The 72089-nt window shown below is 43.7% G+C and overlaps 2 protein-coding genes and 1 non-coding gene across 3 annotated transcripts in view; 1 reads left to right on the top strand and 2 right to left on the bottom strand.

The window, feature by feature from the left end:
* Positions 1-4477, bottom strand: part of PLCXD2 (phosphatidylinositol specific phospholipase C X domain containing 2) — a 19850-nt gene extending 15373 nt beyond the window's left edge. Inside the window, exon 1 of the mRNA XM_030960375.1 lies at positions 4286-4477. Within this exon, the coding sequence (XP_030816235.1) occupies positions 4286-4403 (118 nt within the window). The 5' untranslated portion in view covers positions 4404-4477. The remainder of the gene's footprint in view (positions 1-4285) is intronic.
* Positions 4478-26640: 22163 nt separating this feature from the next.
* CD96 (CD96 molecule) lies at positions 26641-57186 on the bottom strand. The gene is given in 15 exon segments (XM_030947649.1): positions 26641-26749; positions 27801-27924; positions 29652-29741; positions 32739-32769; positions 34296-34369; positions 35253-35297; positions 37099-37152; positions 38323-38474; positions 38476-38491; positions 38877-38967; positions 40885-40940; positions 47360-47582; positions 49043-49152; positions 53767-54192; positions 57129-57186. Coding segments are annotated over 15 exon segments (1659 nt in total).
* LOC115911932 lies at positions 43119-43180 on the top strand. The gene has a single exon (XR_004061322.1). It is a non-coding gene; the product is annotated as a U6 spliceosomal RNA (small nuclear RNA).
* Positions 57187-72089: the final 14903 nt, after the last annotated feature.

Here is a 72089-nt window from a genome sequence, read left to right on the forward strand (position 1 = left end):
TTGGAGATTGATCCAAAACTCCAAGTATACCTGTTACAACCATATATAAAATTGGAATAGTCCAGACAGGATTAAATAAATGTATTATTACCAAGACCCAAAGGAAAACAGAACTGCCTGCTCTTCTCATAACATTCATCCAACACCCTGGAGGCTGGACTAATTAAATACTTAAACACTGATAGCTGGCAGTGAACATCTGCTAAAGTGCCTTGCCTTGCTGTCTCAAACCAAAAGGCATGAGCTTATCATGAACTCACACAGAGAAGACTGAGACAGAAAAAGTGTTTCATCTGTTCTAATACAAGTATTCATGCAAAAGTTTGATGGAACAGGAAAATGGTGCCATACCTTCAGATGCAGAGATTTCAGACTCTAATAGCAAGGTAATCAAGTGTGAAAAATGCCAATCACTTGTTTTTAAAATTTTAAAAGTTTAATAGAAATAAAATTATTATAAAAATAGTTATACAATTAGAGTAATAATAATTTGGACAATTTGAATTAGGACAATATGAGACAATAGAAACAAAGAGTTACGGACTCCGGGTACCTTTTCTGGGCAGCATAAGGCCGAAAAAGGACACCCGTTAACAAAGGATTAACCCTTAAAAACAATAGCCTGTTGCATATTCATACATCTCATACATGGTGCATAAATTCCATTCAAATACAGGATTCTGTCTGGTCATCATCAGCTTCTTCCTCATAATCCTAACGGCCTGGCATTGTCCTGCCCCAGCGACGCAGGAAAAAGTTAGAGAATTTATTGCTCCATTATCAGGAGAAACTTTCTCTGAATGATTTAGGTGTCCTGTGACTGCTGTCTCCGTGTCAGTCCTTTCTTTAGGAAAAAAGTATCCTACATAGTATAGTTTCTATTTTAACATTTTGTTATAACCTAAAACTATATTTAACATACTACTTAAGAGAATTAATACAGCATTACTTTCTAACACAACACATATAATATTCATTTTAATATTTGCAAAAAGCCAATCATAAAATACACATTTTTCACATCAAGATACCTGCCTTTCTAAAAATTTCTGCAGCAGTTCAAATGAAACAGTACAAACTGGACATACCATGGTGCTATCAACTATTAGGATGTAAGTACAAGCAAGGAACAGCTAGGCTCTCCAGCTAATTCTTTAACTAGCTGATTTACTCTGAAAGCTGATCAGTGAGAGCATTCCAGATTTTTGTGTTCCTTTTCTACATGGAGAAATAAGAAAAGTAGCAGATGCAGATCAAAAAAATGACCAAGGAAAATATAAGTATCATAATTGTGATTTCATAAAATTCTTTAATGTAAATCAGCTTGAGATTAAACAAGCACTATACAATACCCTGCCAAGGATCATGTCCACAATCAAAATGTTTAAGGGTTCATTTTTAAACCCACATCCAAAGAAGATTACTGGAATATAATTAAGAGAAAACCTTCTAGACTTCTACACAAGATCAACACTTGAAGGTGGTTTTTTTTGTTGACTATACTGCATGCTTGTGACATTGATGACATTTTAGTTACTTAATATTTGGCAATTTTTCATTGCAAAAGATCCCTCCTCTCATGACATTGCACAGGAAATCTCATCTCTTTTCCTTGCAAATGACTATATTGGTTTAGCATTTTGGCTAGAGTTTTTCCCAACAGAAGTAACAGAAAAGCCCAAATGTGGGAACTGATCACACACAAGGGTCTTAACTCTGCTCAAAAGGAAGAGAGACTTTGAAAGAGTTAAGTAATTATGTAAACAGCCCATATACCTCATGAACACTCACCTTCACCATTATTTACTTACTCCTAGTTGGCTCTAAAGCCTGAGGAAAGAATGATCTTCTGTACCATCAAGTAAGGTGTTTCACACCATTATTTAACAGCTCATGGGATCACAGAATAATGTAGCTTTAAAAGCACCCCCAGAAGTCACAGCTGCCTTTTCTAAAGCCAGTGAAAACAAGCAGCTCTGAAAGCAAAAGGTTTGCAACAAATTAAGCAGGAGAACCCTATGAAGATCTCTTGGGCAATATACAAGGGAGTTACCCACTCACAGTAGTACATAATAAATTAAATCTAAGAAGTTTCTTTTGTGTGTACACTCTCAATTCATTCACTTTAAATAGCCCCCTGATACTATCGTTTTGTTCTTTTCTTAAAAAAACCAATTCTTTAAATGCTGCAATTCCTCAAAGCGCAAAGTATAAAACAAAGTATAAAACAACAACAGTGTCATGATTTTGAGTGCTGATTTTATTTCAAGTTAAAAAAAGTTTTAAGGTTTCCACTCCTGGAGCTCTATTTCTATTCCTATGTACAAAGGATGACAAGGAGCTTGGTGGAGAAGCAAACAAACTCCTCAAATCAAAACCAACTGAGTCCATCATTCCAGGGGAGAAAAATGTATCCTGAGATGGACAAAAGCAGGCTACTCCTGTCATATGCACACACAGGTGTTAACAACAGACAAAACTGCTTCTCATTCGACCTTTCATCTCTCTTTTGAAGGTAACACTGATCTCTATTGCTGTTCAGCATCTGCAAAGATTCCTCAACTGCCACCTTTATTCCACACTGCTAGGAACATCCCCCCAACCCCCCCCCCAGCTTCGGCTCTCAAAAAGGTTGCTCTGTCCAGCACAACACCAAAACCCCACTTCAGCAAAATAGTCATTGGTCTATAATAACAGTAATAAAAAAAAAATGACAAAAGTCTACCCAAAATAACTTTTGCCTGCTTGCAGGTTGCATGAGGTATATACAGGAAAGTAGTGGGGAGATACACCAACCTTAATCACAAATAAACCTGTACTGCAAGCTCTTAAAAAAACATTGGCTGTTCTAACCATGGCATTACTGAAATAACTACTCATTTACTTGGTTTCTCTGCTGCAACACTGGTTGCGGTATGTTTGGAAGGGACAGCAGCATTGCCCCTAATACAACCTAAATCATAACATTCTGCAGAGTTTCACAGTCTTTAAGTGGCTACAAGAAGTTGATTTATGAGTTCACTAAAACAGAGAAGCCTTTCTTTGCAAGAAGTTCCAAAGTCTGCTGGCATTAGAATTTTATATTAACATTGAATTTACTTTCTGTTTCACTTCCCTGTTCATCAGAACATAAAATGTTTTTACTACTGTCAAGATAGGAAAGAGCACCATTTTTGATTGAAACCTAACATTTTAACTGTTCTGATTCAGGTAACACACCAGTCAGCGCATAGGAGGTGCACTGCCCTTTATCTACATGCTTCAAGGGCATTTGAGCATGTAGAGAAGCAGCTATGTTCTGACACAAAGTTACTCTGTTTCTGGGGAGGTATTTCTGAATGTCTGCTATATAGGATCAGAAGATTGGAAAACAATGCTGAGGTCAACAGAGTCCAACCCAAGGCCTAACACCACTGCCAACTGGACCGTGGCAGTGCTACATCCACACTTTCCTTAAAGACCTCCAAGGATAGTGATTCCATCATCTCCCTGAGCAGTCCTATCCAATGTCTAATCATCCTTTCTGTGAAGAAACTCCTTCTAATGCCCATCCTGAACCTCCCCAGACACAACCTGAGATATGTATGCTACAACATACATATCCAAAGTGCTAGTGACAAGCTAAAGCACTAAAATGAAAACCAAGCCTGTACCAGAGTGCAAAATCCAGCATCAGAAGGAGCTACTGTAACCACCCCTAAAATCTTCCCTATTGACATTTGCAAGGAAGAATATTTTTTGCCCTTTAGAGACAGAAAATCAGACTAAGTAAGTTTCAGGTCATCTGTTGTTGTCGTCATTTATAAGCTTATCTATCTGTAAACCGGGATATAAAAGACATGCCATATAATGGTCTGGACTGGGAGAGAGCCTGAAGATGACATAGTTCCAAGCCCTCTGACACGACCAGGAAGACTCCCCCCGAGAGCAGGTTGCTGAGAGCCCCATCTCAGCAGATCTTCCGTTTGACAACCCTCCAGTTGCTGGGTGAACGCAGCGAAGCCATTCTCCCCACCCGACTTCAGCTCTACTTAAAGCACCTGCAAACGCTCAGGGCGGCCGCTAGCGGTCACAGCTACCTTTTCTACAGGCAGTCAAAGCAGCAGGTCACTGGTTAGGGTCTCACAGCGGTATTTACAGGAGATTAAGCCCACCATTCTCTGCTGCGATAGACAGGGCTCCTCTCAGCCCCAGCCTCCGCCTCAACACTTTATTACGGGGGACGCGACTCCCCCACCACCGCCCGGACAGCCCCGGCCGCGTACACCTCGTCGCGCCGCCCTACCCGGAATGGCGAGGTTGGAGAGCGGCAGGGAGCGCAGTGCGGGCGGTAGCGAGCCCATCCAGTCGGCGTTGCCGTCGGCCATAGCCCCCACGGCGCCGCCCCGCCGGCGCTCCCTCATAGCTGGCTGGCCAGCTGGCCGGCCGGCCGGCTGGCGGCACGGCGCGGCGCAGCCCGGCCCGGTCGGCACAACGCCGGCACCCGCCGCCGTTATGTAATCGGGGTGACGTCAAGGGGCACGACGCCTCACCATTGGCCGCCGCCCCGCGCCCCGCCCCCAGCCCTGCCCCCCGGTGGGGTCGGTGGTCTAGGATTGAGGCATTCGTGGAATCTCGGCGGGATGGGGCCGCTGTGGGGCAGTGCAGGGCCCTGTCCCCACCGCCCACCCCCTACCGCCTACCGCCTACCGCCTTGCTCCAGCAGGGACAGCTCGGGGCACACAGCACAGAATGACGTCCTGACGGGTCTGGTATGCCTCCAGTATGCCACCCTGTGCGTGCAATCTACTCTAATGCCCGGTTACTGCACAGGAAGAAAGTTCTTTCTGCTGTTCAGCTGGAACTTCCTGGGACTCCGTTTCTGCCCATGACCTCTGGTCCTGTTGCTGGGCACCACCGAGCAGAGCCTGGCTCCATTCTGTTGACTCCCTCCCTTAGGTACTGATAGACATTGACGAGGTCCCCTGTCAGGCTGCTCCAGACCAAACGGGCCCAGTTCCCTCAGCCGTTCCACGTCAGAGAAACAGCAGTCCCCTAAAATTCATCCATTCCCTCTACCATAGCACCTGAGAAGCTACCCCCGACACAGAGGGCCAGCACCTTGGTTTTGTGATGCTGGCTGGTCAGTTAAATGTGTTATCTGGAGAGATTTACACACTGTCTGGCAAGAGCCAGCATGGCAGCAGAAGGTTTAAGGAGCAAGATAGAACAGGGTCAATCCCCCACCACCTGCTCGTCTACAGTTCCTTTTCCCTGACAGTCTCACACTTGACCTTTCACTGCATTTAGTTATTGGGGAAATAATTTTCTCCAAAATAATTTCTGGATTTGCCATGATACACAAAATTGATCTTCTATGATACACTTTTCCTCCCTTGCATTCTTATGTAATTTTGAAGGATAATGCTTTGTGAGCAAGTTTTCTTAACCGCTCCTTAAAAATATGTACAAACATACTATTTCCCTACTCTTCCCATAGGATATAGAGATGACCAACTATACAACACTGAGACATACTCCATCATGTTAGTGAAAAAAAAAAAGAAAAACCCCACAAATGTAATTCTGAAATATAATTGTTCACTGTCAAATTACTAAAGGCTGAATACAAAACACCAAAGATATGTATTTTGGAAGCCCTCTGTTTTGTCTGTAAGGAAGTATTTTTTAATTAGGTAGGTATTTTTCATTTGGTATATTGCAGTTTGCACATTATTCACAGAATATTTTAATTGATATACAGTGAAACTGCTGATTGAACTGTATATTTAAAGTATACATAAACTTAATATTTTTGTAAATACACATTAACTATATATTTTCATAGAAGACAACCAGAATTCTCTTTTCTTCCATGAGTCAGCATTTTTCTTCTCAAGGAAGCCAACAAAGACATTTTGCTTTTAGATCTTTGATACTGAAGAGGCTTAAACCAAGTGTAATTTTTATTATAAATTTTCACAAGGCACTCCTGACCCTCACACTCAAGGAAGAACATGGAGGGTAGCATCTCATGGTATGCATTTCATTGTCCTGCAGCCCTGCTCCCCCTTCCCATTAAGACCACACTTGCCCTGATGTAGGAGACAGCAGTGTGTATGAGACCATGAACATTTTCTCTTTTAAATAATTTTTTATCTTCAACTAAGAGAGTGGTTACATTACGTTATGTTACCTTGCCTTACGTTGAGTTACGTTACCTTACGTTAGGATGTTACGTTACATAGGACCTCCAAACAGTCCCTACCCCTGCAAGTTTATCTCCTTTAAATATCTGTTCTGTTGGACATTATTCACTCTGTCCCGCTCCCACCTTTGCAGCTTGTGGCTGTCCAGGAAAAGAGCACTTGTGAGGACCTTGCATGCAGCTGGCAACCATGGCTGTGCCAAGTGTAGCTTTCCAGGATGAGAAAGCCTTGCAGTTCAGGGGTAACGACTTCACAGAGGTTGGTATGTTCCCAGAGACATCTCTGTGCTTTTGGGCAGGGAAGCTGTAAACGCTGAAGTCTAGAACCAAAACTGTTAAGGCTAACTACTGACACAGTACTGCTGGGTGTCCTTGCCAGGCCCCATCCTGCATTTCTAACAATTTCCCATCTCTCAAAGGCCATGAATATGGGATGTGTTTGACAGGCAGCAGAGTCTGAAGAGGAACAGGAGAGTGTGCTCTGACATGGGAGAAGGAATCTAATCACATCTGCCATGAGAGCAGATCTTAGCAGTCCTCTGCCATCAGATCAGCTAGAAAAGAGGGGTCTACAGCTGAAGCAGGAAGAATCTCAAACCTTGTCTATTCACAGTCTCCCCAAAACCTCTGAGCATTTGCCTACACTCTTTCATGGTACTAGAGAATGTGATAGCATCGGGTACTTCCGTGCTATCACAGCACAGTGACTTTCTCCTTGTGCACAGGTAGTTTCAGCACCCCCGGGCTATGATGTGCAGGATGAGCACGCCCTGGCTCTTGTGGTTAAGATGGTGTCTAGATCTCCAACCTGCAAAGGACTGCGTGGGACACCACCAGCTTGCAACCAGAGTGGTAAGGGAAGGAGGACATGCATCCATTGAGTATTGTGGGGTGAGACTTCAGCTGTGAGCATCAAATGTGATGCACAGATACTTGCCAGCAGTAACCACTAGCAAAACTTTCTTGTGGTCCAAACAACCCTTCCTTTTCTAAGAAAGAAGAATACTAAATTACCTGTTGCCTCCACAAAACCTCAATCTCTTTCCATCTACACAAAACTTTGTAATTTTCTTCTGTAATCAGTACCAAACCTTGCAATCATGATCATTAATTGAGATAGCCAGAGGGAACAAATGGCATTAATAATACAATTTTATTTTCCAGAGACTAAACTCACAAATTATGTAGGGTCTTGTCACTTGAGACCAATCAAATGTTCCACTTCAACCAAGTGTTTAAGTGGCAAAACAAGCGTGTTAATCTGCAAAAATGAATGCCTAAGCAGACAAGGAAAACACCACATTATTGACCTTTTTGCATTCTGTATCAAGACTAGTAGGTTATTGTATTTTTCCATGTTGCTGGAGCATTCCCATATGAATTACATTCAGCAGCGAGGATAGCCTAAAATTTTACTATCAATCTTTCCCCACAGATTATATAGTCACATTTGTGCCTTATGTGGATTTACTGAGAACTCAGCTATTCCCTTTTGCCTGAGTGCAGAGCACAAGCCAATGTCACAGGCAGCCCAGACAATCTAGCAGCTCAAATCCCTCCTGTTTCAAATGCATAGTAAAAAGATTAGCTGTGCAAATCAGGCTGATGCTATTTAAGCACCAAGAGGCATATGGTTTTCACTGTTAGCTAATTCCAAACACACAAATGTGATTTATTTCAATTTTAATATGTTGGCTGCCATATACAGAATATAAATCCAGAACAATGAACTTTTAAAAGAGCTTTAAAGGAACTGAAAATAAGCTGATAATATCAGGTGCTACAGGGAGCTTAGCCTCTTTCTCCTTACCACATTGAATACCCTGATAACACATCCCATTCTTAAACAGGCCACATTTACGCTGTTAGAAAGCTTTCTGTTAATGTTTTAAAAATCATCCTTTTCAGCCCAAAGTCTACAGTGCCCTGTAAATTCCAAATCCTTACAATGCAACTTATCAGCAGGAAAGAGATCAGTAAGTTATTGGAACAGCTTCTGTGTCTTCCATGTATTTGAAAGGTCACTTTGCTGCTGATGAGAAGAAAACTGCAGGATTCATTTGCAGAGAGAGAAGCTAATTGCTAAACATTTCATGTAAGTATACTCAGACTCTTCCAAGCTGTTCATTACCATTTTTACCCTGACTGCAATGGAATCATTTAACATCTCAAACCATCAGACACACTCAATCACAAAGCTCTGCAGACATCACTGCATTTAAAACGCCACTTCTTTCAAGTGCACCGCAAGCAGTGGTGTTCATTTTCCATTTTACATCAAGTCAGAAAACCACTGTTACTATCACAGTTTTTGCATTTCCTAAGCCCATTGCAAATACTTAGATATCTATCATACAAAATATACTCTGTGTAATATTGATTTCCCCTCCCTTTTCTGCCCACCACTCATAGCCGCAGTGTCAGTTCTATCAATATATTACCTGCTTCTCTATCCCCCTTTGTTTGCTGTGAGCCAAGCCCTGGCATCTGCGGGCCGTATGTTTGACGATAGTGAGCTATTCAATTCTTCGTTTACACCACACGAGGGTGTTTCAGACTATGCAGCATGCCAGAATCAATCTGGAAGTCATCCCATTTGGAAAGGAACCAAGGGGCAAACAGATACATTATTTTTCCACTGGGCTAACTGGTACAGGAGACTTTGAAAGAAAAAAGATGAAGCATCATAAACTAAAAACCAGATGGAAGAGTGTTATAAATGATCAATCGAAAGCCAAATTATAAAAAATGCAAAAAGATTAATTTATCTTTTTCTGTGACCTAAATATGGTCCTCAAAACCACCACAGCCAAAGAGACAGCATCGAGCCCAGGATCAGCACTGGGTGAACACAGATCCAACCTGTATCGCATTGGATTCCCCTCTGTTCATGAGAGCCGCTTCTAGCAGGGATGGTTTATTGCTGCGTTCCGTGGGTTTCTGGGCTTATATGAATCCAATCCGGCCAGCACGAATCCAAGCCCAGCACGGAACCAGCATAGACGAAGGACAAAAGACAAGGAGCGCTCTTCCTCCACGTGGGTGTAGGTATCCGTTTATTAGCTTGAGACAGGACGTGAGGTTGTGCAGCCACCCAGGTGAAGAAAGAGCACCCCAGACGGCCTGTTGCAGGGTTTTGTCCAGGGGAGAGGGGGCGGGGAAAGAGGACCGTGGCCAATGGGATGCCAATGGGGAGGGACCACCCATGGGACAGCCCACCGAACCAGGTATGGGAGGGGACAGCTAGATGCAATACAACAGTTTATACAGTTTATTATGCCCGAGGCGAAGGAGTCCAAGTTTCTTTTGTAACTCTTCACATTCATAGTTGGTTCTTTCACTGTGCAGAGCTGGACAATCGCTGTTTCCTGGTTGATAGGCAGCGTTGATAGAATCCCAGGAAGTCGTGTATTCACATGTATCTTTCTGGTGACTTCGGCTATCTTGATCTATCTTATCAACAGGGCGATCGATGATCGCTCTTAGGCATCTTCCGATGTCTCGGGATAGCGGTGATCATCGCGCTGGGCGCGTCTATTCATAAGCTAAATGCTGATCATTATCCTGTTGCCTTCAGGAATTTCAGAGTTTGAATAGACATCTGCCTCTCAGGGTGCTTGTGGTCAGAGACTTGTTTGGATTTCACAATCTTTATAAAATACATTCTTTTATAGCATGAATTTTTTCTAACATATATTACAATCCCTCCCCTTTAATATCAACACATTAATTCATGCTCCCTCTACATCCCAAATTACTATTATCTGTTTACTTCGTACGTCTACCCTCCACCTTTAAGGGTCTCCTACAAAGAGAAGGCTTTATTAAATTCTCATGCCATGCTCTCCTTGCGGGATTCCCTGATAACCATTATAATTATTCCCATTTGTTTTGACCTCAGCAGCATTGCTTGCACACCTCCCTTCTCCCAGGCTCATGATCTTGGATATGATGTTTCCGGAAGCCAACTCCGGGTCCACGGGCACTACAGCTATCTGCATACCCTGTACCACAGAGTGTATCAGTCTAATAAAACAAACTATTAGACATGGGAGGAATATGACTCCTGCTACTGAACACAGCACAAAAAACATTATTTTGTTCCACCAGGCCCCATCAAATAATCTGTCCCACCAAGATGACTGCAAGATCAAATTCCATTTCTGGACTGGGACATGGGCCACTTTCTTAATTTTGGTTGCCAATCCTCTAATGGTTTCTCCATAATCATCAATTTCAATATAACATTCTGATTAATTGAATTTTCCACACACTCCCCCTTCTTCGGCCAGCAAATAGTCTAAAGCTATTTGATTCTGGTACACAAATGCCCATACCTGAGTGTGCTGTGGACTCAACAAGTCCAAGGCCTCTGAGGTGAGATTCGACACAATTTCCACCATTGCCTGCAGCCTGATCAACCGGTTCAGTAGATAGATTGGAGTCCTGTATCCATAGCTTCCGCCCATGTGGCCGGCCCATAAAAATCAATTATCTTTGCTGCCGGCCACTCCTCCTCCCCCCAGGTTTGCCTGCCACTTAGGTATAATTTTCTTCAAGCTTCTTTGCCCCCTCCTCAGGGTCTCATACAGAGGAGCCCCTAGTAGGTTGCTATTTGTTTGAGGGAGAGTGAAGAATACTGGCCGGATCATGCCCGAAGTGCACGATCCTTTCCACCTTGGAGGTAACTCACTGTATGCTTTCTTCCCACAAATCCAATAAATTCTATCTGGGGCTTTCCATTTGATATCAGTTTTCCCTGGGTGTCCTCAATATTCTCTCAGTCCTGCCAAGGACTGGTAAGGATTAGCTCCGGGACTCTTGACCTAGCAAAGTCCTATTTGACCATTTGTGCCAATTTTGAGACCCTTGGGTTGTCCCATTTCAAAAGCTGTTCTGGAGCCAAACCTTCACCCTTCCAAGGCCACTTCTCTGTCGATTTCAGCCCCCCACAAATCCAACAATTTGACAATCCCAGTTCGGTGGGATTGTCAGCGTATTGTCTCTCAAGCTGTTTGTACTGCTTGCCCAAAGTTTTCCATCTTTCCTGTTCCACCCTTTTCTTTCTCAGTTCTGACTCCCTCCTTTTCAGCTCCTGAGTAGTCTCTTTCATTTTTTCCACAGGATCTATTCCATCTTTGTTCCTTGCAAAACAGAGAGCCCTATCATATTGCAGGCAGACTCTATCATCATTTGCCTGTGCTAGGGCCAATATGATCGGCTCTCTGTTCAGGGTGAATTTGCTATCAAATTTTGTATTTCTTCCCACCAGTACATTTTCCCATTCATCACGCACATTCCCAGCTTCAAATTGTCATAACACAATGGATTCACCTGGTGATACGCTACAAAAATTGATTCTGTCTTTCCCCCAACACACATTGTTCAGTTACATTGACTGCAAACAGGGATTGATATTGGTTCTACATTTCTTTTCAGTACTTGGTCTTGGTGCTTGCCTGACTGCCCGTTCTGCTTCCCAGCCTTCAGATCTAAACACAGGATCTCTTTCTCTGATCTGCGCAATTTGACCTGAGTGCCGTTTATCAAACAGTACCTGCCAGACTCCCAGATTTCTAGATGGGCTGATGAGACGCCTGACCCAGGAGTAAGACCCAGGTGTGGAAAATCCTAAGTGGTGTGGGAAATGGGAGGATATGGGCCAAATCCTGAAGGAATTCTTTGACCCTATAGACTTTCCCCATGAACAAATTCAGAACGCAGCTGAGGTGGGGAAATACCTGAAAGAGATCTAGCAAGATGACCCTAAGGAGGAAAAGATCATTGCAGTGAGCTGGGCCTTGGCATATGGTTATCGCACACTGCTAGATACTGTCGGGCAGCAGACGGAGGCAGGGGGCAGGGAGATAGATCAGCAGCTATCCCAGTCACTCAGGCTGCAGCCAACACCTTGGGCTCGAAGCCAGCAGCCAAATTAGGTAGTGAGCCTAAGCCAGCAGCTAAACCAATGGCTATTGCTACTAGCACTAGAAGAGGGAAATGCACAGGCAAGACTAATCGAGCAGTGGATGATGATGATGATGATGATGCAGGAGAAGGACCCTCAACGCCTCCTGACATAAAATCAGGAGTCAAAGCAGCAGGTGCAAGATCAGAAGCCAATACTAAGTCCTTTTCCCTGAAGGACTTTCATGATCTAAGGAAGAATTACACTCGATGACCTGATGAATCCATAATTAGTTGGTTAGTCTGTCTTTGGGATGCTGCAGGCAAGGCTACAATTCTGGATGGCACTGAAGCAAGGCATTTGGGATCCCTGTCACATGATCCTGTCATCGACCAAGGAATGTTGAGGGGGGCTAATCCCACAGCCTCTAGGCACAGGTCTTGGAAAGTGTTGCACAAAGATACCTGTCTGCAGATGATCTTTATATGCAACAAGCCCAGTGGAAGACCATAGAACAAGGGATCCAATGCCTGAGAGAAATGGCAGTGGCAGAGATTATCTTCTCAGATGATGTAACAACTAGGAACCCAGACTTGATACCATGCACATCTGTGATGTGGTGAAAACTTGTGCGACTTGGGCCACACAAATATGCTTCTGCCTTAGGCATAATGAAGCAGGATGAGAGGGATGAGACTGTGCTTGATATGGCAAAGAAGCTCCGAGCATATGCAGATGCTGTGCGTGGCCCAACACATGCCAGAATTGCAGCAGTGGAAACACATCTGCAGAAACTAGAGGATAAGATAGAGGAGTATCACGAGAAACTCAAAGAGGAGATTAAAGAAGACCTTCTCCAAATCTCAGCAGCACAGATCAGAGGTTCTGATCTGTGGCTTGGTATGTTGAGATCCTCTTGTCCCTTTGCTCGATGTGGACCATCTGAGTGCACTTACTACACTCATCCACGGAGCTCTGATTTCTGTCATGGATCAGGGTCTCAATGTGCAGACTCTGTGTCCCACACATGGCTAGGCCCAGGCCAATCAGGATTCCCACCAGGCGTACTTCTCTGCCTTTGCCTCCTCCCCCTGTGGTGCCACCAGCGGAGAGGAAGACCATCTTCACAGCAGCTGGACTATTCTTCAGGGAATACATTCTCAGACCACATACCTCCTCTTAAAGGCACCCCACCTTGAGATCTTGACAGCATCTGAGCTGCACAGTACTTTGATTGACTTCTGACACTCCACATCCAGAGTTTTCCATGCACCCCGTTCTGGAAAATGTGGAACCACTCTTTTGAATCTAATTCGATAATTCCTAAAATTGTGGCTAGGGCTAGAATACAGTCAGTCAGCTCAAGCTCCTCTTCCAGACACTGAGTGCACAATCCCTTTGGCCTCTGCCCCCTTCTACAATGTACAACAAAAACCCCTTGACAGTATTCACACTTGAAGTGTACAAACGGATACCGTACACAATCTCACAGTATACAACCTATCTGTTCACCGTCGGTCATTTATGAGGACGTTGGAGCTTGATCTTCAGGTTGCCTGGAGAAGAGGCAATCCTCCACTCAGCCGCCTCCTGATGCTCGACCTTCTTCACTCTGGACACGTGTGGCCAACCTTTTTCTGCCATCTGTATGGCCATGTCTGTTGTCAGAAGGACAAGAAAGGGGCCTTCCCAGTGAGGAGAGAGGGGTACATCTTTCCATACTTTCACAAGTAGTCTGTCACCTGATTGAATTTTGTGGATAGCAAATCCCAGAGGGGCGCTCTGAGACACTATCCCCTGTTTTCTCAATTCCTGCAAGTTTCTGTTTATTGCTACTAAATATGGTTGAATTTGGCTGTCCTTCAATCTGGGGTGTCCCACCAGCATCCCATGCTTACATGGCATTCCATATAGTATTTCGAAGGGTGAGAGCTCCGCCTCTGATTGAGGCATTGTCCTCATATTAAGCAAGGCGAGAGGGAGGCATTTCAGTCAGGACATCCGAGTTTCTAAAATTAATTTAGACAACTGCGCCTTCAAAGTCTGATTCATCCTTTCAACTTGTCCCGAACTCTGGGGATACCACAGGGTGTGGTATTCCCATTGAATGCCCAGTGCCTCTGCCATCTACTTAATAATCTTTGAAGTAAAATGAGCCCCTTGATCTGAGTCTATGTAATTCACCACTCTATATCGGGGCACAATTTCTTCCAGCAATTTCCTGGACACTATCTGAGCCATTACCCTTGGACTGGGGAAAGCTTTCACCCAATGGGTCAATTTGTCCACTATTACAAGCACAAATTTGAACTTTCCCACCTTGGGTAATTCAGCAAAATTAATTTGAATTCTCTCAAAAGGTCGGTATGCAAATGGGCGACTCCCCAGGATTGCCTGTCTCGCCTTAGTTCTGTTAATTTTCTGGCAGATCAGGCATCCCTGTACCTCTTGTTTGGCCAATTCATAAATACCTCTGCACCTGAAAAATGTCAAAAACTGTTCAGCCAGGGCCTGAGCCCCCCAATGTGTTCGCTGGTGCAGTCTCCTCAAAATTCTCCTGGTAAAATCTTTAGAGACTAGTTGTCTCCCATCCAGTAGTTTCCACTTACCTTCCTCCACTTTTTCCCCAACCTTCTCATAGCTTTCAATCTCCTTTGGGGAGGGTTGAGGAGGGTCGTCGGGGACCTCGATCCCTTTGATCTCCAGGGTACTTACCATCATCATTGCCACAGTGTTACAGTGTGAAGCAATGTCCTGTCTTGGCTTTCCTACTTCCTCCCACTTCCCCCTTCCCCTCTCCCTGCCTCCTGCTGAGAGCTGTCCATCAATCTCAGAAGGTCAGCAAGGCCGTCTGATAGGTGAAGTTCAAAAGATGCCTCTCAGCCCTGGGGACAATTGGATCATCCAGGTGTCATTTGTCTCCTGAGCACCCCCCCTCCTACCTGGTTGGTAGCTCACCTACCCCTTCCCCTCCCCCTTTTCCGGAGCTTAAAAAGACACAGGACCATGCGGTCGGTATCCGGTTGGAGTTGTCGCAACATTCAGAGGCCTGCGTGCCCAGGAATAAACTCTGGACTATGACCCCCTAGCCGGATCTGTCTCCTTTTTTCCTCTTTGCCTCACCTAAAGCTTCTTCATCAGAGGTCGAGCCTGAGATCTGTTGCCTGGACTTGTTCCAAGAGCCTAGCTGCAGCATACAGCTAACCAAAGGTGTCTCTGGGGTGAAACACCACGGCTGCCACCTTTGGTCAGGCAGTGAGGGCCAGACAAGCCCAGGTATGTTCCACCTGGTAATATTGGTATTATATTCCAATACCACAGTCTTGGCCTCCTGGTCTGCCAAGTTGTTTCCCCGGGTCCGGAACTGCATCCCTGCCTGATGTCCCTTCACATGGACAACCGAAATTTCCTCCGGCTCCCTTATTGCTTCCAGAATTTGCCGGATCAATTCCCCATGCATCAGTCCCTGTCCCCATGTGTTGATCAGCCCCCTTTCTTCCCAAATTTTCCCAAAGGTGTGAACCACCCTAAAGGCATACCTAGAGTCTGTAAAAATTGTTCCCTTCTTTCCCTTCAGTCCTTTCAAGGCTTTCAGAACTGTGTACAATTCGCAAGCCTGTGCTGACCAACCTGTTCAAGGGGCCTGCTTCTATCACTTTCCCTGTTTGCCCATCCATGACTGCATACACTGATTTCCTTTTCCCTTCGATCACTCTGCTTGAGCCATCTACAAACCATTTTTCCCCTTCGTCTAATTCCTCTTCTTCCAAATCTGCTCTTATCTTTGTCTGCAATTCGACCGCTTCCACACAATTGTGGACGAGTTTGTCCGAAGCTTCCCCAAACAAGAACTGAGCCAGGTTTTGCACGGTTGTTGTCTGCAATTCCAAGTCCTGTGAGTGAATCAAAATGGCTTCATACTTCAGCAATCTAGCATCCATTTGTCTGCCTTTTGTTGTAGTATATCCCGCATATTGTGCAGTGCAAATACTACCAAAGGTGCTCCGAAAGTTACTTTCTTGGCTTCCTCCACCAACAATGCTACAGCTACGATTACTTGCAAGCACGTGGGCCAGCCCCTGCTTACAGGGTGCAAAAGCCTAGACAAGTAACCAACCAGTTTCCTGACCCCTGACCAGTCCTGTGTCAGCACACCATGTGTTATGTGATTGCTCACATCCACAAACAACTGGAATGACTGTCTCACATTGGGGAGGCTCAGCACTGGTTCTGCTGTGAGCGCTTCCCTGACTCCCCTAAATTCTTCCTCATCCTTTTCTGTCAATTTGATTCTGTCCATGGTGAGTTTTTCATGCAAAAACTTCACCTTCTCACTGTATCCTTCAATCCACTGCCAGCAATATCCCAACAACCCCAGCAATTGCCTTACTTCTCTTTTTTGTCCGTGGGATGGTAGGGCAATAATCCCTGCCACCCTTTCAGGATCCAACTTCTTTTTCCCTTTGGTTAACCAATGTCCCAAATATCTGACCTCGGGCTCTGTGAACTGCAACTTTGACTTAGACACCTTCAATCCTTTTTCCCCTAAAAAAATTCAAAAGTTCAATGGTACTCGTCCTCACATCCTCCTCCCTCTGACCTGCAATCAACAAATCCTCAAGGTATTGTAGCAATTTTTTTCCCTCCGTTGGTACAAAATGACTCAGCACTTGTTTGAGTGCTTGCCCAAAAATGTTTGGAGAATCAGTGAAGCCCTGAGGCAATGATGTCCATCTGAGCTGCTGCTTTCTGTTTGTTTCTGGGTCTTCCCACTGAAACGCAAAGTAATCTCTGCTGTCCTTCACTAAAGGACAGGTCCAGAAAGCATCTTTCAAATCGATCACACTGTACCACGTGTCCTTGGGAGAGATGTTATTCAACAGGGTGTAAGGATTCAAGACTGTGGGGAGCAGTGTCTTAGTCCTTTGATTCAGAGCCCTTAGATCCTGCACTAGGCTGTAGCTACCATCCGTCTTTCACACTGCCAAAATCGGGGTGTTATCCCGGGACATGCACGGCTCCAGCGTTTCTTTCTTTATCAATTCGTCAATCACTGATTTCAGTCCTGTCCTCCCTTCCATGGGGATGGGGTACTGTTTGACCCGAATGGGGTCTTCTGGCCTTTCAATTTCAATGTGGATTGGCTTTATGTCCAATCTCCCTGTGTCCCCCTGGACATATCAAACCTTTGGATTAATTTTCTCCTCATCCTGGGTGGTGAATTTATACAATCTCACCTTGAGCTGGGAATCTTGCACTGCTAAACCAATTTCCAATGCCACCATCAAATCCTGTCCCAGCAAATTAAAGTCTGCATCTTTTATCAATAACATATTTCCTACACACTTTTTAGTTTCTGTCTCTATTTTGACATTCTTTATGATCAGAACCTTAAAAGGTTCCCCTTTTGCTCCAATTACCATCATTGCATCATCGCTCAGAGAGCAACCTCTCTGTTGCACCGCGGTCTGCTCAGCTCCAGAATCCACTGAAAACCAAATTTCCTGCCTGTGGGGTCCCACTCTCAATTTTATCAAGGGGTCCCTCGGTGTTCCAGACCCCAAACTGAAAAGCCCCTGACACCCCTAATCTACCTGAAACATAGTCTGATCCTTGACCTTGTTGGGACAATTCCTCCGGATGTGCCCCTTTTCTTGCAGTAATAGCATTCGAAGTCCTTTTTCTGGTTGTTCGAGCCCTTTCCTTGGGAAGGGTTTTGTTTCTTCACCGGCGCCGTTTTTGCTGAGTCTCTGACCTGTTCCTGTTTCTGTGCCTCACTCACTGCAGCCACTAGCACTTTTGCCTGAATATTTTGCTTTTCTTCATCTCTTCTCATGTAGATTTTCTGGGCTTCTCGGAGCAATTCCTGCAGTTTCCTGTCCTGCCATCCATCTTTCTTTTCCAATTTTTTCCTTATGTCTTCCCATGATTTCGCCACAAATTGGATCTTCAGCAAGACTGCCCCAATTGGAGATTCAGGGTCCATCCCAGAATACATTCTCAGGCTCTTTTGGAGCCTTTCCAGCCATTCTGTGGGGGTTTTGTCTTTTCCTTGACATTTCCTGAGTACTTTTCTCATGTTTTGGTCCTTTGGTACTGCCTCCCTGATACCTTGTATTATCATATTTCTCAAGTTTATAATTTTCTGCCTCCCTTCCTCTGTCCGTGCGTTCCAAGACGGCTTTTGGTCCTGCCACTTTTGATCTCCTCACTCCCCCTGGGGACTCCTGTGCTCCCAATCCTTGATCGCAGCTGATCATTTCCCTCTCCTCGTTGTTGAACAGCGACCTCAGGATTGCATTGAGATCCTCGTACATGTAGGTGCTGGTTCCTAGAAATTCATCTAGTCTTTCTGCCACCCCCAAAGGATCGTCCATCAGCTTCCCCATCTCTTTCTTGAAAGCCCTCATGTCCCTGGTGTCAATTGGAGCATGTATGAAGCCAATAACTCACGGAGCCGTGGGTACTACCCGTAAAGGGAAGAGACTGGGCTTTTCCTCCTTGTCATCCCTATCTCCAGTTGTTGCTCTCCTCGTTCTCCGCCTCGTTCGATGGGCCGCAGGAGAGTTTGCTTTCTTTGGGGGAAATACCTGTTTCTCCTCAGTCTTGGGAAATGTCGGTGGCTGTGGCTGCTCACATGCGAGCGAAGGCGCCATTGCCTGCCCACGTGGGAGAGAAGTGCCACAGCCAGCTCCAATGGGAGCAGCAGTGCCAAAGCCTGTCCCTGAGGGATCAATGCCTCTGGAGGCAATGCAGGCACGTGAGGTACCTGGGCTGGCATGGGCTGGGGCAGAGGGACAAGGTATGGTGGTGGAAGGTTTTCCAGCGGTTCCCACTCCTTGCCCCGGTTTGCCGAGTGTCTGAGGGCTCTGATTGGGTATAATCCTGAACAAGCCTATTTCCACATCTCAGCGTACTCAATTTCCTCAATATCCTGCAGGCGGTGATTGACTACATGGTTGTACAGAGCTTCACACGTCCATATCTCGAAAGTGCTGAACACTGGCCAAACAACATATTTCACAATCTCCTTTCCCCCCCACTTTTCCATACAAAAATGTATCATCTTTTCTTTGGACTTTCCCACCCTCCTGGGGCTATTGTCCCAGTGGTCTAACATCCATCCCAACAGGCTTCCCCTCAGGATTTCAGGCAGAACCTTCCTGGAATCTTGGGGAGGTTTTTCCTGGGGCTTTTTCTGGAACTTACTCTTTCTCAATCCCATTTCCCCAAAAACCCCGTTCGCTAATTTTCTCACCTTGTGTCCTTTGGCTGGGATTCTCGACACGAGTCCCAAGTCTTTGTCTGATGTTGATTTCCTAAGTCTGTGAAACACCACCAGTCTACTCAGCCACGCGGAGAACCATTCTGTAGGTCTTTTGACTGGTATCGAGCTCTCTTACCTGATTCTCTGGATCAGAAGGCGGACTGGCTCACAAAATATTTTGGGAACGTTCTTTCCCCTCCTGAACCAACCGTGATTGGTCCCCTGAACTCCCTACAAGTCCCAAGTCCCACGTGTGACAAGAGAAAGCGCTCGCTTGCCCCTTGACCGACCCCTTCCCTTGCGGGAGAGTGGAACTGTGATCGTGGGGTACACACCCACTTCATGATAGAATCACGTCTCACACACGCTCGATCACACCCCACTCAACTACACAGTACTCACGGTTCACTTTCCCATATGGATTCTTCATGCATGTTGATTTTCTGAGTGAAAAAAAAGCACTGTGGCCTCAGAGATCCCTCTTTGGATTGCTCCAAGTTTCCGAGAGCTCTGGGCCCATTTTATCCCTCTTTGGCTGTGGTTCTGGCTTTGGTTTGGTGTTTGATTGGTTTTGTGAACTCCCAATCCCGTCAAGCCACTGATATCAGCGGGGCATCTCCTGACCGGAGAGGGGTCCCCGAACCCCAAATTCAAATCATGTCGGGGTCACCAGAATTGTAATAAATGATCAATCGAAAGCCAAATTATCAAAAAATGCAAAAAGATTATCTTTTTCTGTCACCAAAATACAGGTGGTCCTCAAAACCACCACAGCCAAAGAGACAGCGACGAGCCTGGGATCGGCGCTGGGTGAACACAGATCCAACCTGTATCACATCAGACTCTTCCCTACCCCATTCATGAGATCCGCTTCTAGCAGGGATGGTTTATACAGTTTATTATGCCCGAGGCGAAGGAGTCCAAGTTTCTTTTGTAACTCTTCACGTTCACAGTTGGTTCTTTCACTGTGCAGAGCTGGACAATCGCCGTTTCCTGGTTGATAGGCAGCGTTGATTGAATCCCAGGAAGTCGCGTATTCACATGTATCTTTCTGGTGACTTCGGCTATCTTGATCAATGCTATCAACAGGGTGATGATCGCTCTTAGGCGTCTTCAGATGGCTCAGGATGGCAGCGATCATCGTGCTGGGTGCATCTATTCATAAGCTAAATGCCGATCGTTATCTGCCACCTTCAGGTATTTCAGAGTTTGAATAGACGTCTGCCTCTCAGGCTGCTTGTGGTCAGATGTGACAGTGATCACAAGGGTTTTTGGGTGAAGGAAGAGACGAGAAAGTTGATTCTATTATTAGAAGGCTTGATTTATTATTTTATGATATATATATACTACATTATAAATATACTAAAAATAAAAGAAAGGAGAGGTTTCCAGAAGCTGCTAGCTACCTAAGAATAGAAAAGTAAAGAATGTTAACAAACGCTGCTCTCTCGGACTGTGTCCGAGAGAGCTTCATTCTGGATTGGCCATTATTTCTAAACATTCAAGCTGGGCCAATCCAGACGGACCTGTTGCATTCCACAGCAGCAGATAACCTATTGTTTACATTAGTCTCTGAGGCCACAGCTTCTCAGAAGGAAAAAATCATAAAGAAAGGATTTTAGTGAAAAGAATGTCTGTGACAGTCAGAGACTTGTTTGGATTTCACAATCTTCATAAAATACATTCTTTTATAGCATGAATTATTTCTAACATATATTACAAAGAGGAATTTTAAAGACATAATCAGATGTTCCCTGAAATCAAATACTTTTTACTATGGACTTCCCTGAGCTTTGTCTTGTCCTTTAAGAATAATTTCAAATATAATATTATTTCATATTATTTCTATTAAAATCTCCTTAGACAGGATTAAGTAATCATTATCCCCCTACATAGATTTTCAGGAGCTTTCCATTGGTTATTGCTCAAAAGTTAATTGCAGAGTCAGGAAGAATTGCTTCCTAACATAATAAATAAAACCAAATTTCTCCTTTGTATCCTGCTTCTTCTGGAGTCAAAGCATACACAGATCTTTCTAATGTTTGCCACTTCTGACACATGGTGGCTCTAAATCCAGCAAAGACTATGCAAAGTAACCAATACCCTGTGCTGATTAGGAGGCGTAATTTCTATGCACAGCTTTGTCAAGCAAACACAAACACTGAAACAAAGCTGGAGCAATTCTCAAGGCTTTCAACACAGCTGCAAGCAGGAAAACATTCCTGAAAAGAGAAAACTCCATACGTCTGTATTAAGATGGGGGAAACAGCCCATCCCAGGAAATCCCAAGTGACAAAGCCTATTATCAGCCACTGTTATTGAATGAGTCTGGCACTGGGATGGCCAGGGAGCCCGTGCTCTCCCACAGCCTGCTCCCTGCTCCCAGGCACTGCCATACTTCTGCCTGCATTCCAGTTACTGGAGAACACTGTGCAAATTATAGGGGTGCTTCTTAAATAAACAAGCCAATTAATTTGCAGGACCAAAAGGTGCCTTGTAAGTGAAGCCACTGCACTACTGTTTAAAAAGGACGTGTGATTCAGTGAAGCAAAAGGTAATTCAGGGGGATTAAGGCTTGGGATGGCTGTCAGGTGTGCCAGGAGCAGGGCATCCTCTAAGCTCAGAGCTGTCCTCTCTGTTGTCAGAGAGGTGGAAGCCAGGCTGAAGACACCTGTCTGCTCCATGCACCCTATGGGCTTGGGGCTGGCAGCCTTTCCTGGGCCTGTCAGCAGGACCCAGCACCACCTGGATGCAACAGGCAGGAATACAAACCACAGAGTTCTGGGAAGGGTCACTCACTCCACTGCAATGGCCAGGCCTTGCCACTGCTTTCACAAGGCATATTAGCAACCGCAAACAAATACTGAGAACAAATTCCTTCCTTTTGTGACTTTTCCCCCTCACCCTGCAGCATTCACCATCTCCTCAGGAGCAGATGAAAACCACTTGTGCATAAAACCAGCTAGCTGCTTAGCTTTCCAGTGTGTTGCTTTTATGGTTGTATAATGCAGGTATTAAAGACCATATACAGTAGGACCAGCTAATTTCACAGTATGACATTACATGTTATTACGTGACCTCAGATTCTGACTTTGGTCTGCTTTACAGGTTTTATTATGTCATGGATTTGCATTTAGCAATGTGGTTTTCGCTGGGGTAGAGTTCATTCTCTTCATAGTATCTGGTATGAGGATTTATGAGCTACTGTTTTGGATTTATGATAGAAACAATGTTGATAATGTAGAGATATTTCCATTACTGCTGAGCAGTGCTTACACAATGTCAAAGAGTTTTCTGCCTCTCACCCCACCACTGAGTGAGCTGGGGCTGCTAAAGGAGCTGTGAGGTGACACAGTTGGAACAGCTGGCCCCAAGTGACCACAGTGATGTCCTACACTGTATGGTGCCATGTTTGGAATATAAAGGTGGGGAAGAAGGAAGAGGGAGACATTCAGAGCAATGGCATTTTGCCTCCCCTATTCACTATTCACTATTACACTTGATGGAGTCTAGCTTTCCCGTAATTGACTGAAAACATGCCTGCCCATAGGAAGCAGTGAATATTTCCTTTTTTCTCTTTGATGGTGTGCAGGTTTTGTTTTGCCTATTAAACTGTCTTTATCTCAGCCCATGATTTTTCTCACTTTTATTCTTCCGGTTCTCTCTGCATCCTACTGGTGAAAGTGATCTCCCAGCTGGGGTTAAACCATGACAAACATTTAAGACTCTTAAAAAATATTTACTATATCCACACAGCAAGCTTTGAACGTTTTCCACTTAGAGAAGAGTTTTTAACTAATACTCCCATAGCCACCTTCAAGCATCTGGTAAATAGATCTGGCCAAATAATTCCAGATTTGACAGAACCCAAGTCTAAGCCAATGATTCCAACTTTCATAGTGGGGCAGCTGCTGCTAAAAATAATCACTGAATCATAGATTGGTTTGGGTTTAAAGAAATCCTGAAGTTATCATCAAGTTCCAACCCCTCTGCCATAGGCATGGACATCTTCCACTAGACAAGGTTGCTCAATGCCCCATCCAGCCTGGCCTTGAACACTTCCAGGGATGGGACAGCTGAAGTTCTGAAGTTACTGCAGTTGAGTAGGGTTTTTTTTGTTTTTGTTTTTGTTTGTTTGTTTGTTTTTGTTTTGTTTGTTTGGAGTTTTTTTGTTGCTGTGGGGGGTTTTTTTTGTGTGCTTTTTTTCTTTAAGGCAGGGGTAATTTACAATTCTTGAGTGTGAAAAATGCCAATCACTTGTTTTTAAAATCTGAAAAGTTTAATAGTAATAAAATGGTTATAAAAATAGTAATATAATTAGAGTAATAAAAATTTGAACAATCGACATTAGGACAATACGAGACAATAAAAACAAAGAGTTACGGACAGTCTGGGTACCTCTTTCTGGGCAAAATAAGCCCAAAAAAGGACACACGTTAACAGAGGATTAAACCTTAAAAGCAATAGCCCGTTGCATAGTCATACATCTCATACATGATGCATAAATTCCATTCAAACAAAGCATTCTGTCTGGTCAGTGTCAACTTCTTCATCTTAATCCTAACAGCGTCTTCACGGCTGAGCAAGGCGGGTAGAAGTTCGTTTCTTCTGATAATGGAGCAATAAATTCTCTTTCTCTGAAAGATTGATGTGTCCTGTGGCTGCTGTCTGGTGCGAGTACCTCATTCCTTTCTTTAAAAAAATATTCCACATACATAGTTTCTATTTTAACTACAAAAGTTACATTTAAACTGCAAAACTACGTTTACCATACTATTAAAATGTTAATGCAGCACTACTAATCAATACAACGTAATACATAGTAAATATCTGTGTAGAGCCAGGTAATATGCCCTTTTCACATCGAGTAAATGATACGTTCCATTCTTATCGTGGTGAGGAGCAGATAGAGGCAAACAGAAACATAAACCATCCTACACCAAATTTACCTGCAGAAAACCAGGACGATGGGGCTGGCACGGGGGGATTTCCTCCCTCGGGTCCCAGTCTGTTGGCTGCCCCTTTCCCTGTTCCCTCTCTAAAGCCGGCCGAGGAGGGCAGGCACCCTCGTTGTGCCCGTCCCTCCGCCCCGGGGTGGGGAGGGACACCGCCGCATTGCCGCGCTGCTGCCGGTGGGGTGGGAATGGGGAGGGACGAGAGGGGAGAACGGGGGAAGGGACCGGGCAGGACGAAAGGTGAGGATGGGGCAGGAACGGGGAAGGGACGGGGCAGGACGAGAGGCGGGAGCGGCGCCGCTCGCCGCCGGGCGCGGTGCTGCGGCGCCACCTACTGGTGAGTGGCGGGAGCGCGGCCGCCGAGCCCGCCCGGCTGTCCTGGCGCAGGGATTTGAGAGGAAAGCCCTCGGGAGAGGCTGGGAGCGCCCTAGCCAGGGCAGCTCTCCCGGGCATCGTTATCCTGCGGAGCACCGCTTGCAGAGACTGCAGCAGCAGCCTTCGGGGATGTGCGGTCGGGGAGCGGCGCTCACTGCAGGAAGCGGTGACACCCATAAGCGCTGCTCACGTTCGGAGGGAACACCTCCCGCCAGAAGCGACCGTGGGGGTCCGAATACCCGAGATAATAAAATAGCCCCCTTCGGTCTATATGCTATGGCCAGTCGTCTAATGACAAGGAGGAACGTCCTGGCTCTCCACACCCCTTGGAATATTGTTATCCATCTGTTTGGGTTTTTTGATGTTGTTTGTTTGTTTGTTTGTGGGTTTTTTCCAATTTGTTTTCAAGGCCAAAAACCTGCCTTCTTTTGCAGTGATGGGTAACATGACAAAAGTTAAGCTACTGTCCTTCTACAACACAGACAAGAAATGCTCAAATTGACATCGACCCTTTCATGCATAGAAGGTCAGTATAGTTTTGTAGGAAAAGAAGTGTTTTCTGTTCAGCACAGATGATGGATTTAGAACTGCTTGTACTACAACATAAATAATACAACAAAATATTCTAAAAAAGGTCTGTTAGATCATTCTTTCCAGTAAGCCATTCATTTAATCTAAAGTCCTAGGAAATACAGTGCTCTGAACTGTAACACTCATTGACCAGTGTTTAGCAGTAAATAGAGCAAATCCCATTCCTAAATCAGAATATCAATTTTAAGCCTGACATAATTGAAATTTAGCTGATTTGCATTAATTACAGAAATACCATTGCAGTAACAATACATTTCTAAACAAGCTTAGCGGGATAGTTTCTTGGCTGCCTGAAGGTACTGCAATTGCTGCCAAAAACAGAGCTCCTCCTGCAGCTTGGTGCCTTGCACTGGTGATCACACAGCTGCTGACCTGGCTGAGAGCTGTGCAGAGGGCCAAGCTGAGCCCATCCACTGCACCATCATTTATTCATTAGTGTCAATATGAGGAAATCTGTAGCTTGGGCAGGACAGGGGGAAGACTGGATAATTTCTTTCACAGGCTTATGCCACCTGGGAAACTACCCCTGAAGTCTTGGAAAATGTGAGGATAGCATGTGATGGAAGCTCATTAAGATCAAAGAAAAATAAAAGTACTACTTTTTTTTCCTTCATGTATACTGTAAATATAATTCCTGAAAAGCAGACTTAGAAGTAATATTATTTCAAAGGCATAGAACTTCCAAAAGGACTAGAATTTTCCATTAACTTTAGGCTCGCTTCAGCCCTTAAGTCTCTGGACCAAAATTTACTTTCTTGTGACTTCACCGATGACAGCTGCAATTTCTTTGCATACACTTGCATCAGAGCTGGTGATCTTTTATCTCACCAACCACCCTCCATGATCCAGTGCTGCAATCCTGTGCCAAGAGATGCAGGGTATTTTCTGTCTGTGTATGGTGCTGTAAAAATAAATAATTGCAATTACAGCTTGTGTAGGTCTCAAAATCTTGTGTTCAGCCACTATTTGCTGTGTAACTGTGATGTACATACAGCAGAGTTCTCATCTCTATACATTGAATAGATGGACAAGCTTCAACACTCTTCAGTCAGGCTGGCAGACTCATGTGTTAATCTGCTACCATGGACGAGATAGCAAATTCCCAGTTCGTCATCCAATTCAAATTAAGCACGTGTAATCTCACAGCGACACTTACTACCAATGTAGTGCATGCATAGAGATACACAGGATGAAAGGAGTGTCCCAAGAAATCATCAGCTTCCAAAATTAATGTCATGTAGAAGCTCTGAATTTTAATATGGGTCATTACCACCAAGCTCCTGTAACCACTGCTCCAAAGGCAGAGCCTTTTAACTGTGCCAGTCTTCTGTGTGCTACACAATGGGTGCAGGTGGTGTTACAGGTTTTCTAGTTCGTGGCAGGATGGGGGAGTCCCATCAGACTCTACCATGGAGGTGTACTTTATTGGAGGTGGCGGTGGCTTAAAAGATGGAGGTCTGTTCATACTGAAATAGAAGAGAGAAAATGCACTATCACATGAAAGTAGCATAAAAGATAGTTATAAAATGTTCACAGGAGGAGGTGGATTGGCACTAAGTCATTATAAGAGCACCTGACATTAGGTCTTACATACTGTGACTTCCCTGAGTCTGTTTTATAACCCCAGGACACCTTTTGCTATTCATTTGGCTTTCTTAGCTCCCAACTCACAGTTTTATTTCATTCGTGTTTTAAAAGAACCGAACATGGTCCTGATGAGCTATTCAAAATCCTTGCATGGGCCTTTTGCTCACACTGCTCTCTGAAAGTATATTTAAAGACTCATAACTTTTTTTGATCGATTTATAAATAAAGGTCCCACCTCAAATTAGTTAAAAAAATAAATCCTGTTTTTATCTTTGATATACAGGATTTACAGTTGAGTTTTAAGAGGATTTCTAGAATCATAGGTGATTAATTATAACTATGATTTTTTGAGTATTTTAATAATGTTGGTAAGATTTAAAACAATTGTCTCTTAGGTATTGCTTTCAGCAGTAGATCTTGGAGTGTTTTAGTAGAGAGTCAAACTCTGGTAATAATTACACACTGAATGCTTTTTTGACTGGGATTGAGTTTTGGGTAGGCTACTTTCACATATATCATTCAAAACTCAAATAGACCTGCCCTAGAAGTACAATTTCATTAAAACATGTCCTCAAGTAACCACAGAAAATGAGAGAGCAAAAGCAGCTGGCAGGGAGGCTAATAGAAATGGGGGGCTCTGGGGACAAAAATTGACTTTTATTTTTCCCTTACACCCTGAAGCTGCACTGCAGCTCTTTTCTTAAAGTTTATTTTAAAGATAACCCACAGAACAGATGAAAGGACTGAGAATACTCTACTTTGCATACTGCTGTATGAGAAAAATGGCATTAATGATCCATGTACTTAAAGGCCTTGTGTGCTATGAGTCGTCTCAAATGAAAAAGTGTAAATCCAAACAGCTGGATTAGAGTTGGTGCTGCCCTCTGTGCCACCCCTTCCACCCCTATGGCTCAATTCACTGGTACTGACATCTCTTTCTGGTACTGACACCATTTCCTGATGCCTAAACCTACCAGAGTGCTGCAGAGGAGGAGCAGGACAGCTACCACTGTTGGCCAGGGGAAACGACTGGCTTTGGTGTTCCTCCTGTCACCTGTAAGGGACACATGGAACTCATCTGAAGGTCCTCAGAGAGGAGAGAAATCAGGGTTTGATGCCTGGGGCTTGCTGCTCCCTGCTCTGCATAGCGCTGCTGTCAGTGCAGCCACTCATCACCAGGATGGGGTTCCCAAACTCCGAATACTGCAGCTCTGATTTATGGGCTTAGCCCACTTTTGTTCTGACTGGGTGTGTGAGCTGATTTCAGCCACCCACTGGCTCACTTGACAAGTTTATTTAGGCACAGCCCAGAGAGCATTTCATCCAAAACCCATTGGCTTTCTCTGTTCCCCTGTGAGCTGCTCTGCAAGAAGCTGCATGTCACAGTGCAGACAGGCACATCTGCCAACCCCAGTCCTCCTTCCCAATGGTTTATTTTTCACACCACTGACACCAGACCCTACCAAAACATCTGGCCAAGGGCTCAGCTGCCTTTTGAGGTGAGCTCTTGTCAGCAGCACAGCATCCTAGTCTCATTCCAGCTGCCTCTCCCCCCTGCAGTGCTGGGATTCCCCTCCCCTTCCCACTTCTGCACAGCCACCCTTGGGGGTGCTGACAGAAGTGCCGTCAGGTCCTTGGTATGGAGAAGAAGAAGAGAAGGAGCACAGTCCTCCTCCAGCTGCCAGAGGGTGCAGCAGTGGCCTGGGTGCCAGAGAGATCCATGGGTGATACGCCTCAGTGTCAACTCCCGTTAAACTGGCCTCACCACCCTGTGCAAGGCTGGCCACACAGGTGCGTCACCTAGGCTGAGTCTTAGCCACCATGGCAACCAGTGCTGTGGCCAGTCCACCACGGTGCATGAACCTTGAGCTTTCCCTGGGGCACAAGAGTGTTACTGGCCAAATTTTGCTGCTGGAAGAAAGCATGCACTGGAACTTTGCTTGCAGATGGAGGGAGAAGGCTGGAATGCCAAAAGCCTGCGACAACCTGTGATATGAGGATACAGAAGCTGTGACTCCTCTTTTTATCTCTTTTCCCTTTGTCCTAGGGTGACGTTATGATGCTTGTATCCCCATTCATATGTTCTGTTTCTGCGGGATATTACGTTCTGTGCCTTTAAGACTGGCTTTGAAGAGTGAAAGTTTTGTTTGGGTTTTTCTTATCAGGGACACAGAGACGGGCAGTACTTAGTGCGGCTTTCGCTTTTTTTGCTTTTGCTTTTTGCTTTGCTCTCTTGCTCCTGTTTCTGCTTTGCTTCTGCTCGCTTTTTTGCTTCTGCTCATTAGCTAGTTTAGCTAAACAGTCCAAATTTCTTCCTGGACTGTTTCTCCTCGCTTTTTTTTTGGCCATCTCGAACCTGCTCTGGACTGGGACCTTGGAACGCCGAGAGTTTACACCCTGTGGCTGCAGCAGCTGCCCCAGCGCCGGAGGGACTGATAACAGAGCGACCACCCCCAAGAGAGAGACTTTCTGAATTTGTCATCTTTTTCAGAGTGGTGTCATCTGGTATTGTTCATTTTGTGCGCTGGGGGGTGCTGTGCCTGTTAAATAAACAGGTTCTTTCCACTTCTCTCCGAGGAATTCTTCCCGAACCGGTTGGGGGGAGGGGCCGTGTGGGTTTGCTTTCTGGAGGGGCCCTGCTTTGGAAATTGTCTACCAAATTTGCCCTAAACCAGGACACCCTTATATTGGAATCTCCTGGTCAAATGCATGTGATGCTCCAGGTTTCGTTCTTCTGCAGTGGCATGCTGAAAGAGGAGGATATCTAGGATAGCGTCTTACCAGTACTGTTCAGCAGGCTGCTGGTAGGAAAGAAATCTTTTCCTCTGGTAACTGAAATTGTCTGATCTGTGATGCTGTAGGACAGGTTACCTATAAAGATATGGGCACAGAACATTTTTAGTAACTTACTTGTTTTTTAAAAATGAAGGTTGTTTTGAACCCTCTGTTATTCACTCAGCTGAAAATTCCAAAGTCAGAAATTTCCAGGATCACAGTGTAAAAATTCACTTGGCAAGATGCCTATATTTTGGCCATTTATGACCTGGTGTTGAATATGAAAATGCGCTTTTATCAAAAGAAATATTATAAGGAAAGGGAAGGGGAGGGGGAAGAGGAAGGAAAGAAAGAAAGAAAGAAAGAAAGAAAGGAAGGAAGGAAGGAAGGAAGGAAGGAAGGAAGGAAGGAAGGAAGGAAGGAAGGAAGGAAGGAAGGAAGGAAGGAAGGAAGAGTTAAGATATTCCAGCAAGCCAGCATTGAGGCAGCTTTGAGCAGCAGAGCTGTCTGGGAGAATTATAAGCTTTACCTCATTGATGGTAATGAGAAACCTAAAGAACCACAGATGATTTTTGTGTCTGACCCACAAAAATCATCTATCACCTGTTTATACACAGTTTTTTCCCTTCCTGCTGATGGTTAAGAACAGTGCCCATAAGGACACATTTCTGTTTTTTCTAACCATCTCTACATTCACAGCTTCTGAAATAATAGTTAAATACCCAACTAGACAATGGCACAGCATTTCCAGAGCTCCCATGGCACTTCTGATGTGGGGATTCAATGGCGAAATTATTCAAATTTGTATAAAAAGAAATAATGACCTTCAATTATCTTACAAACCTGTACACGATTACTTCAATAGGCTCTACTGTGGCTATTTTGGACTCTGACTTTCTCTGATGCACACAACAGATGAAACAACAGAGGAGCTTGACAGTCTCTGATATAACTGCTGATTTATAAATCCAAGACAAAAATCCAGCTTTAAATTATGTAAATGACTAACCAGACTGAACCAAGAAAATCTCTTTATTGTGAGATGCTTGCTGGCTTTGACTGAAATTGAGAGTTCAAGAGTGTGTGTGTGTGTGTGTGTGTGTGTGTGTTGTATGTAGTGCATTAAAAAGATGTGCACTCTAAAAGCTCATTGAGATTATTGGATATTAATTCAGTTCTTTTCTACTTGCTTATTAGGTGTTTGATTTTATGTGAATAGGTATGACACATCTCACATTCGTAAAATGCATAGCATTTTACAAAGTTATATGCAAAAAAAAAAAAAAAAAGGATATACACTTAGAAATCCGATAGGACTGTGCTGTATACATCACATTGATGAGCACTATTTATTCTTATTTACATAATGGCCTATGTTAGAGCATCCCAGGACCACAATGATAATGGTAATCACTGTTGTAGGATCCCAGTGACCCCGGGAGGGCACAGGGATTCATGTGTATGCCTCAGCAGACTCACTGGTGCCTGTGTGCTCTGAAACTGCCCTCAATTACAGCTGCTGGACCAAGGACCCTTCAAGGCCATTATCTCTTAGCTGGTGTTCAGGCAGGCACAGGTGTAGGGAAGCCGTGGCAGGGATGTGGGGATAAGTGGAGCAACACACAGTATCCCCTGCAAATAGTAGAATAATTCAGCATGGTTTTAGAAAAAATTGCAACCAGCAAGCTCTGCAAGAGCAGAATTGTGGAGCATTAGAAGCTGTCACAAGGTTGTGGTATAACTGCATGGTTGTGGGTGCTACTAAAAATACATTCACAAAATGGAAAGCGGCTGCTACATTTGTGCCTCAGCCAAAAGACAACTCCCATGGAAATGCAAAAGCACATTGACAGGTCCTGCTTGTTCCAAAAGCACAAAGGCAAACCAAGATGTTAAAAAAGGAAGTTACTTTGGGCTTTATACTGCTGAGCAGAGATTTTCTAAAGGGAAAGACTAGTGAAAAAATGTTCACCCTAGGGGTTTTTTTATTGATTTATTGATCTTTAATGAGGCTCTCTTTCAATGTTCTATTAGCCAGCCTTTATTACTTCACCTATCTCATTATTTCAGTGCTGCTCTGAGATTTTATTTAGCTTCTCTGGCAATTTATTTCATCTATAAACTACCTTCAGTACTCACCACATTTGCCTAGCAACTATCTCAATTGTAATATTATGAAAACAAATATGTCTAATGAAACCAGGATACTCAAATGTTTTTTCATTCCTCTTTTGCCACTGCAAATCCTTGACAGCTTGGAAACCCAAGCCTTTATCTTCTAACTCAGTGGAACTCTACAGGGAAATTGCTCCTGTGAAGTATTGAAAATGTGGTACACATTACTCCACATGACTTTGGCCTCTGCTCAGACACAAGTTTTCCATGCTTAGTAATACTTTTTGCATGGCAATGTGGTGACTCTCAACTAGCAGCTGAAAATAAGCACCACAGAACTAATGCTCTGAGAGAAGGCATCACAAATTGAGGACCTGAGGACCTTCTGCTGTGGTTTTTACAAGATGCTCCAGATTAGTGTAGGTTTGCAACCCAACATTCACTAAGCTGGTGCCACATTTGCACTTTGGCTTCATAATTCCTCTGTTGCAGTCCTGTGAAGCAAAGGAGATGCATTGTCTACTCAGATGCTGTTGTCAAAGCCTCGCTGAATGGTGTGGCACTGGTATAGCCTTTTTCCTCTGTGGTAGAAGTTAGCGGTCCTGCTGAAAAGCACAAAGCCTTGTAAAAATTGCTGTAGGGAACCATATAATTTATTTTTCATTTTCCCCCCTCTTTCTTCCCTGTTTTCTGACTAATGAGGTCAAACAGGTGTAGCCCACTACTTGAGATGCTGGCGTCCCTCAGACAGGCATTACACAACGCTGTGTCAGGTTTGAAAGCTTATCACAGGCTAGAAACTCAAGAGGAGTTTTACTGAGATAGGTAAATAAATTTAGACAAACCTTTGAAGCATGTTTATATTTCAGCTTAGTTTCATACGAATTTCAGGAGCTTGAGTGTACTGGCTGGTTTTGACCTGAAACCAGTAGAGCAATGAACAAACTTACATAAATCAGAATTTAGACAGGATGTTACTGGCTCCAGTGAAATAGAACTGTTTTCCCAACTAGCAAAAGGAAGTTTTGAAAAAGTTAGAGTGCAAGAGTCACACCTGTAATGTCTTATGCCAAATACCAACTTATTTGACATTTTCCTTTAAGCATTTTTAAATTACTAATATTTCTAGAGCTCAGCTAGGTATTTATTGGATATTCAAACACAGACAGATGGTGGCTAGCACATAGACCTTCATTTTCCCAAGAGAACTATTTCACATTTACTAAAAAGAATCCATATTTCTTAACAACTGTCTCATTTTGGAAAAATATCAAGCCATCTGAACAAACCTGAAAAGGTGAACTGCAGCTTTAACTGACCACTCAAATCCTAAGCATCTCTGGCTCAGTGATGGAGCAGTTGTGGAAACTAAGCAAAACCAGGCTACTGTTTTAGCAGCCTTGGTTTTGCTCCCCCTCTTCCTCCACTTGCCTATATATGTGCACTCTTCTCTCATATGCATTTTCAACTGTCTCCTAGATTTTCACTTGCAAAATAACAGGAACTGAACCAAACCAGTAGACTAAAACAGAAGGCTTGAGCTTGGTGTCCTGTCTTGATTGCAGCCCAGAGGATTTGCTCAAGAAGCTGATAGCTGATCTTAAGCACACTGGTGGCACCAGTGTGAGGACCAGTAGTGAGCCAGACAGGAGAACTGCTAACCCAGGGCTGTCATACTGTAACTGGCACATGTTGGGACCACTGGTTAACAGGCAATTGCTTCCCGGGCTACTTGCAGAAGAAAAATGGCTCAGATCCATCTTACATTGCAAGTTTGACCTTGCACCACCTCAACCAGGGAAAATGTATAATTCAGCGAGGAGAACCCTCTCTCTTCACATTGTATATTTATAGCCTTTGTTATGAATTTTGTTGTTGAGATGGAAGGGCTTCCAGTCCACTTGGACAAGCAACTTTGGTGTTCTGCTGTCAGCCAGGCAAGTGTCTCTGTTTTGGGGATGGGGAAGGCAGTTTGAGAAGCAGCAAATTTTCATTTCAGCTGCAATCTCTGTTCCTGCCTTGGCATATCTTAGTCAAGCCTCTGCAAGCCCCTGGGCTTTATGTTGAAGGATTCAGCTCCCAAAGAGCACTCTTTTGGGGCAGGCCAAAGCCTTGTGTTTAGTGTCTTCCTCCAGTGTTCTATTTAGGTATGATATTTAACTAAAACCAGTAGGTATTCTTCATAAAGACTATAATAACACTAATTAACTTCTTTGTAAACACTAATAACACTCAATGTCTGTTCAGTTGCCAAAATTAATGAATGTATCCTAAAGAGAGCATTAAAAAAGATAAAATCAAGACAGTATTTTCTCATATGTTTATTCCTGAACTGTGGTTACACTGACAGTGGTTAGTGTAACCAGTGGTGAGTGGTTAGTGCGCAAAGCACTAGGAAAAGAACTTCAATGGACATTAAATGTCTTGCTTCCAAAAAAGTAAGATAGTTATTGTGTTTATGTGTCATTCTTCTACTTTGTTGAAGCAATTCTTCTACTTTGTTGAAGAGAAAACAGTTTGATTCAATTGATTAACTTGTGTTGTGGAAGCAGGAGTCAAATTTGCTGGACTTGTGAAATCCAGAGAGGCCACAGATGTCGACTGGTGGTCTAAAGACATTAACATGGTATCACATTTAGTCAATAGGTTCTTCAGAAAATAATGTTAATAAATTACAAAACAACCTAGATCAAAGACCTTGGAGTAGCTATTGGGTAAATGCAGACTGAGCAGCAGGAATCCTGCTATGGGAGTTAAGGCTAAATGCTCAAAGCACATTTCACATCTCCAGTGGGCACTTGCAAGGCAGCTGATGTTATCAATGCTGACCCTTTACTGCTGGCTGGCTGCTGGCATTGCTTATTTGTGCTTCTGTACACAGGGTTTGGTTTGACTGCTGTGGAGTGGATTGTGCACTTAAATGTGGCGCTCCTCAGCTATGCCAGGGCCTTGCCAGAAATCATCCATGACAACAGGCCACAGTCACATCAGCCCAGGAGATCACCTGCTCTTGTGAGTTCTCCTCTCAATTGCTGAAGGTAGTTCTATGTAATTATCCATATCCATGCTCTGGTAAAACAGAGTTAGTTATATAATTGATGAATGGGAATGATGCCCTGCTGTTGGGTCAAGGAAATGTGATGGCTTTAACTTTTCTATCACATGCACCTCTCTGTCCCAATAGGACAAATTTATTTACAGTTTTATAGGCCAATTATTCAATTTTATAAGAATACGTAAGAATTATATATAATATTCAGCATGCCATTTAACGTTCTGTCCTAACATGGCATTTTTAGCAAGATTTCTTTCACATCTCTGCTTGGCTAACCTCACAGCTCACAACTTCCCAAGCAGCAGCACAATGGTGTTGTCAGCACCAGACCATACTGACCTTTGCCTGTCACACCTTTGACTCTGTGTGCATGACATTTAGGCAGTGGTGAAGTAGAGATCCTACATATATTGAATAAGTAATATTTTGCCCCTTACCTGAGGCTGTCATGACAACTGATGTAAGCGTCGAATTACTGAAGTCTATAACAAATCAAAGCAAACATTCAGCATGAGAAAGGTGTTTATTCTGCTTTAGGAAAGTGGGTGATTGAAAGGTTGAGGAGCAAGAAAGTGTATCACACCTAAATTCCAAATAATCTTTCCATGCGCAACTCAGCCAAGTAGTCCAGAAAGAAACATGAAATACCTGAGGTAACCGTGCTGAGAAATCCCTGGAGAAACAAAGGTTTTGGGGAAAAAACTTTGGAGCCCCTGGCACCTCAACTTAAAAACCAGAAGTGAATCACATGGGTTTATTCCATAAAAAGAGGTGCACTGTATTAGCACAGATGCTGAAACAACATTTATGACCTGGTGGCGGCACCTGCACAGTTTCATCCATGAGGCACTTCAGAGGCTGCAACTCTGAGAGGAAATTTCAGGGACACTCTGCACTGAAAAGTGCTCACTGAGTCCTCAGAGAAGAGGAGGGGGAATTATTCCTTCTAATTAAAAACTGTTGACCACACAGGCGAGCTCAGCAGAGACACCATCCTGCCCAAGCAGCATATATGTCCTAGATGTCTGTTTTCTTTCCTATTTTTTCCCAGCAGGAGAGGCAAAGTACTTCCTGAGTAGGCCAGAAGGATGGCTAATGTCCCCCCAAAAAGGCCCATGAAGGAAGTGATCTGTTAAAGTCCACAGACTTCATAAGAAAAATTTATCTGGGAAGGCAGCCAGAAAGTACTTCTGTCTGGTAAGGCATGTGTGGAGGGCATTGGGTGGGACTGCAGACTGGATCTTAGCATAGGCAGGTGACCATCCACTCTCTAGCTGCTTTTTTGTGCTAATACTTGTACCTCCTGTGACTGCTGCTCTTTCATTTGCATTTTAGCTGAGCCTTGCCTGCACTAACAGGGATTTCACAGTAGCTGGCTGACATAAAGGACTCCTTACCAAAGATGCAACAGGTCTAAAAGCCAGAGCAGTGAGGCTCTTTGAGATGTGCCTGGTTCCCAGAGGGTTCTGCAGAGTGTACAAGGCGAAGAAGGGTGGTGGCCTGATGCAAGCTGCTAGGCTTCCTTTGAGAGTTCACCTTGCAGAGGCCAGCAGAGGAAAGTCTCCCTCTCTCAGGGTCCCCCAGTATCTGGGACGGTTTTCTGGTACCCGGTGGGGTATTGGCTGAGCCCCCAGGGCCTACTACAACCTGCACTTGCCAAAGTTTTTCACAAAACCCATACTTTTTTCATGCCATCTACTTACAGCATTTCTCTGACAAACTCATGTAACCCGCTGCTACATGCTGCCTCCCATGCCGAGCAGAGCAAAGCAAACTGCTCCAAGAGAGATGTTTCCCAAGGGCTTCAGCTGTGGTGTGGAGTGGACATTTATCTGTCTGCAATAAGCTGATTATAAGACAAACTTGCAGGGGAAGAGGAAGGATTTACAAAATTTAGACAAATTAAGAAACATTATATGAGTTCTTTAACATGGCAAAAACGTTGAGGATCTTGACTCTGTGCTTAAACAGAAGGTAGGGCCATTAGCAGGGCTGTTATTTTTACGTATTAGTTCAGTACTGAAAGAGCTATATTCGAAGGCCAGCTGAAGCATCAGAAATAACATTAAGTGCCTCTCAAGGTTGGAGTTTAATTATGCTTGGTCTTAATTATAACAGATTACATCACCAGAATATTGGTTTATAGTATTTTCTCTGAAGTCAAAGCTGCAGAAAGGAGTTCCTTACTACCCCTTTAGAGTAGTAAATGCTATAACAGCTTTAGGACTTTGTAAACAGACCTCAAACACAACCCAAGTTATTTTATTCTCTAATTTATCCTACCATCTGAAGCCATGGTAGTAAAAATTTCAGCTGAAGCTTCATTAGACTTATTGTCTGTGATGGGAGAAAAAAAGAGAAAGATTAAAGCAGTTCTTAAAAGTAGTTATAAAGGCTGAAAATTTAGTTTGGGCTTGTGTCATATTGTGCACCTTTGCAGAAGGGATAGCTGAGAATTAAAGTAATTCTTTCCTTTCTATCACATCTAAATACTTTAACATTTTTATACAGAGTGGATCTATCTTAGCATTAGCATAGCCTCCTGGCAAGAACACAGCTTTAACTGTCAGCTCTTTGATAGGAATACATTTCTGGAAAACTGCAAACTGGGGGAAATGAGTAATTTTTGAGAAAAATTTATGATTTATGCCTCTCCTCTCTGAAGCTATGTTTCCAGAGGAGTAAGCTGTGGTTTTGCTGCAGTCTTACTTTGTGGAAAAATATATCAATAGGAATATACACAGCCACAAGAGAACCCAGCTGAGCTGAAATAGTTGCCATGATAGGTGACGTGGCCCTAGATGCTGCTAAGGGGTCAGCAGCTCAGCTGTATTGTCTGTGCAGCAGGGAGCACACATAATTAAAAAAAATAAAAAAGGTATAAATATCCATTTGCACCTAAGAGGAGACATGCACAAGAGGGTGCTAAAGGAAATCTGTCTGCCCTTCTCACAAGTCACCCTGCATCCTCAGAGGTGCTGAAAACTGTACCAACGAGTCTCCTGCTTTTACCAAAAAAACAGGACAGTATTTCTCCCCACTTCCCTAATCATGTAGCTAATTCTTACAGTACCGATTATAAGGGAGTTTCTCCACTATCCACAGAGGTGCAGCCTTTTTTATGTTTTACTAAAGGTGTATAACATAGCCCTGAGTCTGAGGATTTGATTTCCCAGGGGGCCATGAGTGGTCCATGAGAAACACATAATAATAATAGCTCACTAGTGCCATGTGGCTATATTAGAGTATTTTTGGGTATGGGAAGTACAGCAAGATTCTGCCTAAACAAACAAGTGTCTTCTGTTTGTGGAGAAGTTTCTTAGCTCATTCAGAGGCTTGAGCAAATATTTGAGCCAAAAAACCTGCCAGAGAGTTCAAACTGCGTGATGAACTTGTACAATAAAGCTTTTATACTGCTGGCATTTTTTCAGTATTTTAAATAACAAGCGAATACATGTGTTTGGTGTTCTTAACATTTTAGATGTGTTCTATCCAAGAAAAACGTACTGAAGGAAACAAATATTTCTTCTGATGAAATATTCTTTGTTTCATTTCCCAGGAAGGGAAACGGACACACACATGAGAATGTCTTATGTGACTTATGGGTCCCTTGGAGCATCAGTGTTGATCTCAACTCATAGAAACCTTCACTGTCTTGCTTGTACCACAGAAATTTCTTGGGGAGAGAAAAAAAAAACAAAGAAAATATCCTCTTGTTACACTCCAAACTGTAAGTCAGAGCTGTGCAAAATATTGGTACTGGAAAGCAGGATCATATAGCCGCAGGTTTTTTTGCTGAGACACTGTCAAAGATTTGGCAAGAATGGTATGGTCATGCCAAACCATAGTTCCCATCCCTGGCAGGGGACTCTGACAAAACAGCCTTTTGTCAGCTGTTTTCTTTGAGGGGAGAAACAGCTTTGAGAGCTGTTTCCTTTGTGCTCTCCCCTTCAGCCATGTAGACACCTACGGTTCCCTGGGGCAGAAGTGGATAAGAGTCATAGCTTTCCCTGGGAACCACTCCGTAGCTGTGCTGTTTCTCTGTGGACAGGTTGCTTTACCTCCAGGCTGCTCTGTCAGGCTTGCTCTGTCCATGTACCACAGGAGGGTTGGCTTGGGAAATGCCTTCCTCACGACACAGCTCACATTAGGCTGTGGGGCAGCACAAGGCAGTTGTTCGGTTAAATAGACACACACACACACACACACACGCACACACACACACACACACACACACACACACACACACACACACACACACACACACACACATGCACACACACACACATATGTATGTATATTAGGTGAACCTCTGAGATTTCCCTCCTGGCTGCCAGCTTCCAAACGCCTGTATGGACAATGCTCTGGAAGCAAGCATTTGCTTTCTCTTTATTGTGTTTCTTGCCCACTTCCCTCATTTTTCTGATTGCAGACACTGTTGAATGAGAGCCCAGGGACAGCCCTGTTGCCCTGAGTGTCAGGACTCCAACCCCCTCCAGTCCTGTGCTGTGGCTGGAGACATGTAGAGTGACCCTCACCCTCCTGCTCCCAGTGACAAACACTCACATGGAAAAACACTGGAACTAATCATGGGCACAGTGTGTGTGATGAGAATAAGACACTTTCTGATTGCCATGAAAATCCTCTCTTCATTAGGCAGATAAAGAGACAATTCCCATGAAAAAGACTGCCTAGCTCGATATGTTGAATATAAAAAAGTGGATACCTTTGTAGCAGACAGAATATGTATGACATTTCCAGAAATCACAAGGAATTGGATACTTTAGATGCAGTAGTCCTGGTTCTATGCCAATTGTTCCAAAGATCTGTGTTTGTGCTCTGTTTAATTTCTCAGCAAACAATAGATGGGCAGGACCTCAAAGTCAAGGCTAGATGAAGGCTTGGGCACTAGCAGGGTGAGAGGTCTCATCCTCATGCTGCCTGGAGATTCTCAAGTATATTTATTTAGCAGGTTATGACACTGTTAAGTACTAAACACTGTTATAAGAGAAATGACCTTGTTCTTTTCAACAGAAGAAAAGAGCATGTGTTACTCATGCAGCACAAACCTCTCTTGCTCCCTCATTCAAAGAAAGTGGTTCCCACATTAAGTTGGAAGCAAGCTTGATGTAGTGAAGCCAGCAGAAGTCAATCATTCAGTACGAAGATTGAAACTATCCAGCTGAAACTCTTTCCCTGCCATGGTAAACAGCACCTGAGATTGTAGTGTAATTGCTTTCTCCTATTTTCCTCTTCATTATTCCCTTATTTTTCAGACACTTTTAGGTCATAATATTTTTTCAATTCTTCCTATGAATAAATAGAAATTTGACATCCTCACTAGATTTAAGCCCTGCAAAAAAAGGCAGAAAAGAGAAGTAAAGAAGTTGGTGTTTTTTGGAGTTGAAGAACGGACAGAGACTCTTGGGGGAGTTTCTATTGCCCAGCAGGCACCCCTTGCTCTGTTCAACAGGACAGTGTAGACAAAAGCCTACAATGTCCAACACTACACCCAGAAATAGGTCACCAGGAAAATTATACCAGTTTTCAGAACCAACTGACTCATGGATTGTGTGAAGTGGGTGGTTGTGGATAGTACAAGGTTCTGCCTGCCCACGAGTTCCGTTTCCAAGGAAAACCTTCTTGATCTGAGATACTTGCCAGCCAAAAGGTTTAACTTGGAGAGATGGAACAGGAAGCAAAGCACCATAGCTAATAGCCGGAGAGGCTTACTAGTCAGTCATATGAGCCATAAATATATTTTATACCAAGCATGGCCAGTGCAATTCAGTAGGCTTTTAGGTTTTGCCATTACCAAAATGTAACAGAGGCCCACATCACAGAGAAGTCCTTAGAAGTCCCTGGTTTGTGCTCACTGCTGTGGGTGTGGCAGTTGCTCAGAGGAAAGGGCGTGAGCACCTCGTGTTAACTCAATGCCGTGCCTGCTGCCCTGTGAGCTCAGTCGGTTTGGTGGATGCCTCCTATGCCTGATTCAGCTCAGTTTGCCTGGCCTTGCTGGGGTGGCATGGTGGCAGTCACAGGCATCACTCTTTGTCCAAAATTGTTCACCTTCTGTGAGGTGCTGGCTGAGCCCTCCTCCAAGCTAATGAAGATCTCAGGGCAAGCTGGAAAGCAAACATAAATGCATTAGTGAAACTGCAGATCACAATAATAGCTTCTAATAACACTTAACAGCGTTGCATCATAAAAAGAGTGGAAATTAAATCCTACCTCCAGCCACACATCAAGCAAGATTTTACAGCTGCAATTTGAGATCAATGAAGTGGTTTACAAGACTGTATTAGCAGCTATTGCCACAGGATCCGGGATGCATTTCACTGCCTACCTCAACTAGGCTTGGGTGGCTTTGCCGGGGAAACAAACTGAAACTATCCTGCAGTCACAGCCCCAGCAGCAGAGCCACCCTTACTGGACCCCATGAAATCACCTATACCCCAGTTCCTGGTTCCTCTGTGTGCTTGCCAAAGGTATCTCCAAAGGCTTTAGCCATTCCCCAGATGTTTGATTTTGGATGCCAGCTATCCAGATGCTGTTGCCTGGACAGACGTCTGACAGTGTCCCCACAGATGCTCCCTGCCTTGCCAGGAAGCCCAGAGGAAGCCTCACAGCAGAGCAGCAGGGCACTGATGACCACATGCACATGAAAAAAAAACTGGTTTTTTCTGTTTTCTGTTTTTGCAGCATTTTGGTTCTGGGCACAGCTGATTGTAAGTTGTCCTAGGGTGACGTTATGATGCTTGTATCCCCATTCATATGTTCTGTTTCTGCAGGATATTATGTTCTGTGCCTTTAAGACTGGCTTTGGAGAGTGGAAGTTTTGTTTGGGTGTTTCTTATCAGGGACACCGAGATGTATTTAGGGCTGCTTTGGCTTTCTTACTTTCACTTTCTGCTTTGCTTGCTCTCTCTCGCTTCTGCTTGCTTTTGCTTCTGCTCTTTAGCTAGTTTAGCTAAACAGTCCAAATTTCTTCCTGGACTGTTTATCCTCTTCTTTTTCCTGACCATCTCGAACCTGCTCCGGACTGGGACCTGGGAACACCAAGAGTGTGCACCGTGCGGCTTGCAGCAGCTGCCCAGCACCGGAGGGACTGAGAACAGAGCGGCCACCCCCCGAGAGGGACTTTCTGAATTTGTCATCTGTTTCAGAGTGGTGTCACCTGGTATTGTTCATTTTGTGCGCTGGGGGGTGCTGTGCCTGTTAAATAAACAGGTTCTTTCCACTTCTCTCCGAGGAATTCTTCCCGAACCGGTTGGGGGGAGGGGCCGTGTGGGTTTGCTTTCTGGAGGGGCCCCCTTTGGAGATTTCTCTCCCAAATTTGCCCTAAACCAGGACAAAATGGCTTTTTGAATCCATAATGTCTATTGGGGTGAAGGCTTGCAAGCATTTCTGGTCCCTAGGGTTTTCTGAGATCTTAATACCTCTGTGGTCCCTAGGTTTATTTTCTTATCCAGAAATAGCTCTAGTATTGTCCCTAATATGTAGTTTTTATATCAGAAGGGCAGTGACCAGAATAGCTATCCTGCTCGGCTTGGTGGCAATGCTTTGTAAGAAGTTTATAAACACGCTGGGGTCTGCTCCAGGTATGAATGGTTCATGGCTATGGTTATGTATCCAGTTTGTTGGAGGAGGAGTAGCAGGGGATCAGGCTTTTCAGCCTTTGCTTTCCTTCCTTTCCTATGAATCAGTTGCATCACTAGTGAAGGATGTTCAGTTGCCCCTGAATGTTAAAGAAACCATCTTTCTGGCATTCAGTCTGGTAACCTTCCTCTATACAATCTGCTGCTTCTCCAGAATGAGGGCTGAGATTTCTAGACGGGCTGATGAGACCTCTGACTCAGGAGTAGACCCAGGTGTGGAAAATCCTAAATCGTGTGGGAAATGGGAGGATATGGGCCAAATCCTGAAGGAATTCTCTGACCCTATAGTCTGGGATTTTCCCCATGAACAAATTCAGAACCCAGCTGAGGTGGGGAAATATCTGAAAGAGAAGTACCAGGATGAGCCTAAGGAGAGAAAGATCATTGCAGTGAGCTGGGCCTTGGCATACGCTTATTGCACTCTGTTAGATACTGTAGGGCAGCAGACAGAAGCAGGGGGGCAGGGGGGCAGGGAGATAAAGCAGCTATCCCGGTCACTCAGGCTGCAGCCAAACCAGACAGTGAGCCTAAGCCAGCAGCTAAACCAATGGCTGTTGCAACCAGCACTAGAAGTGGGAAATGCACGGACAAGACCAATAGGCCAGTGGATGATGATGATGATGATGATGCAGGAGAAGGGGCCATGCAGATTAGCATGGCCCCTGCGCAAGGATGACACGCAAATTCGTGAAGCGTTCCATATTTTTTCCAAAGATTTTGTCCTGGTTTAGGGCAAATTTGGGAGAGAAATCTCCAAAGGGGGCCCCTCCAGAAAGCAAACCCACACGGCCCCTCCCCCCAACCGGTTCGGGAAGAATTCCTCGGAGAGAAGTGGAAAGAACCTGTTTATTTAACAGGCACAGCACCCCCCAGCGCACAAAATGAACAATACCAGGTGACACCACTCTGAAACAGATGACAAATTCAGAAAGTCCCTCTCGGGGGGTGGTCGCTCTGTTCTCAGTCCCTCCGGTGCTGGGCAGCTGCTGCAAGCCGCACGGTGCACACTCTTGGTGTTCCCAGGTCCCAGTCCGGAGCAGGTTCGAGATGGTCAGGAAAAAGAAGAGGATAAACAGTCCAGGAAGAAATTTGGACTGTTTAGCTAAACTAGCTAAAGAGCAGAAGCAAAAGCAAGCAGAAGCGAGAGAGAGCAAGCAAAGCAGAAAGTGAAAGTAAGAAAGCCAAAGCAGCCCTAAATACATCTCGGTGTCCCTGATAAGAAACACCGAAACAAAACTTCCACTCTCCAAAGCCAGTCTTAAAGGCACAGAACATAATATCCTGCAGAAACAGAACATATGAATGGGGATACCCTAGGACATAAGTGTGTGTATATATATATATAGCTGTATATATATATATTGTTTGTATATATTGTGTATATTGTTTGTATATATTGTATATATTGTTTGTGTATATATAGCCGGAAAGCTATCGGGTACCCTAAGCCTCTCTAAACTACATTCCCAAATTAGCCATTGGGATGTCTGGTTTGGAACAATATTGACTGACTTGTTAAGTAAGGACTATTGAAACTGTGTTAGTGTATAACAAATCTCAGAAGCCTCAGATAAATTGGGCTTCTGGCCCTGAAACTGGACTGGATTACTTAGGAGGTCCGAAATTCTTTATCTTTCCAACCTAAACCTCACTTTAATCTCTACCATTACAATAGTTTTCTCTTTTTCTTACCCTGTTAATTGGTATAGAACCACCTCAGTTAATTACAATTCCCCCTGAGGTGAACTATCCAGGTTTCTCTGTTTTATACAGCTAATCCACCAAGGACTCTCCTTACTTTATTTTTAATTTCCATTTTTTTGCCTGATGTTACTGATGGACTCTGCCTGGGCATGACTTACATTTAGTTGTCATATTCTTATGGTTTTCTGGACTTACAGTACTTTTTTGGGGTGGAATTTCCTGTCTTTTAAATCTCTTCTGGGTTTTGAGTTTTTTCTGCTTTTTTGGAGGGTGGGGTGGGGCAGGGGTTTTAGATTCTTCCTATAAGGACATGAGTGCCCTAAGATTTCATTCTTTCTTCTTTGCCAAAACTGTACAGATGGTAGTGGAGATGGCAGAAGACAGACTTTTTCAGATACAGGGAAAAATCTTGTAAACTGGATCCTCTAATCGCTGCAGAAGTTGCCTGGGAGGCTAAATTATGTCTGGTCTAGTTTTTTCTTTTGTTTTTTTTTCATGAGAATAGGTATGCTTTGCCACACTTGTATTGAGCACTGTCCTCTGCTTTCTCAGATGTGTTTGTTGGGTAGCTGTCCTGGCAGGCAGCTCTCACACATAGCTCTGAATGGTCTAATAGATCTTTTCCAATTAACATCTCAGTCCCTGTTAACACTTTGACATTCATTTGTCTTGCTAGGAAATTTACCAATGTTTTGGATCTAGGAGAAATTCAATATTTAGTTCAGTAGTTTCTGCTGCTGAAGTTTTACTCTTACATAAAGGAGAAATCAATATTTGGCAAAGTTAGACATGAAAAAGCCATACCTTTTCACAGCAACTTGTATCTAAAAGAACTCTATTCTATAAGAGAAATATTTTAAAGTATTTCGATCCAAAAGCACCCTCTTAAAAAAAGCTATCTTGATTGAATGACTGTTTTTTCTCAACATACCAAGACTCTCAACTTCCTTGAGAGAACTTTTCATACCTTCTCCATCCTCTCCGGTCCAATTCTCAGCCCCATTGGGCCACCTCAAGCAGCTGTGAGGGAAAACTATTTGGCACTCCTGAGACTTGGCCTGCCTCTGCTGTGTTTAGCCCTGCCTGAAGTATTTTACAGAGGGATCCTGCATGAGGAGTTTCCCACAGGCACCCTCTCCTCCTCCTGTCCCTTTCAGCTCTGTGCTGCAATAGCTGCCTGCCCTTCCTGCCCTACTTTCAAGCCACCCAGCCTGAGGGATTCAATTGCATGAGTATTTAGGTGACAGGGGAGATGCTGGTTTGCCAAGATGGGAAAACCTCCCCAGGTTTCCACTGGCCTTTTTCCCTAGCTGTGCCCTTGCTAATGGCCAGAATGACAGATATAACCAACATAAGGTGCTGTTGACTTTGTATGCATATACTATCTTCAGGTTCTGTCCCACCCATTTGAGGCTGGATCTAACTGCCAGAACACAAATATTAATTTCTTTACTCTCTGGTCAGCACAAGGAACAAGAGAAGTGCTGCCATCTGAAAGGGCTCTTTGTCCCCAGATATCACCTAGGGAATGCTGGATTATCCTGGGCAGTGTCTCTGCCCATGCTGTGCAGGGATGTGGGCTGGCTCAGGGCACAGGAGAGTACATGGAGAAAAGCTGGGATGGTGCAATCATAAGTGGCACAACTTCAGCAAATGGTAACAGGAAAGAGTGAGACAAGATGTGAAATAGTTATTTCACCTGCAAAATTCAGACGTAAAAGGGCTAGGAGCACAAAAGCACACTTCCTCCGAGTGGTGGACTTAGCTGAGGTCTGAGAGACTTTCCTCAGCACCCACTGCAAACCTCAAGGCTCTCAGGGAGCCAGCTCTGCCCTTGGGAGCCCTCTGAGAGAGGCTGGTGGCACAGCACCCTGGTCCAAAGCCAGCTAGCACTTACTGGGAAAAGCAGACTGTTCACCACCAAGGGTCACAGCTGTTTCCTCTAGTTTGTCTCTCTACCCTGCTGTACTGATATTTTGATGTGGGGTCATGCACCGTTAAGCACATATTTCTCAGTAATACAGAGAAAAAGTTAATAAAGAAACATCTTAGTAAGAGACACACAAATCTAGGCAAGAGCATCAGCAGTGATGGAAGAGAGAGAGTTCAAGTATGTTAGTGTCCTTGAATGATTACCCAGGTAACACTGTTGCTATATGAGGAATGTTGATTTTTAAAAGTGTCTGAATCATGCAAACGCAAGAGGAGGTTTCAGATCATTAACTTCTATTTTTATTCCTTTTACATCAGTGACCAACAGCCCTCAGACACATTTTGCTTTTTTCAGCTGCTCCCTGTTGAACTTTCCTTTGAATTCAGAGCATCAGCCTTAAATGGCCATGCCATCCTGAAGCTGTGGGCTTCCTTGGACAATCAGCTACAGTCAAGGGACTGTTGACAGGCCCAGTGTTTAATACTCATTTACTTTCAAAGCTTTGGAAATATGTTTTCCTGACCAACTGATCTCTAAAGAGAAAATAAATCCTGGTTTTCAAGTGGGTAGCAATTTTCTGATTCAGTTGTGCCTTACTGATAGTAGAGCAGTTCCTACGCCACTTGAAATGGAACAAGGCAAGTAACTAAAGATTGGGAAGGCTTACAAAATGAAATGCCAGCCCACATGTTTGCAGTACACAGGCTCTGCCACTCCCAGCCAATTTGAGACCTCCCACCAGGATCCTTATTTCCAGACCCTCATTTCCTCATTTTGGCAGTGGTTGAATGTCACATGCATTTGAGGATGTGATTTTGCTACAGCTGTAGTCCCAAACTGCTTACTAAATTACAGCCATGATTTCCTGACCACAGACAGCATGGTCATTGGGACACAGAGATCTTGATGACCAGTGTGCTTCCCTGTAACGCACAGAATCCCGACACAAGCCTACATATCAGGGTAAGACTCTTGCCATGTGGATGACAATGTGATTGATATATGTGCAATGAATCTACTATTTTTTCTTGCCAGAAATTGAAGGAAGGGACTCAAATTCTTCTAAGAATTGAGTAAACTCCACCATTTACTAACATTTTATGTCATTGCAGCTGAAAAAAATGACAAGGCGAATATGTTTACATTTAAAAACAACACAGTATCTGTCAAAAGTTACTGGCTTCAGAACCAGGCAGGAGTGTCACCTTTTCAAGTGCAAGGCAGCAGGCAGTTGGCATAAGCCCCTTACCAAATACTCTCACAGTGGTGCTGCTCTTCTGGACTCCCTCTGGGTGGTACAGCATGTGGCAGGAAAAGACTCTGCCATCATCAGTGATTTTGGTGGGGAAAACCTTTAGGGTATTGTTCAAACCCAGGAGGACTTTTTGCCCATACAGCATGCTGCTGTTCTTGTACGCAGCAGGACAGGAGGGCTCCTTGGTCACAAGTTCCTCTTTCCACCTATTTTCATCCTGTGTACAGAAAAACCAACAAAATTGTGAAGTTCAGACACACACACAGTGAAATGTTTTTGTAAGCCAGCTCTATTCCCGCTATGAGAAGCTTCCTTGCACGTTGTGTAGCATGTAAGTGGACATTTGCAACATCTGGAGTTTTTTTCCAAATATATTCTCTCTCAGAACTTCAATACCAAGAGCAGTCGTCATCTTGACAATAAAATATGGAGTAAATAGCTGTGTCTTGTGAGTTCTGATCTCTGTAGCCTGCAGAGAGAGCAACAGAGGTGCTTTCTTACTGCACCACTCTTTAAGTTATGCTGAACATCCCAGACATGTTAAATGCGACTGAAATTTCAAGGAAAACTTTGCTCTTTTAGAATTTTAAGTAGAAAACCCTGATAATAATAACTAAAATTTATCTCTCTTATTGTCTCTGTGGCAGCCACCCTTGGTTATAAGTACAGCCAGCATGTCCTGGACATCTGAGCTTCAGTACATATTTGCAAGCTTTACTCTGTACAATGTGTGGCAACCCACATATATCATTGTGCTGACCTTTGGGGGTTTTTTTTTCTGCTTTCCTCTGGTACTTTGTAGAGTGAACTGGTAGAACTGACGTAGTAAAGGTAAGGGTGTTCCCTACAAAATGATTTAAATTTTAATATTAAGAATGACCTTCAGAAGGGAGATCTAAGCAGATAATTAACCAGGACAGAAGGTTAAAAAACCTAAACTATTTAAAAATCACCTTTAAGGAAATCCTCAACAGTTACAGCTTCTCAGTGACAACATATATAAATGAACAGGAAAACTCAAGGACACTGATCACTGATACTTATCTCTACACACTGATATGAATGCTAAATGGTTGCATTAAAACATGCATATAAATATTTATCCAGAAAGTGAGATAAAGGACAAAAATACAGCAAGCTTCGTATCTGACAGAAAATTGCTTAAAAACAGTTCTTCATGTGGTTGGCTTCATAACTGGGTTTGCGTGTCTTCAGTGGCCTCTGTGACACAGAGGTTCACAAAACCAAAAACCTTAGCCAGTACCTTTCTTTTCTATGTCAAAGCAGCCTGTCTCACTATCCTACACAGTAATCATGTATTTTTCAGTTACTAAAGCTTCACTACAAAAAAAACCTCACTGGAAATCCAATACAAGAAATATTTTTATTTTGTTATATTAGCCACTTTCCCTAAACCTGCTATGTGCTCCTGAAAAATTCAAAGCAATTAAGATGGATTTTTTCCTCTTTGCTTCTTTAACAGCTATTATTTGCAGCGTATATTTTGCAAACCTATGGTTATACTTTTCCCCTTTATTATCACAGTCCAATATGACTGATAAGTTTTTTAGCAGATTCTGCAGGCAGGACACAGTGGAGTAGAACATTTTCATTTCAATCTGCAAAAATACCCTGTAGTTCTTTCTGAAGTTTATATCTGAGATGAAAAATACTTACCATTAGCCATTTCAAAGGATAAGTGGACAAATTTTCTGAGGTCTCATCCTCAAGGCATGGAATTTCTAAAGTCTGCTTTAACCACACTTTCTTCAGGTAGTGCCTCTCCTCTTTTATCATTGGAACAACAACAACAAAACCCAAGGAGGAAAATCAGAAACATGATGTTCATTGTGCTTTGAAAACCAGTGCTGACTAGTCTTCTATTCAAGGAACAGGCACTTTTTGGTTTAGAAGGGAACTGTAATTTTCAAGCATTACCCCTAAACACATTTTTAAAGTGAAAGCCCTGCATCTGATTCTAGTTGCAGTTTCATGACTCAATTCACAGCATTACCAGAACTTCTTGGAAATTCTTAAAAAAGCTTTTCTTAACTGCAGGATCACAATGTCTCCTTTCAGAGCTGAGAATAATTTGAAGCTACAATTTTTATGTTACAATTCTTTTTTTTTCTGTGGCAATAAACCTTAACATTGATTTTGTGCACCTCTATTTCCTTTTCTCTGAAGATATCTGCAGATATCCTTTTTTCACTAAGCAAGCTATGCAGCATGTCAGTTAGGTTAAGACTAACCCTGTTTTTCCTTTTGTTATTCTCCAACCTGCCCACTACCACCAAACTTGTCACTCTTTCCTTTCTTATCCATTTCAGAAGCCATTTCTCCACCTCCTACCTTACCCATTCTCAATCCAGGGCTCCATCCAGCTGCAGAGGCTGACCAGAGTGGTGCAGTGAACAGTGCACTGCTGTGATCCAGGTGTTGGGTGTGCATGGAGTGTGCATGTGTGTATTTAAGGAGGAAGAGGAGTGGTGCTGGGTGGGAGATGCTGTGAGGGCCATGGTCAGCACAGACCTCTCTGACCCTTAGCCATGGGGCAGGCAAGGACGTGGCACATCCTGCCACCCTTCCTTGCCCTCAGACCTGCCTTCCCTCCTCCTTGGAGGCAAGGCATCAGCACTCAACACAGGAAAACTACTCAGCTCTGCTGCCCTGGTAGCTTTGACTTGCATGTTGAGATAGAAGAGGTATGTATTTAATTCATTTCTTATCTTGAGGGGTGTGAGAATATCCAGCTGTCCCAGACTGCCATGTTATTTGTCAGTGGAGACTTTCTGGTGACTGAAATTTCCTTTGTACCTGGCACCCAAGCACAGAGCAATGGTGCCAGCATGTAGCCTGTGCCGCAGAGATGTGAAGAAAGGCAATGCCCTGAGCTGTGCATGGGAGAGCCAGCAGCAGAAGCAGCTTCCCTCCACTGTCCCTGAGAGTGAAGGACCTGGGGAGCCAGCTTTTGCAGCAGGACAGAGAGCACAGAGGCCCTAACAGGGCTGGGCAGTGCAGAGAAGATAGTGAAAGGACAAAGCAAGTAAATCTATAGTTTCTCCAGGAACAAAACTGTACAGAAGATTTTGCTGGGACAAACCACCATACAAAAGTGCTGTGCAGAGTACAACAAGCGTGGAGATGAGCAGGCATCCCAGACTTCAGTCTGGAAACAGTTTCTGCCTACTCTCACAGTCACATGTCCCAGCTACTTGCTTCCCCCTCCTATCTCTGACTCCCATCTCCTGTTGGCTAAAGTCCTCTGTGTCTGTCTGTCCTATAAAGGCCTGCTGCACTGTGAGCTTTTTACAAGTTGAGTGCATCTGGATTCACTTCTCTTTGATGTAAATGAAAACTGTACTTCATCATAGACTGTCACCTTTATCCATCCCATTCACTCATAGGCTGGATTAAGGTTTTTTGCCTTCTTTTGAACAGAGTGGTTTATTGCAAAAGATCTGGTTACCTTAAAACACAAACCTGCAAAAGGTGGCAAACTCAGATTTTTAGTTCTTTCTAGCAAGCAGTCATCAGTAGTACAGCTTGCTACATCTTGTAGTTACTGAAAAAAGCCACGGTGATGCTGATATGAACAAGGGCTGCCCGAACTGTAGACAGCAATAACAGCATTGAACCTGTCTGTATCAACCAAGGGCAGGAGAAGAAAAGCGATGCCTGATTAACTCAATTGCTGTACTAAGAAACAGAGAAACTTTGCATTAAGAACAGAAGCATGGGAGGGTTTCACAGGGCTACCAGCATGGTTTATACCTCCCTGCACTCCCTTTGATCCCTCTGCCCTGTGGAGCACAAGGAAATTCCAAAAGTGTAGCCTACCACAACACACCCCCATACAGCAGGCAGAGTGGCAGCTTCAGCTTTGGCACAATTATTCAGCATGTACTGTTTAAATACACCCATCCTCTGTGAGCTGGGCAGAGGTGCTGGCTCTTTGCCTCTGCGTGTCCATCAGGGCAGGCAGGTGCCACAGGGTTGCTCCAGATATGTCTCCAGGATAACAGCACCAAAATTCTTGGAGTCACTGTCATGCAGGTGCCATCAGTGTTAAACATCCCTGAGTATGAGTCTTGCACAGGACCTCCTCTTGCTACAGGAGCAACATGGTCCAGCGTGGGGACTACCATTGTGGCCTTGTGATGTAGGTAAAAGGGCAGTGGGAGCACACCAAAATGCCCCTAAAATAACCTGCACCCACCCTGCTCCTAACTCTTGAATGTCTGCTGTGTCTACAGCCTTGGGCCCATGCAGAGTGAGCATATCGGCTTTGCAGATCTGAACTGAAATAGTGCCAGATTTGATGTTTACTTTAATCCTTCTTGAGTTGCAGAAACCTGGGTCAGAAAGAGGTTTCTGAGGTCATCAAATCCAGTTCCCCATGTGCACAACAGACTTTCGCAACACTCATGCCAGGTTCCATCTTCACAGCAGTTTGGGCTTTTGCCCTCACTGCTGACACTAAATAAATAGCTATTCCCAAAATTGCTACACTGACGGTTGCCACTGTTTTTTAATTTGTTGTCAAATCCATTCTCATCTGATTTAAATAAATTTGTTACTTTACCAGGATAATTTAAATATCCTTCCTGGAGTTCAGACTCTCCCCTGAGGCATACTTACTGAGAGCAGTCATACTGCTTTCCAGCTTCCTTTTGCCAGACAGAAGCAGACAAATCACCATTCCTGTGATTCTCCTATGCAATTCCCCACTTTGCTCCAGTGTATTTTTGGTGGTGGTGATGCCTTAAGTTTTAACTTTTATATTTTTCAGATTCTGTGCTGCTTTAGTGTGTAGTTCTGAATTTCATATTAAGGCTTGGTAAACTCTCTTCACAGAGTAGGTAGACAAAACAATTCCTTTTCTAGCTTGGGACCAAGGATAATCAATAGTAGTTTCAGGCCCAAGAGCATAAACAATGTGGGCTGAAGAGAAAAAACCAAGAAGGATAGGACTTCATAACCTAAAACTATAAGTGGACGATTAACTTGAATATGCAAATGGACCAAAACTTACAGAAATGTGAGACCTCATGACTGGTCGTCCATTTTGCAACCATTTTGGGTTCATCTTGGCTGTAGCCCTGTCTGGGCTCTTATACTGCCCAAGGTGTATCTTGGCACCTTATTGAGGCCTTTTAATAAATACCTACTTTATTCTTTAACTCTATCTATCCTCTGTTCTAGGTCAGCCTTCACAAGGTGTCAGTGGGGATACTAATCCTTCCATCGAGCGGACACTCAGCATGTTCTGCAGATGCCAGCCCTCAGCCTCAATCAGACAAGGGTGTTTTCTCTTTCTGGTGCCCAGTGATGCACGCCCACAGCAGCAGCAGCACATGATTTGAAGATCCAACATCCTTAGTCCCACCGTATCCTGAGCTGCTCATCCAGTCTCCTCCACAATGTTTCTCCAAAATGAAAATGCAGAAACTGCCCACCTCACCACCTTTTTTTTTACTTTACTATCAAACTTTTTATTCTACCAAACAATTAAGGTTTCCTAATCATGAGTTAGATAAAAGAACTAAAGTGTGCCTGTGTCCTGGGTTGACTATATGATGCTTTTATCCCCAAATCGTCTCATTGGTTTATGCTGAATAATAATAAGTTTTGCACCTTTAAGACTTGTTGCAGAGAGTGAAAGGGGGGAGAGAAGAATCGCACAGTTCTTTTTTTTTTCTTCGCTCAGACATTGCACGTACTCCCCCGCATTCCTCCTCCAGGACTGTGTTGTCTGCGGACAGACAGACGGCAGGACAGAGAGCTCTCCTTTTGCTTTTGGTTAGTTTTAGCTGGCTGAGGCAAAGAAGAGTCCCTGGACTGTGGTTTTTCTTTTCCTTTTCTTTGGACCTCTTGGAACCTGCTCTGGACTGAACACCCAGGGGAGCACCGGCAGCTCGCACCTGTGGCCACCGGGCCGGGCCGGGCCTGGCCTGCGACAATTCCAGCACCAGAAGGACTGATAAGAGACTGAGTGAGCTGGGCTGCAACCCGGGGATGGGGGGTTTGCTCAGTTGGTCATCTCTTTTAGAGCGGCAAGGGGTTTTATTGTTTAATATTGTTAGGTTCTATTGTTTAATAAACAGCTTTTTTCCACATTTCTTCAAGGAGGTATTTTCTCCCGGACTGGTTGTGGGGGGGAGGGGCCGATTGAATTTATCCTCCTACTAGAGCCCCTCTGGGGACTCTCTCTCTCTCTCTCCCAAAATTTTGCTCTAAACCAAGACAGCCTGGTAAATAGGAAACTGTAAAAGCAACATTCAGTGGCACTACTGTGAATCCCAAACAAGTCACCATCACCAACAAAGAAGTGTTCATCTATCCTGATACTCTTCCCCACCTCATTAGGAAACAGCAAAATCTCATTTGCAATCACTTACCTTCTGTCTTGACAGTAAGTTGAATTTTTGCGGCCTTTGTCCCATATGGGTAAGTAGCAAAAGTGCATTCATACTGCCCAGTAAGGGACACGGTAATATTTTCCAGGTGCAGCACCCACCAATTACATTCAGACGTGGCATTTGGATTGGTGGAACACAAGGACCCTGTGTTGTCCCCACTGCAGCACATCCTTGTGCTGAAGGACACTGAAAAGTTGTAAGGAGCCTCAGAAAACTTGAAGTAATGGGTGCCATAGGTGAGGTGATATACAGCCATTTTGGTAGAGGGGCTGCCGTCAGCCTTGGACCACTGTGTCTGTATGATGTGGGTGCTGTGCAATTTTGGGAACACGCACACCAGGGTGATGTCAGTACCTGGCAGAGTATGGATCACTTCTGTCTGAGTAATGACATCTGCAATCTGGCCTTAAAAAAAAAACAGGATCAATTTCAGTGCAAGTAATGTTTAAACAAAGCTTTTCCTAATCCATCTTTGATTTGGTACCTTAGCCATAGACAATTATGAAGACCCTACAACTGTAACCACAGGCTTCCCAGCAAATATCCACCAGTACAGACTGAGAGAGAAAACTGGGAGAGCAAATGCATGTGTGTCTGGAAGAGGCCAGGGAGGCCCTGTCACACTTCTTGGAGAGAAATGAGAGCTCTGAGAGTCTCTGTGAAAATGAAAATCTTTCAAGCAATATAAATAAAGCAGAAGCTGGACACAGTTATTCCCCAGTTCCTTTTACAAGAACAGATGAGTTATCCCCACTGGCTAATTCCCTGCACCATCCCCCTGCCCACTGCCTTTGTGGCTTCAGCAGAGAAAGCCATTCTCTGTGTTATTAAACAGCTCCTGCATGTCCTAAACCAGTGTCTGTCTCAGTGTCAAAGTGAGCTGCTCTGGTGTGTGTGTTTTCTTCCTCTGTTAATTTCATAAAGCAGGTGGCATTCCTTAGTGCGCCATATGAAGGAGTAATGGATCGATGAAATGAAGGTGCATTCAGCAGGAGCCTGTACCACTTGGTTTACCTGCTGTTGTAGTAGAATTGATTTATATCGCTTTCTCCCTCCTATGAGTAAGGGTCTGGCAGTCTCCAAACCCCTGAATGCAGGGCACTGACAAACTCAAGGAGATGAAGAATTTATGGAGGGTGTTGTTGCAGTGAGAAAAGAAACCAATCACTTCCATAGAGCCATACACAAAAAGTCCCCTGTACGCTGGTTCTTTTCCCAAAGAATGTGCAGGTCCACAAAAAAAAAATAGAGTTGTGCAGTTGTCCTTAGGTACAGACTTGTTGCCCTCCATTTACATTCCATTTTATCATCCTCCCTGTGTATCATAACATCTCTGTATATTTGCTTTGGGAATTTGCCCTGCAGTCCTGCCAGCTGCAAGTGCCCACTGCTCACCTTCTTTCCTTGAAAAAGCCGGGTACCAATTCCTTTGCTTTGACATTGCCTCTGCTGTGTGGTACATGGCTCTGGGGCTCCTGAGCCGGGGGGGGCCTGCCAGGGCTCAGGCATTCTCAGTGGGGCTGCAGTGTGCCCCACACTCCCCCAGGTCAGCCAGGAAGAAGCCAGGCAGGGACTCTGTGCACCCTCAGCTCTGGCTTGATGGAGAGAAGGCACAAGGGCAGAGTGATACATCCTCACAGAGCTGGCTCCGATTTGTTACCTGTACACTGAAGGGTGACATGGACACTTGGAGACTAGATGTGTGGAGAACAAAGCTACTCAATGGCCATGGCCCACATTAATCTCTGCTGTTTCATTGCTGCACATGTTCTGCTCATCTTTTATTCTAAAAGATGTGATGACGTTAGAGGTTAAACAAAAATAAGCCTGAATGACAAGTCTCACAGCCTTGTGCTGTGAGAAAGATTACAAAAACTATTTTTGTCAGTGCAAGGAGCTTATTACAGGAAATGCTCTCTGATTTCACCACAAGTTTTGCATCAGTAAAAGTTAAGGGAAAAGCAATTAGGAATCTTGCAATCAGACTATCAAGCAAAAGACACACAGCATTTTGTCTCTCATATTCATGCTGATGCTGCCTTAGGTCTAAGGATCATATAAAGAATGCCTATGAAAAACCACGTGAGTAATTTACATTAAGTTGAAAAAATTATATATGTAGAAACAACATTTTAATTTGCATTATTTCTTAGTAGCCTAGCACAGTAGATTATTTTAACTGAAAACATTTTGTGCAAAAGTGTTCTTAACTTTTTGCTAGCAACTCAATATAAGCAATCTCATTTTATGTAGACTTTATTTTTCAAAATCAAATAGTGTCCAGTAGTGCATACCTGTCCTCCAGCTGAAATTTCTTAGACTAACTCCCAGACATTTAGGTGTCTTATCTCCACAAAGGGCATAGAGGCCTCCACTTTCAACTTTGAATGACTTCAGTGAGGATTTCATCTCAGAGGAAAACACCCCTCCAATTCCTATTTTTCTGTAATTGCTATTTCTTTCTTACATGTGTATGTTTTGAGGCTTCTATTCCTTTCTTTGCAGTTGAGATTTTCTATTTTCTATGAATACATGTATGAATTATTTTTATTTTAAGAACCAGTTTGTCTCAGTGCAAAAAAGAACAGCCTATGCCAGACTGTGAGATGCATCCTTCTCTGCTAGTCAAATACATCCAGTTTTTCCCTTCTTAACCTGAAAATTTTGTATCCTAAAAAATTGTTGTTCCTAGCTGGTAATAAGTATTCCTGCATTTATCATGCTCAGAATTTTGAGAGGGCAGGGGTGGGGGTTTGTGAACATCATACTTTTTCTTGGTTTTCCTCAGATTGCTTTTGGTTTAAATTCCCTCTGACAAACGTACAGCCCTCCTTAGTCAGCTTTTCTGAGTGTTTTACTTGAATGACAAACTTGTTTCTCTAGATGTTAGCACATGGGGCTAGGCGGAGAAGAGGAAGGGAAGAATCTGTTTAAGGGGTTTCACCTGTACAATTTACTCTTGCCTTGAAGCATTTCAATTCTTCCTCTCTCTGCATACACACATATGTAAGACAGAGACAGAGAGGTATTTTTTATTTTCCCACTGAAAGCAGTTTTCCTTTTGGCCCATTTGAGAGGAGTACACAATCCCCTACTTCAAGTGAGCTTATCCCAGTGATTATTCCAGCCGGTTAGGCATATTGAATTAAGTAATCTGCTCAGTACAAGGCATTTACTCCTTACTAGCTGCGCATTATAACTAGGGTTATTAGAAAATTGTCAGGAAATAGAAAATCATTGCCAGTAGCTACAGCTGAGCCTAGTGAGACCCACGAATCCCAGCCTACCCCTCCCAACCCGCCATCATAAACTGAGTCAAGGTGTCCCCCTGACACTCTTACCTGTGACACTGGGCACTGAGAACAAACAAAAGAGAGAGAAAAGCCACCTTGCTTTCATCTTCACTTGATGAAGTTCTGGTGAATATGTACCTGTCTTGGTGCTCCCTCAGAAAAGGAAGTTGAAATGGCCTGCCCCGTTCAGCACAGTCACTCAGCATGACTTCAAAGAAATGCTTCATTAAACCAAAAGCCTCAGTTTCCTGCTAGAGTGGTAAAATAAGTACATCTTGTGAAACTTTTAAGACAAAAACATTACCTACATTTTAGCCCATGTTGAAAACATTTTTTTCTCCTTTGTCTTTTCAGATTAACTCAGAGTAAGCAGTTTACCGATTTACACACTCTCAAAAGTATGCCAGGTACCTAAGTTTGAATATATAATTTTTTGGGATATGGTTTAGGTGTGATTATGGTTGTGCCAGGTTAGCTGTTGGAATTGGTCTTGAAGGTCTCTTCCAACACTGATGATTCTGTATGCTCTGTATAGTAATAGTATAAGGTAGATAGCATACAAAAAAGCTGATTTTCTTTCTTCCCTCATTTTCTTCATGTGCTACTCTCACATATACTATTTCTATACTCTCTACACTCAGTATCTTTTAAAAACACAACAAAACATCATAAACAATCTCCAGAAATAAATACAGATTGAAATAAGGGTTTCTACATTCACTTTCCCCCCTCCTTTCTCCTCCTAAGAAGAACACCAATTATTTTCCGCAGCTTGATGAATTCCAATATCACATGTGACAATGTCCCTTGGTGTGGTTAACATCCTTCAGCTGTCAGTTTTGTTAATGGCAGTACCCTCAGGTGGAGGGGCGTGATTCCTGGCAGTCCTGTCACCTGTCTTTATTGCAAGTCACCGGTACATCCTTCTGAGCTGTCCTGGAAGCACACTGGATTTCCATGAGTTAGGCACAGACCTGCCAGAAAAGCATCTCATTGCAGGCAAGTCATGCAAATTTGCTGCTGTTGGCAGCTTTACAGAAAGAAACAGGTTTGAGTTCTTGCTTATCACGGTTCTTTCCCCCGAGCCAAAGAGTAGGGCAGGACACCTCATGTACACAGTGTGGATACGTGTTATGTGCTGGCTCTTCACAGGGTGGATGTTTGGCAGTACGGATGGGCAGGACGCTTGTTGCCCCTGATAGCTCCATCCTCTGGGGTCCAAGGACAACCTACCATTTGGACTTTGTGACAGAGCCTATTACAGCCCATTCCTTGGGGAAGAGAAAGCAAGTGTCACAGTCCCTTAAACAGGCACCTCTCTCTACCAGCAGTGCCTCCCTCAGGAGGGAGTCCTTGACTGAGCTGAGTCCTGACACGTCTTTTCCCGACTGCCAAATTTTGCTAACCATGGAGCTCCCCATACCTCCAGAATGCAAGGTAAAAGGAAAAGGTGAAAAAGAAGGACTCTGATTATTTTCCTATTTGATGACCTGCCAGCTGTTAACAACATCTATACCACATCCCTAATTTGTGCATATGCAAACCTTTGATGTCACATTTAAATAGGCTCCGGGTGGAGCTGGTAGTGCTGGCCGGGCTACGTCAGGGCTCCACATCTTTTGGAGAATAAATGCTGCTGCACAGTCTTTTTGTTTGCATTGATCTTCTACCTGATGAAATGTACTAAGAGCACTTGAAGGAAATGCACTGGATGCCCAGGTTACTGCTAAAGGAATTTTCCCTGGGGATGAAATCTTGGCTTGTCATTCAGATATCTGACAGAGAAAGATCTGTCCCAGATGATCAAGAAGTCCTGAAGTTGAGGATGAACAGAATATTCAAGCCATGGTAATTGACAGCCACAGAAGGGAGTAAATGTACTAAAGGGATATGTTCTGGTTTCCACTTCAGAGTAAAGACCACAAGGAACACAAAGATTACCTGCAGATACTAGAGTGCAACAAAATCTGACTTCAGTCTAAAATTTGGATTTTCATTTATGATTGCAATCACCTTAGCTTCTCCTGCTGATCAGGTCACGTAAGTTTTGTACCATGAGAGAATGTATTTTGTTTTGAATGAGATTTTTTATTGACCTGAAACACACATCCCAAATTGACAAGACAGCCCAAGTGCTGTGTGGCATATTCAAGACACAAAGAAGTCCCTGAGCAGCTTGTTTGAGTTTCTAGATCACAGTATCTTGCCCTTAGAATCTGTTCCCCCACCCGAAATAATATCCTAAAAATATACTGCTGCCATGTTTCATTGTGTTGGCTGAATGCAGGCACCCAGCTCTGTTGCTGTGCTTGGTGATTAAAGACAGACAAGAAAGAAACCTCCCAGCACGATGGAATTTTGTTCCATTCAGAGCTGTGTTTTGCCCCCATCCTTACCTTAAGCCCAGGTCCTGAAATAGTCATCCTGCTGCTGACATTCATGTGCGTGAGCAGCATAGCCCTGCCTCTGCAAATGATGGCAAAATCCATCCTGAGACACTGCACTTATCTCACGTGCTGGCAGGGAGACATCTCTTCCCTGGAGCCAGACTTGAGGTCCTGCTCACAGCAAATTATTATGAGAGTTTCTTCCCCCTCTACCCCTTTCCTGGAAAGTTACTTACAGGCAGCTTTGCAAAGGCCACTGTTGGATGTTACACGCCAGGTTACGGATGGTGAGGATGCGAGGAGTTACTGAAACATATCCAGGGATAGTGGACCTCGTTGGCAGCTGGAAGGGGGACATACTTGTATTTGGCTTTTCCTTGGTGGAGAAGCTACAGGGATGATTGTCTGAGATCTGGGATGTGTAGGTTTTTCCTGCCATTCCAGAGACACCCAGAAATCACTGCAAGGCTGGGAGGTTTCAGAGGAAAAGAAGCTGTGCCCAAGTAAGTGACACACCTTGCCAGTGGATGTGTGAACCACAGTGTTTTCTTTTAGTCTGGACAAGCATTTGACCTGGTTGATAGTTCCCTGCTTCCCAGGTGGTGTCAGGAACATATGGACTCTGAATATCATCGAGGATGGATCCTTGGCAGCACTCTGCAGAGAGGGGCTGTGCCCACTGCACCGGAACATCCCATGCAGCATTAATTTTTTTTTTCCATTCAGGTGGCAGTAGACGATGGCAATGGGAGATCTTTTAATAATTTTCTGCAGATCTTTTCACCACTGGACGAAGTATTTTAAACACTGCAAATTACTCTTTCATGGCAATCACCCTATTATGCGTCATGCTCACAAAACCCTTCACTGCAATACATTTCTTCTGCCTCAATTACAGTAAGCTGTACCTAAGGAGCAAGCACAGCTACAGTCAGTCCCACAGAAAAAGAAATCTTGAACTCCAGAGACAAATTCAATTATTCATAAAGAGAGACTTTTTAGAAATGCTAGTGCATGAGCCATTCCTGCCAGAGGCGTCAATGCAGACTGGTGTCCTCTAAACATTGCTCAAAGAAAGCACAGGTCCCTGGTGGAAAAGAGAGGAAGACTTTGAAGCAGGAATTTCATTAAAGACTAAACTAACCTTACAGGTTTGCTTGGCACTTAGTACAGAAACTCCCACTTCATCACTGTGTTTTGGTTTTGACCTTTGAAACCTGCACTAATGACTCCACAGCCAGCAGGCCCCTTTGACTACAGCACCTCATGGGGGGTTGGATGAGTGGGTGGCATGGGCTGGGGGGGCAGCTTTGCAGGGGACAGGGCACAGAATTGGTTCTGGGATGCCCACTAGGCTTTTTCAGTGACCCCCTGCTTTCTCTGTCACCCCTTCCCATTCCTAGCTCTGGTGCCTCTCTCCTGCTTGCAGCACTGCCTCTTCTGCATGTGGGGGACAAGAGGGAAGAAGGTCTCTTCCTCTGCTTCCTCCTTGTACTCCTCCTTCCTCACAGCTGCATATGCACACCTACATCCTGTGTATGACACAGTCCAGCCCCAGTTCCAGCCAGGGTCTGGAGGCAGCATGGCGAGGCATACACACTTCCTTCTCACCAGCAGTTTCCCCATCTGAAAGATGCTTAATGCTCTGAGTGAATTTTTGTTCCCTATTACACTGACAGGTCAGAGCATGGGAGAAAACCAAGAACAGCTCAGGCCTAGGTGCCTTCCTGCTTACCAGCAGGCAAAATAGCTGTAAATCAAGCCTCTGTTTTAAAGGTAAAGCCTTGAATGTTAATGGCTTGAGCTGTGGCACTGCCTTGTGTCTCTTTGCAGGAAAACATTTACTAAACATGTCATTAGTTCATATTACACTGTTGCTGCTATTAATGACTCTACCCTTCTTGAAGGAAAATATTTCTGATTTATGAATAAGGCGTTTTTTGTTGGTTTTGTTTTACATGATTTAGCCTGAATAAGTTGGGGTTTTGTTTTTGTTTTTTTGCTTTACGTGGTTTTGCCCAAAGCATAACAATTACTATGTCTCTGAAAAGCCCATAAATGACAGAGGCACAGCAATGTGAGTTCTCTTGAAAAATTTAAGCCTGTCATTCCAAGAAGTGTAGCTGTCTCGGCAGCAAACAAGGATTTAAGTACCTTTGAGACATTTGCCTTTAATTGTAGAGGAACAGCATTGCCAGCTGCAAAAATGTTTAACCTTCAGAATTGCTTGTCTTACTCATTAGCATCTCGTTGAAACACTGATTACAAATATGAGGGCTGGGAGAGAGGTCTGTAGGATGGCTGCCTTGGCTGGGGCCAGGCGGAGCCATGGGGTTCAGCTGAGTCTGGCCTCAGGGCACCTCAAAAAGAGTCTGTTTCTTTGAATAGCTAAAGGTCTGAGCATGGTCGCATAATGTTACGGGTAGCATACACCTGTACCTTTAGCTGAGAGGGGAGGAAAGTCACAAGTCTGATAAAGCTGAGGAGCACCTTTGGGGATGTTGAGGTCTGGAATGCTGTCTGGTCACATCCCTTTTTACGGCACAATGACTGTGTCAGTGTTGTTTCCCCCATCTTCACCTTGGGCATGCAGGAGTTGGATGCATCTGGTGCCTCAGATAAGTACATCAGAGCCCGTGGGGAGGAGGCACTTTGGCTTCAGCCAGAGCAGCTCAAGATCTGTACCCTTTTTCTGTACCAGCAGAGCTCTTATGATTAAAGGTATATTCCTGGAAATTATTATTTTAAATTCCATTTTCCCAGACAGTTTTCTATACTAAGAAAAAAAGATTGGGTTAGCCTGTCTACATTTTTTTTAAATCACCAACAGAAATTAAAATGGATAAAAGCTTTATGACTGTGCAGTCTCTCTAATTATGAATGCTTCAATCCTTGCTTGTCAAGAAGCTATGCTGGACTTTGCAAGTGCTGCTATGTAGCCTCAGCTGCTGCTTTCTCCCCAGAAGCTGCCTCCCCCCAGTCACCACCAGCACAGAGGTGATTTGATGAGATCTGCCAGGCTGCCTGCGTGAAATCATAGGCTGGTCATAATGAATGCTCAGCAGGCTGTCCTTGCCCCTTCTGCCCCCTCCAGTTCCCCAGCCAGGATTCCTAATTTACTCAGCTGTCTTTTAGCACAGGTCTGATTCAGTATTGTATTTGTCATCCCCAGCTTTCTTGATTCACTGTCTGAAAAGCAGCAAACACAACACTGCACCTGGTGGGGTCCAGCGCTAGAGAAATGCCTGTCTAAAGACTGGAGCTGGACTTTCCTTTTATATAAATTGAGTAAGTTTACAGGGAATCTCTTCTTACAGAGAACACACAGAGAATTCTGTTTCCTTGTCAATTGCTGACTTCTGCCAAGTGCTCAGCTTTCATTCCAGGTCTGTTCACCATCAGCCCTATCTTCAATTTATTCCATATAAGTTGAGATGCTGTAATTGGACTTCTCCAAGTCTGCACAGCCTTGTCTTAAAGTACGTCAAATGTCTCATCCAGGCTTTGATTACTCTGACAGACTACAGACATCCTGTTTGTTTGTTTATTAGGCAGCTTCCTATCTCAGTTGCAGACTTAGGAAACTCCATTATTTCAGTTGCACAGCTCCAGCAATTAGGCTTCCTGCTTTTCTGGTCTGGCTTGTACTACCTTACCCTGTGTAAAGACCAGAAGAAGAAGGTATAAGAAAGAAAGCATCACCAGTGGGAGCAGTCAGCAGTATAAGGTAAGAACCCTGGTCATACATATCCTATGCTGAATCCTATCAAGATGGGGTATTGAGCAGAACAAAAAGGTGCTAAAACAAGGCCAGAAACCAAAATTATTAATAGCATAAATTACCATTTCACACACTGAAAAAAGGAGAAGAAAAAATAATAAATAAATTAAATAATTAATTTTAAAGTAGGTAAATTAGAATAAAATACTTTTTCCAGATTTTTTTTTCCTAGCAGGACAGATTGAAGAGTAGCAGAATGCCCCATTCCTGGGAAGTAAGTCTGGTTGGACAGGGCTTTGAACAACCTGGCCTAGTAAAAAATGCCCCTGCCCATGGCAGGCGGTTTGAGTAGATGATTTTTGAAGGTTTCTTTCAACCCAAACCAGTCTGTGATTCTATAAAAAGTGCTTATTGCCTTTTTCCATTGTCAACTCATACCAATCACATATTCACTGGAAGATGAGCTTGGCCTGGCACTGCAGAGATACATCTGAATCTTCATCAAATGGCAACATACACCTAACAGGCTGCTAATATTCTGATCTTTCCCCTGCAATGATACCAGAAGTTAGAAAAAATATTGAGGATTGATAAGTGCCATTTATCCCCTGGAGAAGGGAGCCTGACTTGAATGCATTTGAAGGCACTGCAAATTAGAAATGTTTTAATCATGTATTCCCATTGGTGAGCACACTTAACAGCAGCAAATATTTATCCAGATGGATGAATGCAAGAAACAGTTTTGCCTTCAAGCTGTCACTGCTCCTAGCCAGTCACACATGTCACTGGTGGGTCTTGCTGACATGTCATCTTCCTTGCTGAGAGCATCTGGCTGTCTTCAGCTGCTTGCCAGCCCTTCCCTCTCCTCACTGGGCTGCTCCCAGTCACTCTTCAGGCTGTGCCAAGTACATCAGCCACTGGAGAAGGTCTATCTACCAGCCTCTCACAGGGGAACTACTTGGGGCTCTTTTGCTGGAGGTCAGCAGTACTGCCAGGATCTTGTATGGTTTCAACAGGCTACAGGGGCCTGACAAAAAGGTTAAACCCAACACTTGCTTGGCACAGTTTTAATTGCCCAAAAAGACAGTCCAGAGTACTGTCTCCAGTGCTGCTGCTCATTTAGCTGCCCTTAAATGTTGTTCAGGTAGTAAGGAATTTTAATAAATTATTGCTGAGCAAAGAGCATGGATATAGTGCTGTGTCATAGAACGGGACATTTTTTAACCAATTCCAGTCTTTCTGGGCCGCAGTTCATCCTCTTCCCTTTGAACTCTTGAAGGGAAATCCAATCTACACTCAGTGTTAAGTGCTCTGTTTTCTGAGCCCTTCTGACAGAGCCATGATTAATTTTTCATACAGAGAGCCTGATCCCATGAGGATCAAATGAGGAAGCTACCTCTTAGGCATGGCATGAATCAGCAGGGGAAACTGATCTTTATGTGCAGGGTCTGAGACCTAAAAAGTGTGACTTCCATATGTAGCTTCCATCCTCTTGACAAGTTTCTGTAGTAAGACTAACTGTAGCTGACATAATTTTAAGGCTAAATCCTGAAGAATTCTGGAACAAGACAGGTGAAGTTCTATTGTTAAAAGTGCAATGGGCTATTATGGAAGGGCATTTTGAGAATGATGATCCTAATGGCAACAAAACTGCATCAGGATTAACGTGTCAGAGCAATTTCAGGGCAAGTTTTATTCTTGCTTTCCAGTAGAAAAAAAATCCTGTGTTCTGGCAAGCTTCTTCAGGCCCAGAAAACTGGGTGCTTAAAATTCCCTGAGAGCTATGTAGTTATGGATTAAACTACCCAGGTACAATACAATTCCCTCTACTGATGCTCCATGCAGAGGGTGGGGATTGTGGATGCCAGGGGAGCTCTGTCACGTGAGAGCTGTGGGGGGCTGTGAAAGGCAAGGTCAGAGGAGCCCTAACCAGCCCTTCTCCCCGAACCACAGCAGGAGCGCAGCCTTGGCCTGCAAAGCAGTGGCTTTAAAAAGCACCCCCAACACCAGCTGCATAATTCAAGCTCTCCAATAATGATATCTCTTTAATGCACTCAGGAGAGATATGCAGGGCACAGAGTCCCAAATGCCTGGAAACCAAGGAGATTGGGAAAAGCTCTGGCATTGCTGACCAGGGAAGGTGGCTGTTTACACATGGCAGGGGCCAAATGTGCTCCATGAAACTTGTTCCATGGGCTGGCAGGCAGGGCAGTGGCCCTGCTTCTTAACCTCTCTCTGGGTTTCTGCTTTGGACTTGAAATTAATACAAGTTGTCATAAAAAATATGCACACTGACCATCCATGTTAATTAACTTAACGAGGATCTAACTTCGTCTAGCCCATCCCAGAGAAGTTAATTGAGGGGATTGTGTTTATAATCTGCCTAGAGAGTCCTAATCTTCTCTTCTGACTCCACCAAGTCACGGATTGATTGATTTTGGTCTCTTGGAGCAAAATAACCTCCTGAGACAGACTTTGGCAATTTCCCAAAGTACACAGCATGGGGAACCAGGAAAAAACATACAGGCTTTTCTGTGGAGTTTAAATGTGGGTTGCTAAATCTTGCTGCTTTGAAAACTCAAAGCAGTAAATGTCAAGCTTTTAGGTGCACTTCAGGTCCTATGGAAAAATAATTGCTGTTGGCAAGGAACTTGTGTTGTTTTGTACAGATGATGGATGGTGAAGTTTTTGTCTGAGAATTGGTATGGGGTATTAAATAAGACAAAACAGAAGGTCATCCCTGCCTGTTGGGGGGTGGTGGGTTAGATCTTGCAGAGGTAACTCCCAAGTCTGGGAACCTCCTCTCCAGAGGAACAGACTGGCTATTGGAACTGCTCTGCACAAAGCAAGTCAAGGGCTGGCAAAATATGATTCTGGCGAGAGAAGGAAAAGTCAGCCATCAAGAAATACTGCTGAAAATAGTAACTGAAAATGGAACATTGCAGAAAAACATGCTGGAGAGCCTGTCAAGAGATCTAATTCTTCATGTGTTGCCAAAGTCAGACTAACTGCAGCTAAGCTATTTTTGGTCAATATTTTTTGAGGTAATAATTCTAATAATAAGATAGGTAATATACTTGCTCTGTTCAATATTTTGTCATTTTTGAAACAGCTGATTACTTCCCTGACAAAAAAAAAAAAAATCCTAGCTCTTTCCTGTGGCCAAACAGTGTACCAATGTCATAAAGCTGAGCATGTACTTTTTCTGTTCAGGAAAAGTTAAGCAATTCCCCCTAGGATCCCAAAGCATACACTTGTTGCTCCCAGTGTTTTCAGATCTGGGCAGCATCCCCACTGGTATAATAAAACTTGCCTTCTGGGTGAATGGACCACATTCATAGAGTGCTTCCTTCCCTTTTTGTTTTGTATATAGGTTGTTAAAGGCTTCCATTGTACAAGCCACTGGACCATATATTAATTTTCTTTGAACTTACATTTCTTTCATTATTCACTTCACTCTCTTCAGGTTCTTGGGAATGAGAGCCAGTACAAAGCAGAAAGTTTGTCAGGGAAGTCCAATATCTGAGGGTGTTATGAAATTACAGTCCCAATCTAATAAGGATAGATTAGTTTTATTTCCAATTTAGCCATGAGCATTTCTGTTTGAACTAGATATTAAATCAGACTTCTAAAATTGTACCTGTACTCAGAGCAGCTGGTCAGCTGTACTAATCTTCAGGCTCAGTACTTACTCTTGCATCTTGAAAGACCACAGCCGAGACATGGCAGAAGCACTGCAAGCAAAATGTGTCTCTGGTGTATGCAGGTAAATCACTGAAAGGAGCCTGAAGCAATTTTGATCCAGCCTCCTGCAAACAGATCTTTGGCTTCTAAACTTGTGCTTTTCATGCTGTTCTGTGGTGGGCTTTTTTCATTCCTCCTTTACATGCTCTTTACTTTACTATGTAAGTGCAATTTTATAGGGAGAAGGGATGACCAGTAATGGCCACAGCTGCCATAGTTTGCATGATGTTTGGTGCTGCAGCTGCCATGCAGCTGAGCAGAGGACAGGGGAGGAAAGAGTTCACTGAAGAGTCTGATTCACAGGAGTCAGCTTTGTTCAGTTCTGTAATGAGTGAATTTTTTTCCTATTTGTAATTAAAATGTCAAATAGACTATTTGATTTGTGCTCAATCACAGTGCAATTCTCCAGTTTACTAATTTTCATAAGTCTTGCAAGATGCTGCCCTTTCTTTTAATCCAATTACAGTAACAGACTGAAATTCATTTACTGAAATCATTGCTTTTCCAAGGGGCAGAAGGTGACTTCAGCCTTTTGGGAAAGAAGGCTTGGGTAACATGAGTGGCGTTCCTTGTCTACAGTCTTTTTGGGACACAGTCTGGAAGCACCCAGGAGCTACCCGTCAACTTGGGCAGTTAAGCCCACTGAGCCAATATATTTTCATCTTGAAAATGCAGACAATCATGCAAAATAGAAGTTAACTGCTCTGCTGAGGTCTCAAATGATTTCATTGCCATTAGCAGTATTGCTAAGCTCAATCAGCTGTGGAGAAGTTAAAGCATAATCTCATTTCATGCAGAGGAAGAGCAGTGTTCATTCTAGTGGTGCCTGTGTGTCAGTGGGTCACAAGCAGGCTCTTGAGAATGGTTAGGTAACACATCAGTGACTGGGAGGGAAATTGTATTGAGGACAAGGGGTCAGACTGGGAGGAGGGCTAGAGGTCATGACTACTAACCTACTCTTTGTTCACAACTAAAACTCCAGTTCACGTGTGGCACTCAGGGATGGTTTTCATTACTTGGTTGTTCTTTCTCTGTTTCATGCAAAAAATGTGTGAGCAGTGACTTTTTAAATCCCTATTATCTGAGATACGAAATTTCACTGAAAGAAGCAGCAGCAGTGGCTAGTATTGTTTTGGGAGGTAGATTCAACTAGAAACTGAACAGGTATTTTACATGGACAGTGACCCTTACAAATCAACCTAAAAGTAGAAGTCTTTCTTAATTTTAGTGGCGGTTGAAACTTTAATAAGTCATATTGAATGTTGAAAGAAGGAGTTTATGTTAAAACCTGTCTTAATTCTCCATCCTTTTCTTCAGCTACTTGGCCAGGAGTGCTCTGGAGGGACTCAGTGCATGTTGCTGCTCTAAAAACTCCTTGTGGGCTCCTCAGGGCACATTTACATTATGCCTTTGAGCACAGAGTGAACCAAAAGGATTCACATCTGCAGTAGCTACATGTTACTCTGCTTATGGTGTAGAAAATAATTTTATGCAGAAATATCCAAGAAGTTTCCTACTCTCCATTTTGCCTTCTAGCTGCTGCTGTGCTGTGTTTATCCTACTGTCCTGGTTTAGGGCAAATTTGGTACAGAATCTCCAAAGGGGGCCCCTCCAGAAAGCAAACCCACACGGCCCCTCCCCCCAACCGGTTCGGGAAGAATTCCTCGGAGAGAAGTGGAAAGAACCTGTTTATTTAACAGGCACAGCACCCCCCAGCACACAAAATGAACAATACCAGATGACACCACTCTGAAAAAGATGACAAATTCAGAAAGTCTCTCTCGGGGGTGGTCGCTCTGTTATCAGTCCCGCTGGGGCAGCTGTTGCAGCCACAAGGTGCCAACTCACAGTGTTCCTAGGTCCCAGTCTGGAGCAGGTTCAAGTTGGTTCCAAAAAGAGAAGGAGAAACAGTCCAGGAAGAAATTTGGACTGTTTAGCTAAACTAGCTAATGAGCAGAAGCAAGAGCAAGCAGAAGCAAAGCAGAAGCAAGAGCAAGAGAGCAAAGCAAAAAGCAAAAGAAAAAAGCAAAAGCAGCACTATGTACTGCCCTGTTTCTGTGTTCCACCAGGCTGATAAGAAAACCCAAACAAAACTTTCACTCTTCAGAGCCAGTCTTAAAGGCACAGAACATAACATCCAGCATAAACAGAACACACGAATGGGCATACAAGCATCATAACATCACCCTAGGACACCTACCTGACTGCAGGCTGCTAACTCTATGGAGATGCCCTGATTCAGGAATGCTTCGTTGATGCTGTTGAGTCAGGGACAGAATGAATGGCTCCAGTCATCAGAAGGCGAAATAGAACCTTCATTAGGAAGAAGGTGCGACTTTTATAGTCTGATTCACTAAGCTGAGACCTGATTGGTCTCAAAGTGAAAATCTCTCACACTGTTGGTGAACTATGAATAGCATACTCTGGAGAACCACATCTATAAACCACGGTTACAGGAAGAGAGATAATAATTGTTTGAATCTTCTCTCTAAATTTCCCACAGTTTCTCATAGTTTCCCAGGAAAATCCTGGGAGAACTATGTCTCTTTCTGTTCAGAGAATATGTGATTACCACACTTCATCCTATGCTGTGCTCATATAAGGAGCACTCAGCTCTGCAGAACTCCTGGAGATGACCCTGTTCCTCCCAGGACAAGGTGAGGTGTCCTGCTATGCAAGGCTCTGGGCTTAAGCACCACAAGAGTCCTAACACAGGTTCCACTGAAATATACTTTCTTCTCTGCAGAGCCAGGCTCAACATGAGAAACAACCTCTGCTTTGCTTTTTTGATTTGTACTTCACCAACCTTTCTAAAGAGACAGGAAATTACAGTTTAGTGGACAATTTAATAGATGATGGATGTGATGGGAGTAATACCTCATTTTCCTGTGGTTCCTTCTGACATGCTGATACTGTGAAATGTACTTACGGGCTACAAAGATATGGCATGCAAACAAATTAATTAACACCTGATGCTTCCAAAATATTCTGTCAAGAAAATAATATCCAAGTTATGGTTCTCAGTGTCACTGTAAACTTGGCCTTTTATTGTTGTATTTTAATTCTTTTCTAATTGTTTTATTTCTTTTCTAATATAGACAGCTCTGCTGCCCTCAAATTGTTGCTGCTACTGCATCTAAAGTTAACTTTCACACCTTTAATCTTTCTATTTAACGCCTTTAATCTTTCCTGTTTGATGTGCTTCCTCAGTGGTGAATTCTAACCAGTGTGCCATGATGTGCCCTCGCCAGGTGGCTATGTGCCTTCAAAAAGGTATTTTCATACAATAGTATGGGTGAGTTTAAATTAGCTGAGGAACGCAACACATTGGAGATAGTCTGTGTGGTAAAATGAGCTGTACAGACCATCTAGGTTTACATCATTTCAGAAGTGAACATAAACTTTTCAGTTCTGATCAGGTGGTCTGTTGCTTGTCTTATTAATTCCCTCTGTCATGCACCACTCAAAATAAAGCCCCACAAGCTGTGTCTGAGAAATATTCTTTCACAAGACTCCTCTTGGTGGAGTGATTCGCAAAAGCTGCTACAAGTTTCTCAAGCCGCTGCCAAAGTGACCAGGGTATGACATGGCCCTTCTGGGAGGCTTCGGTGGAATCTTAACCATGTAGTCTCACATGAACAGGTGTTTCCTAGCAGTGGCAGCGGGTTTTCCTTTCCAAACAAATGCCTTTTTCAAAGCTATGGGTGCCATTATATTTTGTTACACACTTCTTAATCTACTTTGAAACATTTTCTTACAAAACCTGGAAGATGAGATGTACAAGAAAAAAGCCCTTAGCTGATGTTGTTGTAAACAGTGGGGAATCACAGCTTGTGCTGTATCTAGAAAAGAGAATGCACCAAAGAAAGCAGGGCTGGTCTCATATGTGACCTTCCTTTTCATTTTAGAAGTAATGGCTGCGTAGAGTCCTTAATTTTGATGAAAATATCCAGCTGGATTTCACATAGTGGTATTTCATTAGTGGATAATTGTTGAGTCAATGTGCCTGTTATTTGTTTTGTTTTGCTCATTGGTTGTGCTTTTTATACTCTGGTTTTTCAGTAACTTGCACTTTGCACAACAAAATGCTCAACAGCTTACCCCAACAGAATATCATTGGTCAGAAATTGCATTAAATGGGAGCAGAGGACCACAGGAACCTGTGGCTGGAATGGCAGAGAAGGTGAGGGAGCTCATTCTCCTCTCTTTATCCCCAAACATATGATCTCTTTCTCTGAAACATGATCTGTAAGTTAGGCCTTCTAAGTAGAAAAAGTAACTAGAAAGTTACTTTTCTCACCACCTCAGCAGGGCCATCAGCTGAAGACTCTTGGATTTTTGTTCACACTTAGCGCCATTCTTCAAGTACAGCTCTCCATGAGTCTGGGCTGAGACTGGCTGCTGCTTCTTACTTTCATTTCTCCTATTAAGTTGTTTGGGCTCTCCTTGGGCCCATACTACTTTGAAACCTGAAGTTTCTCACTGTTGGTTACCTCATAAAAACCTTCTACCATTTTCAAAAGTCTCCATCTTCCATTCTTTGTTTTTGCTATTGAGATCTGGGGAGTAATCTCCAGAAATTAGATTTTTTTATTATTTTACAAAGATGGATTTGCTTTGTTCATTTTATGTAGGACTTTTTAGTATGGGAAACTTGTCTACAGGTTCAGTCTTTGCAGAGGACTTAGACAAAGAACAGCTTAGCTGAACTTTGGCGCAGCAGTGTTTGTGCCCATTTAGGGAGAGCAGGTGCTCCTGAATGACATGTACTGACCTGGGGTATTTTATTCCTATTTGTTCTGTTTCCAAGCATTATTCTCATCCCAAAATCTACAGAAGATAAATCTAGCAAATGCTGCATCCCCTCAGTGCTTTGTAGAGGATTATCTTTAGAATCTCAACTCATCAAGGATTAGGAACTTTGTCAGGTAACCCCATCCATATCCACTGCTCTATCCAGAGTACATCCAAACACATTGTGCTTGTTCCCTACACATAAAATTATTATTATTATTATTATTATTATGACTACTACTACTACTACTACTACCACCACCACCATTACTACTACTACTACTACTAGTAATCTCCCAGACTTCCTTTAATGCTGGGGCATTTCCCTGGTCCATCGAGCAGTACTGTGCACAGTTGGTTATA

The sequence above is a fragment of the Camarhynchus parvulus genome, chromosome 1 (genome assembly GCF_901933205.1).
Source record: "Camarhynchus parvulus chromosome 1, STF_HiC, whole genome shotgun sequence".
Classification (NCBI taxonomy): Eukaryota; Metazoa; Chordata; class Aves; order Passeriformes; family Thraupidae; genus Camarhynchus; species Camarhynchus parvulus.